This window comes from Adiantum capillus-veneris, chromosome 16, assembly GCF_014529385.1.
Source record: "Adiantum capillus-veneris isolate H3 chromosome 16, ASM1452938v2, whole genome shotgun sequence".
In the NCBI taxonomy this organism is placed as follows: Eukaryota; Viridiplantae; Streptophyta; class Polypodiopsida; order Polypodiales; family Pteridaceae; genus Adiantum; species Adiantum capillus-veneris.
Window position 1 is genome coordinate 35,104,430 of NC_140946.1, and position 72,089 is coordinate 35,176,518.

Sequence of the window (72,089 nt, forward strand, 5' to 3'; positions counted from 1 at the left end):
GTTTCAAAATGTGTGGTATGCCAAAAGACTAAGTATGATAGAGGGAAGAAACCTAAATTACTCCAGCCATTGCCAATCCCTAATTCACCATGGGAGAGTATACCCATGGATCTTATCTTTGGATTACCCAAATCTATCCATGGGAATACGAGAATATGGACAATAGTCGACAGGTTTAGCAAGCAAGAACACTTTATTCCTGCCAAAAAGACTATTAAGTCACACCAAATGGAAACCATCTTCATATCTCATATTTTCAAACACCATGGATTACCAACATCCATCATGTCGCATAGAGATCCTAGAATGACAAGTAATTTTTGGAAAGGTCTTTGAAAATCTAGGTACAAGATTGAATTTCTTTTCCGCCTATCACCCACAAACGGATGACCAAAGTGAGATAGCCAATCTTACAATACTCGATCTACTAAAGACTTATGTTAAAGAAGTATATCAACAATCACAATGGGAGAAGTACTTACCCCTTGTAGAGTATGCGTACAATAATATTGTCCATACTACTGCAGGAAAAGAAAGATCATAGAGGGAAGACCTAAAAGTGCCTTGCTACTTAAAGTACATGGGAAGATCTTCGTTGCTGATGAGTATAGCCGTGACCTACAAGAATCTTTTCAAAAGGTTAAGGAGGCTATATCCATCTCTCAACAAAGGCAAAAAACTGTTGCTGACAAGCACAGAAGGGCCTTAAAAATGATTGGGTCTTACTTAAGTTTCCCAAGGCTCAATTGAGGCAAATGATGGGCAAAAATCCTACAGGCCATGTAACATTTAATGGCCTAGTACCATAGTGAGCATTTAATTAGAATAGATTACTAATGAGCATAGCAAGAGTGCTTGGATAGAGAGAGCAACAAAAAGAATGACACCTAGTTAGATAGGCATGAACAATACTTCAAAAGAGAGAAAAATTAATCTATTGAAAACAGTTGAGGACTGATTTACATGGAGTCGGGCGGTCCCCCCTCCAAAAGGATTTGTATTATAGGTTTCCCCCCGTCAAGGGAGACATTTTACAATACAATACTTTGGGTTCCTTCAATAACTTGCTGGTGCAATGAAGATGGAAGCTTCAAGCACCATGAACACACTTATAAAACAAAACATCAATTGTCTCACGGTCTCAAACCCAAGACCTCACACACCTTTGAAGATGGTGAGAGCTAGCGGGTATGAGAGTAGATTGAGAGGAGGAAGTAGTAGTCTTACGAGAAAGAAGTATATCTCCTCACATAATCACTCATAAAAGCTTAGCATAGCTTAGTAATTAGAAGGGTAGAGTAGATGAGCATGCATTGGAGCTTGACTCTTGGTTGGATTTTCATCACAAAGCCAAGAGTTGTTGGTGTAGGCATCCCTTCTCACAAGCTTGGAGTAGATGATGAGCTTTCCATTAAAGCTTGAGAAGGAGATAGACTTTCTTGACTTCACACATGAGCTAGTGTGGGTGTGTGTGGAATAATGCCTTCACAAATCATCCCCCTCTCTCATCTTGGTCGACCCCTCTTGCTAAATCTTCTTGCTGGCTTCCCATTGGACCTTTCCAAGCTTAGCCAATAGGAATTAAGTGGTCAAATGAAGAGTCTTTTGACAAGTGTACCTCTTTCCCCTTTAGAGAGAGCTTAGGTAAATAACTTAATTCATTTAAATCCCCATTGGACCTTTTCCCCTTCTGGCTAATAGGAATTAAGCAAGCCATTGGGCTGCTTAATTCCTATTGGACCCCTTGGCAGGCTGTCCAATAATTATCTAGGAGACTCAATTTCCATTGGTTCTTTTAAATAAGTGTTTTTAAATTAATTAGACTAAACTTACTTCAGCCTAATTCTTATTGGTCCACCTCTATGGTCGTCCAATAGGATTTGAATACACTTTGGGGGCAAATGAGCTAGGAACCTGACATGTGTCCACTATGCCCTTTGTGTAAAGGGGAGCCTTTGAGTGTGTGTGTGTGTGTGTGTGTGTGTGTGTGTGTGTGTGTGTGTGTGTGTGTGTGTGTGTTATCTCACCTCTTTCTCTCTCTTCCCTCTACCTTTAGGGCTTGCCCCCTCCCATGTAGGGATCTAGGAAGAATTTGTGTACAATTACAAAGTATCCAATTTCCTTAAGCTTAACCATTTGGACTTACCCTTTGAAATTTGGAACCTTAGCATTTTGGAAGTCTTAATGGGCTAAACCTTAGGTCTTTGAAGCCCATTGCTTGCACATTGATCTTCTGCACATGGTCCCCTTTGGATCCCTATTTTCCCTCCTTTGGATCCCTACTTTGACCAGTCTGCTATCCTTACCAATAATGTAGCTTTTTCTCCCCTAGTACTTTCCCATATTAAATGATCAGTTTAACATCAAATAATCATTTAGGAGAATTAGATATTAGTTATTATGACATTACCTCTCTCTTGAAATTATAGTCGTCTCGACTATGAGGTAGAGATGATAAAGCATAGTCATTAGTCCTTTTCCTAGGGGGTAGAGGATCCCTATTTTACCCTACGACACCGTTCCAGAATGGATGACCAGCCCATTTGGTGCATACTTCTTAACATTTGTGCAAAAATAACAAAAAGAGAGTCTTATAAGACAAAAACTTTGTTCATTTTAAACATTTGTACATTTGCTTACTCTAGGGAAGCATTGTAAGCATTGAAAAGGTTTAGGTTGTCCTTTAATTGTATTCCTTGTATCCATCTAGCATCTTCAAAAGGATAGTTCTTAAATTTAATAAGATACCATTGGATAATCTTACCGCCTCTCAATACCTTGTCTTCATGTCGGACAATGCACTAGGGCTGCTGCACTAGGGCTGCAACACCTCTTCTTAGTCCTCGATCTTCGGTGGTTCTTCAGTAGTTGGTTCTTGAGGTGGCTCTCCTTTGTAAGGCTTTAGTAGGCTCACATGAAAAACATTCTGTATGAGCCATGACTGGGCAACTTTAGTTGATAGGCCATCTCATTGATTGGTCTATCTGGAAGGGACCATATTATCTTTTTGCTAACTTAGCATAATACTTTTGGTGTCCCGTAGGATTCTTGCCCTCGTGTGCCTTAATCAAGCCTTGGGAAATTTAAGCAAGACCCAATCATTTTCTTTAAAGGGTTGGGATCTTCTGTGCTTATCAGCAACATCCTTTTGCCTTTGCTGTGAGATAGAGATAGCATCCTTAATTTTTTGGAAAGATTCTTGTAGATCTTAGCTATACTCATCTGCAGTGAAGATCTTTCCGTGTACCTTAAGTAGCAAGGGACTTTTAGATCTTCCCTCAATTACCTCAAAAGGTGATTTTCCTGTGGAGGTATGTACAGTATATTGTAGGCATACTCCACTAAGGGTAAGTAATTCATCTTCCCTCAATTACCTCAAAAGGTGCTCTTCTCGTGAGGTATGTACAGTATTATTGTAGGCATACTCCACTAAGGGTAAGTATTTATCCTATTGGGACCTTTGATCTACTTCCGTTTTGTAGGCTTTTAGTAGATCAAGAATTGTTAGGTTACCTATTTCACTTTGGCCATCCGTTTGCGGGTGATAGGCTGAAGAGAAATTTAGCCTTGTCCCTAAATTCTCAAAGAGACCCTTCCAGAATTATTGGTCATTCTAGGATCTCTATCTGACACTATGAACATTGGCAAGCCATGGTACTTGAAGATTTGTGATATGAAGATGGTTGCCATTTGGTGGGCTTTGGTAGTCTTTTTGACAGGTATAAAATGAGCTTGTTTGTTGAACCTGTCTACTATCGTCCATATTCCCGTATTCCCATGGATAGACTTAGGCAATCCAAAGATAAAATCCATGGATATGCTCTCCCATGGTGAATTAGGGATTGGCAAAGGTTGAAGCAATCCAGGTTGCTTCCCTCTATCAAACTTCGTCTTTTGGCATACCACACATTTAGAAACATACGCTTGTATGTTTGCTTTCATGGCATGCCAATAGAAATATGTTTCAATCTCTTTTAGGATAGACTGAATCCCTCTATGCCCCGCATAAGGAGGAGCATGAGATTCATACATTACCTTCTCACGTAGTGAGTTGGTAACGCATAGTCTATTGCCATAGAGAAGATAACCATCTTGTAAAGTAAATGGTTCCTCTTTCTTCCCTAATGCAAGGGCTGAAATCTCTAAAATTGGGATCAATAGCGTACTCATCTATCATAGAAGATAGATCATTGTGAGTTGCTATGGAAACCGCATTCACTCTCGGCCGTCTTGAGAGTGCATCGACTACTTGATTTTGCTTGCCAGCAATGTGAGCAATATGAAAATGAAATTGCGAAAGGAAATTTTCCCACCTCATTTGTTTGTTGGAGAGCTTGGTCTGCGTCATGAAGTACTTAAGGCTTTGGTGATCCATCCACAGAATGAAAGGAGTCCCCAGTAAATAGTGCTTTCATGAGTCTAAGGCATATAGAACTGCGAGTAGTTCCTTTTCATATATGCCTAGAGCTTGCCCAACAGGGTCGAGCCTTCGACTTTCATAGGCTATGGTGTGTCCTTCTTGGAGAAAAGTAGCTCCAAGGCAATCACCACAAGCGTCACATTGGACCTCAAATGGCTTTGAGAGATCCGGCAGTGTAAGCACAAGTTGAGAGATAATCTTTTCTTTAAGCTTTTCGAAAGCATTGTTCTCCTTGGCAGACCATGTATACCTAATGTTTTTCTTTGTTAGGCCATGTAATGGTCCTGCAATTTGTGAGAACTTTTCTATGAAACGTCTATAGTATACACACATTATAAAGCTTCTTAGTTCATGTAGATTCCTTGGATTAGGCCATCCTTTTATTACCTTTAGCTTTGATGGATTCATTTGGATGCCATCTTGAGAGATAATGTGACCTAAATACTAAATCTCTTGTAAGGAAAACTCACTTTTCTTTCGATTAATATAAAGTTTATTCTCTCGTAAGACTTGAAATATTACCTGGAGGTGTTGCTTGTGTTCATCTAGTGAATTAGAGTAGATGATTATATCATCAAAGAACACTCCAGTAAAGGTTCGATGAGGCCTGAATAGCTTCTCATCACACGGTTAAATGTGGTTGGTGCATTGGTCAAACCAAAAGGCATGACAATGTATTCATAAAGATCAAACGTAGTGCGAAATGCGGTCTTTACAATGTCTTGATCAACTATCCTTATTTGATGGTAGCCACTTTTTAGGTCAATCCTACTAAAGTAGGGCGACCCTTGCAGCTTATCAAAGTTAAAACCTATTTTTGATAGTGATCCTATTTAGTGCTCTATAGTCGACACACATATGATATGTGTCGTTTTTCTTTTGCACTAATAGCACACGTGAACAAAATGGAGATGACCATGAGCTAGGCCTAACCATGCCCTTCTCAACTAACTCATGCACTTGCTGCATAATCTCCTCTTGTTGATCTTGAGAAAATCTATAAGAAGGTTTATTAGGCGGTGAACTTCCTGGAAGAAGTTCAATTGCATGGTCATCATTGCCTCGTTTAGGAGGTAGTTCACAAGGGATGTCTTCAATAAAAACATCCTGAAATCCCTTGAGAAAATTGGATAACTCTAATTCCTTGTGATTATTTATATTTTCTTTTGCTAAAGCATTAGGTTCATTTTGAGAATCTTTAACAAAATTCATGTACACAAAAATAGAGCTCTTTATTGACTTATTGAAAGCTTGTGCAGGTACAATGGGTATGGTGTTACCCAACTCCTTAGCATCTATGTACATATCTTTTTCCTTGCACCTAAGGTAGATTTTCCTTTCAAGGAATTTAACATTGGCAGCCATGCGATCAAACCATGGTGCCCCTAGGATTACATCCTCGTGCTTGAGAGGAGAGACAAAGAAGTCCTCTTTGTCCACATACATAGCTTTGGACATGGAGCCTCAATTTCCCAATTAAGGGAGTGACTGAAGCTTCTTGCCCCTTAAAAGCACCATCGGTGGGTAGGACATCTCCCAAAGCATCATGTTCTCTTACGTTTCCACAAGCGTGGCATAGAGGAGATCCCTTGTGGTGAGCTTCCTCATTTCAACCAAGGTAGCTCTAGGAGGCTCGTTTTGTGTATTCTTGTGGGGGCAAGCACGATAAGGATGCCCTTGCTCCCCGCACTTGAAACAGCGGTATCTTTACGATAACGCTCAAGCTCTTCAGGAGAGAGTTTATTTTTGTCTTTATAAACTCCCTCTCCTTAGTTTTGTTGTTGTTGGCATTGCCTTTAGGAGACTTTTGGACATTTTCCTTCCCCTTAGGCTCATTGTTACGGTCCTTGTTCTCCGTGGGCTTAAGATTTCTCTTAGCCCCTTGTTGGAAATTGATTCGTGAAGCCACCATGGTATGGTGTATGACCGCAAATATAGTGCATGGCCTTTGGGAGTTGACATACTCCACCATATCTTCAATTAGACCCGCACAAAATTGTTGTTTTTGCTCTCCAAAATCCATCTTTTTGAAGACACTGGCTTTGAGATGTAAGTCCCAAAACTTCTCTACATATTTGTGAATAGATTCTAGGGAGAGAGCTTCAAGCTTCGCCATTCAGTGAGTACTTGTCTTTGGCATTGGTTTCTAAAAATTGCTTCATGATGGAAGCTCTTAAAGGTTTCCATGTTCGTGGGGCTTCACCGTTTGCCCGTAGGCTAGACCACCATTGCCTGGCAGACTTTTGAAAATGCATAGCTACATAGCATAGCTTAGAGGACTCCATGAAGCCCTCATCTTCAAACGCCGCATCGAATTGTTGGATGAAGGCCAAGACTTTGTCCGTAGCACCAAAGGTGCCATTGTAGGTAAGGAAAGAGATGTTTTTTTCTCCCTTTTTGAACTTCTTGAGCTTGGACAACCTCTTCCACGGGGCATAGGATTTCCTATGGCCTCTTCTTTTTTGTGGTTCAAAAGTTGCACCATCGCTTTCTTCAGAAGATGAAGAATTTGAGGAAGATGGAGAAGAGGGTGACCTCTTTCTCGCCTTTTTCTTGCCTTGTTCCTCCTTGTCTGCACGATCACTTTCTTCATAAGAGTAAGAGGATGAAGGAGGAGAAGAGGGTGACCTCTTTCTCGCCTTTTTCTTCTCTTGTTTTTTGTCATCCCTCTTTGAATTATTGTGTGGAGAAGTGTGCAATGATCTTCTCCGTTTAGGAGGTGATGGAGTGTGTTTTTCCCGCCGTCTTCGTGGAGCCATCTCCGTCGAGGTGGTAGGAGACTCACTTCTTTCTCGTTCTGGTGGGGGCTCTTGAGTTCTCCTTTGGAAAGGAGATGCGTCATCAAGTAGAAGATTTTTGAGTCCTTCGTACGGATCCTCTTCTACTCTCTCTTCTTGGTAGGGAGTTTGGAGAATCCCATGAGCACGAAGCTTCCGTTGCACTTCACTTTGGAGGGATGGATTGTCCATGGCTTGTTGAACCTAGAAACAAGGTAGTTAACAAGCATAGGGGCATCATTAGTAGCCTGCTCATTAGCAAAATCAAAGCTATCAACATTAATTTCACTCTCTTTACTATTGTCAGCCATTCTAACAACTTTTAGGTGTAAGCTTTTTTTAAAGGTGTACTTTGGTGCTCATTAGCAAAATCAAAGCTATCAACATTAATTTCACTCTCTTTACTATTGTCAGCCATTCTAACAACTTTTAGGTGTAAGCTTTTTTTAAAGGTGTACTTTGGCACTTCAAGCCCTAGTAGCTACTCCTCTTTGAAAAGCACTCAAGCTCTTGTACCCTTGGCTCGAATATCATTAATTGCAAGGAATAGAAGAGAGCGCCTTTCAACACCAAAACAGTACTGGCTCCTGTCAAGCTTCTAATAGCTCAATAGTGGTTAAGCCGTAGGCAAGCCCCGTAGATTCCACTATTAAGACCATAGCTCTCGATGGTGATGCCCCATTATCTGCACGAAGTAGGCGTACTGCAAGGCTAAAGAATCCATATTCTACTTACTCAATTACAATTAATAATACCAACCATTTATAGCTAGCTTGAGGACCTCCCTTCTTGATCAAGAAAAGAGAAACCTTGTGCTCTGATACCAATGTAACATTTAATGGCCTAGTAACTTGTGTGTAGCGGAAAATATCATAAACATAGTGAGCATTTCAATAGAATAGATTCCTAATGAGCATAGCAAGAGTGCTTGGATGGAGAGAGCAACAAAAAGAATAACAACTAGTTAGATAGGCATGAACAATACTTCAAAAGAGAGAAAAATTAAGCTATGGACAATAGTTGAGAACCCGATTTACATGGAGCCGGCGGTCCCCCCTCCAAAAGGCTTTGTATTATAGGTTTCCCCCATCAAGAGAGACATTTTACAATACAATACTTTGGGTTCCTTCAATAACTTGCTGGTGCAATGAAGATGGAAGCTTCAAGCACCATGTTGAAACACTTATAAAACACAACATCAATTCCCTCACAGTCTCAGACCCAAGACCTCACACACCTTCGAAGATGGTGAGAGCTAGCGGGGTATGAGAGTAGATTCAAAGGAAGAAGGAATAGTCTTATGAGAAAGAAGTATATCTCCTCACATAATCACTCATAAAAGCTTAGCATAGCTTAGTAATTAGCAGGGTAGAGGAGAAAAGCATGCATTGGAGCTTGGCTCTTGGTTGGATTTGCATCACAAAGCCAAGAGTTGTTGGTGTAGGCCTCCCTTCTCACAAGCTTGGAGTAGATGATGAGCTTTCCATTAAAGCTTGAGAAGGAGATAGACTTTCTTGACTTCACACATGAGCTAGTGTGAGTGTGTGTGGAATAATGCCTTCACAAATCAGCCCCCTCTCTCATCTTGGTTGACCCCTCTTGCTAATTCTTTTTGATGGCTTCCCATTGGACCTTTCCAAGCTTAGCCAATAGGAATTAAGTGGTCAAATGAAGACTCTTCTGACAAGTGTCCCTCTTTTCCCTTTAGAGAGACCTCAGGTAAATAACTTAATTCATTTAAATCCCCATTGGACCTTTTCCCCTTCTGGCCAATAGGAATTAAGCAAGTCATTGGGCTGCTTAATTCCTATTGGACCCCTTGGCAAGCTGTCCAATAATCATCCATGAGACTCAATTTCCATTAGGTATTTTAATAAAGTGTTTTTGAATTAATTAGACTAAATTTACTCTAGCCTAATTCTCATTGGTCCACCTCTATGGTCAGCCAATAGGATTTGAATACACTTTGGGGCCAACTGAGCTAGGAACCTGAGATGTGTCCACTATGCCCTTTGTGTAAAGGGGAGCCTTTGTGTGTGTGTGTGTGTGTGTGTGTGTGTGTGTGTGTGTGTGTGTGTGTGTGTGTGTGTGTGTGTGTGTGTGTGTGTGTGTGTGTGTGTGTGTGTGTTATCTCCACTCTTTCTCTCTCTTACCCTACCTTTAGGGATCGCCCCCTCCCATATAGGGATCTAGGAAGACTTTGTGTACAATTACAAAGCATCCAGTTTCCTTAAGCTTGACCATTTGGACTTACCCTTTCAAATTTGGAACCTTAGCATTTTGGAAGTCTAAATGGGCTAAACCTTAGGTCTTTGAAGCCCATTTCTTACACATTGCTCTTCTACAGACGGTCCCCCTTTGGATCCCAATTTTCCCTTCTTTGGATCCCTACTGTGACCAGTCTGCTAGCCTTACCAATAATCTAGCTTTTTCACTCCTAGTACTTCCCTATATTGAATGATCAATTTAACATGAGAAAATGATTTAGGAGAATTAGCTATTAGTTATTATGACAAGCCATCAAAAGTATTATGCTAAATTAGCAAAAAGATACTATGGTCCTTTTGAAATCTTGAAGTCAATCAATGGCATGGCTTATCAACTCAAGTTGCCCACCCATTGGCTCATACACAATGCTCTTCATGCGAGACTACTTAAGCCCTACAAAGGAGAACCACCAATAGAACCAATTATTGAAGACCCTCCAGAAATCGAAGACCAAGAAGAGGTGCTACAACCTGAAGCTATCCTTCAACATGAAGACAAGGTACTACGGCATGGTAAGATTATTCGACGGTATCTTATTAAGTTCAAAAATTATCCATTTGAAGATGCTAGATGGATGCAAGGAATACAGCTTAAGCATAGTATGAACCTTGTCAATGCTTACAATGTTTCACTAAAGCAAGCAAATGTAAATGCTTTCTAAATGAACAATGTTTTTGTCTTATAAGACTAATCCTCTTTTGTGCACAAATTCAAATAGTATGCATGCTTAGAATCATGTTTGTGATAACATCACTCAAACATCAAGTAGAATGTCACTCTACTTTGGAAGTATGATATGGACTAAAGAGCAGACATGCTTGCGGTAGCTATGTCTCCCAAGCACCAAATGGACTACTCATCCATTCTAGAATAATGTCGCAGGGTGAAAAGAGATCCTCTACCCGCTAAGAAACATAGACTAATGACTAAGACTTTATCTCTTCTACCTCATAGTCGAGGACGACTATGATTTCAAGAGAGAGGTAATGTCATAAAATTTAATATCTAACCAACCAAATGATTTTCTCATATTAATCTAATCATTTAATATGGGAGAATAAACGAGAACAAGGGTTAGAATATAGATGTACTTATGGATCTGTCTCAACAGGGGGCCAAGGTTAAAAGGGATCCAAATGAGAGATGGTATGTTAAAGAGCAATGCTACCGAATGGAGCTTAAAGACCGTCGTAGGGTTAGCTTCATTAAAGACCTCCAAAAGTTAGTGTTCAAAAGTCCTTTGACCTTAGGCAAGCTAGGGCTAACCTTGAGATGGGAATCCTACCCAAGCATGAGGTGCTTGTTGGCTTGCTAGGTGTTAGTGGAAACCTTACCCAAAAGCTTGAGGTGTTGACTTAATAAACATAAAAGACACATGTTCAAACTTATCCTCCACATGTGGTCCTCATGATGTGCTTGAATGCTATTGCATAGGTTTTAAAGGGCTCCAATGAGAATTTAGATACATCAAAATAAATAATTAAGTTCTTTCTTTCAAAGAGAAAAAAGAGGACACATGTCCAAATAAAATAATAAAATAATACGAGAGAGAGAGAGAGGTGTGGACCAAGCATGAGAGGGGGGTATACTCTCCCACACACACACACACACACACATTCTCTCATTGTGTGGAGTGCAAAGTGCAAGAGCTACATCTCCTTGTCCAAGTTTGTTGAGAAGTGGAGAGCCTACACCAACACTCTTGGCTATGGAATGCAAATCCAATCAAGAGTCATGCTTCAATGCTTAAGCTTGTCATCTTCATTACTATACTATTATGCTATGCTAAGCAAGAAGAGTGATGATAAGTGAGGAACTATTTCTTTCTCCTATGGATGATTCTTCTTCCTCTTCCCTACCCTCATTCCCTACTAGCTCTCTCCATCTTCGAAGGTGTTTGAGGCCTTGGGACTGAGGCTTGGGATAGTTAATGCTTTTTGCAAAGTTTATGTTAAGCTCGTGATGCATGAATCTTTCCATCTTCATAGCATCACCAAGGTCACAAGGAACACACGGATTGTATTGTAACAAGTCTCTCTTGATGGGAGAATCTATAATACAAACGCCTTTTGGAGGGGGGACCGGCTCCAAGAAAATCCAGTCCTCAACTATTGTCATGTTCTCTAATACTCTCTCTCTTGTAAAAGTATTGATCATGCCAAGTTAATTAAGTACTATGTTCATGTTGCTACCATCAATTAAGTTTACCCTCTATGTTCCCAAAGTCATCTCATAAAATTCTCACTCTAATTCTCTTAATTCCGCTATCCTCAAAGTTCATAGGTCATTTCCATTACAGAGGTAATTTGGGAATTCCATAGGCCAGGAATCATTGTATTGGAGTTTTTATTTCCTTTAAAAAACTCATGCTTTTCTATTAGGGAAAACAGCTCTTTGTATGTACAAAAAAGGGTTAAGGTTTATTGATCAAGGGGTGGACTCGGAGGGGAATTTCTCTCCCCTTTTTGCATATCAAAAGAAGGTACAAGATTAAAAGTGATCTAAGGATAGCATGGAACCTGATGCAAGCATGTATCAAACAACAACAAGTGCCAGTCAATCAAGACACAGATGCAAGACACAAGGACTGTTGGGTTTGGCTCAACTACTCAGTGCATTGGTGGACTACAAAGACACACCATTTGTATCGCATACACATGCCCCTTTACCCTTACCTACATTAGATGCAATAAGAATTGGAATTTGTCAAAGGACCAAGGATGGCGGTCACATGTATTACATGCAATTTGGAAGGAGCATACTATGTTTAAACACAAGGTATTCTATTGGAGACTCCTTCTTGAGGGATTTCCCGCTGCTGACTACTTGCACACAAAACAAAAGGGGGATGGAAAGTGCCCTATATATGTGGGAAAAGAGAGACTATCAAGCATGGATTTTGGCTATGTGGTGGTAGAGTAAGGGAATGGTGGAAATGGACCATACATGGTGGGAGATTGCATGGGAAATTAAAGTGAGTAGATACAATATTTCATTTGCACTCATTAAGTCAGAAGACGAAGGGATGCATAGATGCTTACACTCCTTTACAGTTTGGTTCTTATGGTTCATATAGACTACTAGGAACACTCTCATGTATGAAACGTATGAAATCTTCAGATCTTCTATTCCTTTGAACTCAATCAAGGATAGAATGATTAAAGATGCTTTTACTTTTACACCACAGGAGCTAAGTAGGAAAGCCCTAGACATATTGTACAAACTGTAACAATATGATTCAAATTTGCAAAAAGAGAGTCGGGGAGAGAGAGAGAGAGAGAGAGAGAGAGAGAGAGAGAAAGAGAGATCCTCTTATTGAACTGATGCAAGAGAGTGAAATAGAGCAATTGTGAGTGAGTGAGTGAGTGAGTGTGTGTGTGTGTGTGTGTGTGTGTGTGTGTGTGTGTGTGTGTGTGTGTGTGTGTGTGTGTGTGTGTGTGTGTGTGTGTGAGAGAGAGAGAGAGAGAGAGAGAGAGAAAAAAAATCTTTTTGGAAGCGATGATGAGCCCATTGGGTGGAGCTGGGAGAGAAGGAAGACAAACCTCTTTGGAGACATGCATGAAAGAATCTTCTTGAAGGGAATGAGGAGCCCACTGGGTGGATTTGAGGAGGAGGAAGATAAACCTTCTTTGTGTCGTGCATGGGAGAGAGTGGCGGTGGCCATCTTGGCCACCCGCTCATTTTTTTAATTCACACACATATATAAAATAAGTCTCCTTTAGGGTGGGATCCCCATAGGATGAAAAAGAAAGAATCTTATACTCTACTAAGCCATCCCAAGCATAACCCGTCCTACCACCAAACTTGGCTATCAATCCCATGGTGAATCCTCTCGCCATTGTGAAGATTTTGTGCACGCCCTCAAGCCTTCATGAAGTAGTTTTTTCATTTTATTTTATTTTTTGTGATTTCATGTGGCTTCTTATTATGTACAGATGACTGCTTTAGGAGGGGATATGAAAAACATGCCTCAAATACATATGCGAGATAATGTCAAGCCAAGCAGACAAAGATTCTTCTCTTACGATGAGACCTTTGCCAAGGAAATTGAAGAGGAGATTGAAAAGCTCAAAGAAACCGAGTTTATCTACAAAATTAAACACACATATTGGGTATCTCCAATTGTGGTAGTACCTAAGGAAATGAGAAACTAAGGGTAATTCAACTTCAAGAAGCTGAATGCAGCAACCATTAGGGACAACTATTCTCTTCCTACTATCACCGATCACATTCTAAAAAGAGTGGCTGGGAAAGAAACCTATAGCTTCTTAGATGGATTTTCAGGCGTTTACCAGCTAGCCATTGATCCAAAAGATCAACATAAAATGGCTTTTGTTGCATAGTGGGATGTATTCTTATATAGAATAATTCCTTTTGGATTGACAAATGCTCCAAGTACGTTCCAAAGACTAATGATTCATGCTTTTAAAGAATATATATGGAACTTCTTAGAAGTCTATACAGATTACTTATGTGTACACTCATCAAAATAAGCGGACCACTTTGAACACCTCAAGAACGTATATGAGATATGCCGCCTATATAGGATTTGTTTAAATCCCAAAAAATGTGTATTTCATGGTTAGGCACAAAGAAAAATTCTCAGACATATAGTTTTCAAAATTAGGATTGCTATTGATATGGTGAAAGGGATGGTCATTGTTGAAATGCTTAGACCTACAAATGTAAAGTAAGTTCAAGCTTTCATGAGACATTGTGGATATTATTATCGATACATCAAGGTTGTGATAGCCAAGCCCATGTATGGCTTAATCACTCGGTTTGTTTGAAGAATGCAAAGAGCCTTTTCAAAAGCTTAAGCAAGATTTGTCTTTGGCTCCAACCTTGAAAGCTCCAAACTGGAATAATATTTTCCATGTGCATGTCAATGCTTCTAGCTTTACCATTTGTTGCTCACTCGGTTTGTTTGAAGAATGCAAAGAGCCTTTTCAAAAGCTTAAGCAAGATTTGTCTTTGGCTCCAACCTTGAAAGCTCCAAACTGGAATAATATTTTCCATGTGCATGTCAATGCTTCTAACTTCACCGTTTGTTGCTCACTCGGTTTGTTTGAAGAATGCAAAGAGCCTTTTCAAAAGCTTAAGCAAGATTTGTCTTTGGCTCCAACCTTGAAAGCTCCAAACTGGAATAATATTTTCCATGTGCATGTCAATGCTTCTAACTTTACCATTTGTTGCATATTAGCACAACTAGGAGTTGAAACTGTGTATTTTCCGATCTCTTATGCTAGCAGACAATTTCACTGTGACATGTATGAAAAATGTAAAATGAACCACCGAAGAGCCACGCAGTGCCATGTAATGTGATGATGATCCATACTTAAATTATGGATATCGTAATAAAGACAATGGGCGAGGGTGCGGGTCAAGATCATGCACCTTAGGCGGTAGCACATCCCAAAGAGAGAGAGAGAGAGAGAGAGAGAGAGAGAGAGAGAGAGAGAGAGAGAGAGAGAGATAAATAGATAGATTTTATTATCGTCCTCGGAGGCCAAATATGACCTATGGGACCAAAGTTACAAGAGATGTAGCGAGAGAGAGAGAGAGAGAGAGAGAGAGAGAGAGAGAGAGAGAGAGAGAGAGAGAGAGAGAGATTCCAAAGTCTCAACTTGAATAAATGCATATGTAAGTAGAGACTTTCCAACAACATAAGGACAAGCGTGTTGAAGAGCCAATTTAAATTAAGGTCTAGGTTTAAGAGAGGTCTCAACTTGAATAAATACATAGATAAGTAGAGACCTTTCAACAACATAAGGACAAGCGTATTGAAAGCCAGATTAAATTTAAGGTCTAGGTTTAGGATTTAGAGAGAGAGAGAGAGAGAGAGAGAGAGAGAGAGAGAGAGAGAGAGAGAGACCTTAAAAGATCTATTCGACAAGGAGAGTTGAACTCGAGACCTGTTTATGTGAGAGAGATAGATATAACTATGACATATCTCCCCTTGATGGATATACACATGCAGTAAGCCTCCTTTGATTATGGCATCATCAATAGAGTATAAAATATTTAGAGAACATCATTATCATATATATATATATATATATATATATATATATATATATATATATATATATATATATATAGCAAAATGGATCACCTCTTTTTCTCACATAAACTTTGCTTTATTTTTGTCTCTGCACTCTCTCTCTTTTCAACTCGTTCTTAGTCTTTTAAGATGAATGGTTTTCTATGCCACAATGAACGCATAACTTTCACCTCAAATCTATCATTGGCTATATTTCCAAGTTTGCCACATGGATGACACTTCTTCATGTTAACCACTGCCACCATATGAATAAGCACTTCCAGCATCCCTCTTCACCAGTTGTTTGAGATCTCTCTCCTTTCGTAGGGAATTTATTACATCCTCTAGGAAAGCAATATGGTCCTTGTCCTTGTGCGGGAATCGCAGTAGTCTACTTATAGCTTGAAGGTAGTGCCTTAAAGAGCAATGCAGACTTATTTAAGGTATTGATAAGGCTTGATAGGTCCTCCTAATCTTGTATTAAAAATTCCATGAAGCTACATTTTAGAAGAAATTCTACTATGCTTGGTTTTCGCCCAAAATAATGTTTGATATACTAGTAAGGCAGTCATGGCTCCATCTATATCTATACTACAATAAAAGAGGGAGTGATTCCAGATCCCCCTCCCCCCTCTAACACATGGCGGAAGCAGCCTGTGTGTCATGCAGCTCCCGGCAACACAACGCGCGAGAGATAAATAGATAGATTGAACCAAAAACACAACATTACAACAATTCATTCTCAGTGCGGGAGCGGGAGAGAGGGAGAGAGAGATTCGGCTGCCGGCCAAACTAGCCAATATAACGATTGTTGCAGCGTTCATTAACTTGCAGCAGCGATCTTCACCTCTACAAGAACAAGTGGGTTGACTAGGTTCTAGAGGTTCTTCAGCGTAAGATACCCATTCGTCAACTCTTGCAGCAACATTCTTCGCCTTTGCAGTAGCAAGTGGGTTGACTAGGTTCTAGAATCTAGATGTGTTCTTCAGCGTAAGATACCCATTCGTCAACTCTTGCAGCAACATTCTTCGCCTTTGCAGTAGCAAGTGGGTTGACTAGGTTCTAGAATCTAGATGTTCTTCCCTTCACCTTTTTCCACAAGATGTGGAAACCCACACCAAAGAGCTTGTCCAACTGTTCTTTGCCCATGTTCAGTGACTCGGGTGACTGTGAGTAAGGGAACATCTTGCCGGAAGACCATTTTGGTTCCATCTAAGTTCCTTTACAATGGGGCAATCAATATATCAATATAGCTAGTGGTAATGCTATGTTAAGTGGGTTTATTAACTCTTACCCTAAAACAGCCCAAGCTATCCTGTATACTCTCCGATGTGGGGGAAAAATCTCATAAGTGTAGAGCTTCAATCGATAAACCCTCTTGGATAGAGGTGAATTCCTACCCTATGGCAACCTTGAGGATGAAAGGGCTTGCCCTAATTGAGCATGTCGCTAATGAATTGATCCTTCGATCGCTCGCTCTAGAATGCTTTGAGCTGGTGATAATTGGTCAACATTTGCAGAGTAGCAATTAAGGCAAGACTTCGAGCAGTCAATTAGCCCTTGGGGCAAGAATGGTTGTCTGTTCTCAACAGAATCGAGGGGAAAATTAAGCTGATAAGTGGCTAATTGGGGCATTTGGGGTAGCTAAAGGTTTCTCCCTGAAGTGAGAAACACCAATTAAATAATGCAGAAAGCCATATCTCACTTGCAGATAAAGCCACACCATTAACTGAATTCAGATCCTATTTCTTAAGAAAAGAGAGGGTGATTATAGGAGGCAATGGAGAGAATTATGGCTAAGGCTACGCCATACGGTTTGGATACCAGTTATAGTAAATTAAGGTGGATAGATGAAGGTTCCAATGTACAAATAAAGTACCACAAGACGCAAAGCTCAAAGTACATCCATATAATTACAGAAGCCCATAATTTGATAAATTTGAAGCCTTCCAACCTGAGTGCGAAACAGAACCCATGAGACTCCTCATTAAGAGTTACATCACAGCAGCATGAGATACCACAATCCCTACAGGGCTCTCAATGTATTAATGCAAAAAATCGCTTTGTCATGCCCCCATTTTTCCTGCGAAGAACGAAGACAATCCTTCCATGCACACTTCTGTCTTTGTTGGGGGAAAGCAGACATCCCCATTTGTTTGCTTGTCCAAAGGCATCTTAATATCTGCAAGAGGAAACGCAACAACACCTTTGCACGCAGAAAACTCTTGTTCTTTCCCTTCCATGCAAAAAGAAATCCCATTCTGTATCCCTCGCTGCTGCTTGCATAACGTTTCAAACGCAATAATTTTGACTTGGAGCCCGCTGGCAAACCAAAAAAAACCGATTTGAATTGTGGGTTTCTGTGGTCCTCTGGCACAAGGGCATACCATGTGCCTGCCTTGCTAAAAATTAGTTTGGTATGTTACCATCTAGCCTGCCATTGAAAAGCTTGCTCAGAATTGATTTTGTATACTCATCACCCTTAATCCCCCTATCCTCCATCTCCATAAGCACTCCATGCATCTCGACCTTCCTGTCAGATCTCCAATAAGCATCCAGTGCAGCATTATAAATAGCAGTATCAGGCTCTATGTTTAAGTTTCGCATTTGACGCAAAACCTTCTCAACTTTCATCCAACACCCCTGCTTCCCATATGCATTAATCAGAGAGCAAAATGTATGTTTGTCTTCACTCACTCCCAGTGCACGCATCTCTTGGTAGATGTGTGCAGCCTGCTTAATGTTTCCGGCTTTCCCATAAGCATCAATTACCGTATTGTAGGTTGCTGTTGTGCCTCTATAGTGGTAAGCATGCATAAAATCAAGAACTGACTCAATCTTCTCAAAAAGGCGTTCCCTTCCATATGCAGTCAGAAGGATATTAAAAGTGATGACGTTGGGTCGAAATCCAAGCCTGTGCAGCTTAGAGAACCAGTATTCCATACGTTCAACGTTTCCTACCCTGGCATAGCTGCTCAATATAACATTTTGAGTCCAGTAGTTGTAGCTGTATTCATCACCTTCAAAGATTTGAGTAAACAGCCCCTCCATAGCATCAAACATCCCCACCTTTCCGTAGGCATCCAACAAGATATTGCAAGTCACTGTGTTTGGTATTAAACCTGCACACTTCATCTCTGAAAGCAGAAAGGCAACCTTCTCAAAATCACACTTCCCACTATACGCCTTAATCAACTCGCTGTAGGTCCAGACATCGGGCTGGCAACCATCCACTCTCTTCATTTCTTCTAAGATTTGAGATGCTCTGTCTAGAAGGTTGTTTCTTGCAAAGGCTGTCAAGAGTGCTGTATAGACTTGTACTGAAGGCTTACATTTCTCTTTCTGCATCAGAACATACAGAGAATAAGCTAAATCTGGCTTTTCGCACTTTCCAAGCATTTTTATAAGGAGAGTATATGTCCCGGTATCAGGTTCGTACCACTCTTGCTCCCTGAGCAGCTTGAAAACCTACAAGACACGAGGTTCGTGTAAAGCTAACCAGAAACTTTTCAAAACTATCCTTGAAGATAATAAGTACCATAATAAAATATTTACACCCTTTCAGGTATATAAGTAAACAAAGAACAAAAGTCTTTTTTTTCCAAGAAAAAAGATCCTTGTATTAGTTAAGAAAACTGCCCAATGGGCTACAACGTGCCCTTGTTAGAGAGGGCTACATGAGACTCTCCCAATGAAAAGGAGAAATATGTACAATCTTGGCTAAATCAGGATACGGGAGGAGGAAACAACCACGCTGTTGGATGGTATCGCCATCAAGGTGCACCATGAACCCTGGTGAAGAAGGGCCCGGTCGCCCAAGTCACATGAAGGCCTCGTGTCGCTCTCGCATGCAGTCGGAGCTGCATTGAAGTCTCTCAAACTGGCCCTTGAGTGTATGGATCAGCTCCAGCCAAATGTCACATACTGTCTCCGCCGATGGGACAGGTCAAGCCTCGAAGATGCAGAAGCATTGGGCTTTCCAAATGAACCACGGTGTCGGGCTGCAGATGAGCTCCCAACAACACTTTCTATCTCTACTCCACTCCTGAGGTACAAGCTCTATGGCAGGCTGAAGTGTAGGCTGGCCCTCCTGTATCACAATCATCCTGCTGAGTGAAGCCATCTCAAAGCGAAGTGCTGGGCCCGTGAGAGTGGACAAGCTGCAGCACCTCAAGTGTATTGGCTAGCTGTAGTAAGTGGAGGCATCAGCCGAAGAATCCGAAGCCAAACCTGCTGTGCCATGGGGCAGTCCCCCAGACAGTAGCTTCGTCCTCAAGTGGATGGTCACACGCGACAAAAACCACAGAGAGGCCAACGAAACATGGTGACTCTCCTCGACTGTCTGCTCTTCCACACTCCAAAAAACTGCCAAGAACTTGGGTGTGAGACCCTCCTCCTCGGGTTGATCGGTTGGAGTAAAAGGATCCCGCCAAAACCACTCCCCCAGGTCCCACTGCACTCGCACCAGAGGGCGGCTTTACCAAGCCCCATAGCCGCCAGTGTCCTGACTCGACCTGACGGGTCAGGGTCTATCACACAAGTCCTCCCACTGGTGCCCACAACTCGCATCCACTGAAAGCAGCACTCGCCATCTATGGTGTCTCAGTAGTGACTCTGTGGAGGCGACCCTCTCTCTGAACCTCAAAGAACATGCAAGAACTTGTGTTTCAACAGAAACGAGGACCTCCAATCGAGTGAAAGCCCCCGTCCAGCAGGAAGCTGCCAACTCCAGAAGGGTGTGCCACTTTGCTAATATAGCCTCTACAATATCCTGACACATGCTCTACACCCCGTTCCCCCCTCATGTCTCGCAGCTGAAGGCTCTGAATCTCCTCTGGAAGTGCTGTAAACTTCAGCCAGTCCCTAGAAGTGCAAGTTGGACCCTCTACCATGGGACCCCAAGAGACATCAAGTCAGCTACCAACCATGTGGCCTCGCTGTGTGCTGAATATAGGGTTCCATGTAAGTGTCTGCCTCAAACACTCCTCAATGAATGTGGGCTGGTGTTGCTCAAGGCCACTCCGCAACTGCTTCCAAGACCGAAGCAAGCTCAAAGCAAAACAGTCCGATCTCCTACTCAAGTCCACTATGCGCAACTCTGTGAAAAGCCACCAAATGGAGGGGCTTCATGGGCCGCCCGTTTGTGGGACCCAGGCACGAATTTGGTGAAGCAACGACTCCTTCCAAGGCTCCTCCCTTGGAAGGAGACCTCTGACAATAAGCTTCTCAAGGAGGGCTCTACTCTGCCATGCTAGGTCAATGATCCCCAACCCTCCCTGAGAGCAAGGTAAAGTAATGACCTGCCACAGTGCCAGGAGACTTTAGCCCGAGCAGACTGTGTGTCTCCCTTGATCACAGAAAGTTCCTGATCAACCTCTCCAGCTGGCTGAGGCAAGAACTCCAGAAAATCGAGCAAGTCGTGATGTACCACATAGTAGACAGAAGCACCTGGTTGGCCACTACAACCCTACCAACAAGAGAAAGCCGTGCCGAACTCCAATGGAGCAATTTCGCCCTGATGGAAAGGAGAAAAGGAGAAATCTACTGCTCTAATGATAGATTCAAACCAACACGACAGCCCAAATATCGTACCGGTGTCCTTGAGGGGATCCACCTAAAGCCCTCTCCACGGAACCAATCAAGCAGCGGGGGAGCAGGAGCACTACCAACCCAAAAAGCCACTTTCTTCTGCCAATTAATCAATGCTCCCGGCGCACAACAAAACACCTCAAGATTGCTCACACTTGTGCAAGTTGGCCTCCTGGCCCTCGAGAAACATGCCCAAGTCATCAACAAACTCAGCATCTAAAAGCTCATCTCTCCGAATGGGTAGTTGTAGTCCACACAAACCAATCTCCTGCGAGCTCAAAAATCTACTCATCGCCTCAACATAGAAAAGAAACCAGATTTTCATCGCCGTCTTTGTGTGTTACCTTCTCATAGGAAAGCCCTATTGCACGATGCACATCACTTTAGAAAGGTAAGAGGTTTGCATTCAAGGAATACATAGTGTTTCACCATTGTTTGTCATGTCAATATGTTTGGCATGCTCATTCCTTGGTAGAACACAGTCACAGCACAAGCATTAGCATGGTTGTCTATCAAGCATTGACATTCCCTTTGTGGTTTGCCAGAGTCGATAGTTTTAGGTAGAAAACTCAAGTTTAGATCACATTTTTGGCATGCATGCTTTGAAAGGTTAGGCACTTCGTCACATTTTCCATCTACATTCCATCCAATCTTAGCACAGTCCATTTCCAGTCATGAAAAAGATAAAAGATGTGTCTATGAGTTTGCAGTTGACTAGCCCGTGTCAATGCACTCCATTTTCCGTGTTATTTGGTTGACGTTGTTTCAAAGAGATTCCCCAAAGGCGATTTTGAAGAGGATGAACACGAGATTGTAGATGAAATTGAAGACATGGAGCCCGAGCGATCCACCTGCATTGCTTTCGACGCGGCTCAAAGAAACAAGCATTACAGTCCTTTTTGAACTCAAGTATAGTGGCACCCATGCAGTAGAGTGGGCCGACAAAGATTTCTTTGCAGATTCCCCGAAGTTGTTGGCGGACTATACGGAAGCCATGTAGCTCGGTACTTGTACCTCACCTTGGAAAAAGGGGGGATGCCACGTACACATCTAACCCTATGTGCATGTGGGCAAGCTGTAACTCCTATTTCTAGGGTTTAGGACAACCTAGGAAGGGTTAGGGCACCCTTGTGAGCCTGTACGCAGGGCGTGCATGTCCAAGCACTTGGATTATTTGCATACCCTCTGATTGCACATGAACTCAGCCAGTGTCTACTAGGGAGTGTTTACATAGTCTAGCAAAAATATCCCAGCCTAGGTATTTACCTGCATGTGAAGCACCTCTTAGAAGTGAGTTCATTAACTTACTAATAAGTGACAATTTAGTCAATCAATTAAATCGTGGGTTTTTTATTGACATTGCGTGACCGAAATTTAATTCCATATGTAAGAGACCCTAGGGGTCACTTCTCAAGCATAAGACCAATAACTACGATACAAGCACCAGCAATACCAAGGTTTTTGCTAGCATCACCAGCACATCCAGCACCCAGAGCATTTTCAGCCTACAGCACCCGATCAGCCCAACAGTACCAGCGTTTTCAGTTTTCAGCCCAAGACAACAGTTCGGCCAGCATTTTCAGATTCAGCTCTCAAATTAGCCACCATTTTTCACTTTCAGTCCACCCTCGATGTCAAAATTGCTGACGTGTCAAGCCACTAAAGAACGGAGCCAACCAGCTGATTCCGGCCGAGGGGCCTAAACCCTAAGAAGAAGCAGCAGAAGAAGTTTTACCAACTTACAGAACTTCACCAAGTGAGGCAATTTTTTAAGGAGTTCCCACCAACTAATGGGACCCCGTCCGATGGGGCCCAAGGGACCTAAAGATGTTAAAATAAAGCAGAATCAACACACACATTCAAACCAAATTGCATGGAAAACTGATGACGTGGCAAGACTCTACGGCAACCCCAGATTTTGCGTTGACCTGCTGATGTGGCAGACTGTGGTCCCACAAAACGCGCACACGTTGACGTGGCAGTTGTACGGATTTCCTGTTTTTGTGCTGGCTGCTTTTGGGAGGCCATATGCTTTTAGAGCTTCAATTCATGTAAATTGCTTCTAGAGGCCAGGGGCATTTAAATATGACCCATGGGCTCTCACTCTGACAATCTACTCATGAGAGACGCAGAGCAGAGCCATGGGAGTTGTACTTTGGTGAAGCAATATAAAGAAATACCGAAAGGGGTGCCAAGGTTTGGGGGCAGTGCTCTATTGGGGTGGAACTCCGCCACTCTGCGTCACGTGTGTCGTGCATCTTTTTCAGTTCAATAACCAGTTGTTATTTAAAGTGCTTAAAGTTGTTCACTCTGATCTTTTCCGTTGGCATGTGGTGCCTCTTCCCATTACATTCGATGTTGGCCATAGCAGTTCAACCATAGCCTTGTCGCCAATTGCAAATCCCACCAGTTCCACTCGCATTTTTACATTTCAACCATTAGCCACACAGATCCAAGCACCTACAGCAAGATCCCATCACCATCTCAGCATCTAGGACCATTGTATCAGCATTTGTGCAATCTAAAGCAAATACCTCTCTAGCGATAGAGAGGGGGACCCTTAGAGGGGGGGTTTGAGACCCCATCCAGTGTTAGTCTACTTTCTCTCTAGTCTACTTTCTCTCTCTCTCACTCACAGTACCATTCTCTCTTCACTCTCTAGTCTATTGCACATCTCTCACATGAAGTAAAAGGAACCCTCTCATGCAGTAAAAGGAACCTTGAGTACACAATGAACACTCGTCCTAAGCATTCACCATCAATCACTTTCGCTACACAAGACAAGGACAGCAAGAAGGAATTGCTCCAAATTGGGGCATGACGACTCTAATAGAGGCAGAAACTTCCAATTGACACGGTTATTGTAGAGCAAGTAGTAGACACATTCAATGCTGACACAGCCACAGTAACAATCAATGGAAGACAGATCTAGTTAATGGCTAAAACGATCTCCCACATCTTCAAATTACCCTTTGTTCAAAAAGCCAAACCCTGTACAACTGATGAGATCAGTAGTTTCTTGAATGAGACACCTGACTCAAGAAAGAAGAGGAAATCAAGGGCCAAGGAATTCCAATGACAGCGTTGGAACAAAAAGCAACTTACAAACTTCGTGGTCAAAGCCATCAATCTGAAGAACAACCCCACATGTGTTGGAATGTAATGTGCAGTGGAAGTGAATGATGGTGTATGGCTCAGGATGAGTGATCACTGAGTTCTCAAGGTTCCTTTTATTGACGGGAAGGGAGAGCCTTCCTTGACTTGATGAGAGAATGTGCAATTACCAAAACAAGAGTGGAAAACTGTGAGTGCAAAGTGCATGAGAGTGCGAGAGAGAGAGAGAGAGAGAGAGAGAGAGAGAGAGAGAGAGAGAGAGAGAGAGAGAGAGAGAGAGAGAGAGAGAGAAGAGACGACAACAGATGGCCCCTCTCTATTGCTAGAGAGGTATTTGCTTTAGATTGCACAAAGGTCTGGTACAATGCTTCTGATGCTGTGGTACTTGACGACGACGATGTCGATAGCTATTGCTTGATGCTCTAATCTCCAGTGCTATGTTTGATTTTTCTGGCACTACTGTCACAGTTTCCCCAAAAAAAAATCATCAACACTACTGTTTTCTAGTGGGGCAAAGTAAAGGATCAAGAAGCCCTCATTTTCTTTGATGGAGGAGCCAAGGCCAACTTCATTTCACTTGAATTGGCGACTTGACTTGAGATTGCGCCCGACAGGATGGGGCCACCGGCAGAGGCAGTTCTAGCGGCGCCCAGACGGAATGTTGCCATTACACCTGTAGGCTGTCATTGGCAAACTTCGTTTGCATTGTCAGGGGTATTTAGGGCACGAGGACTTTTACATCATGCCTTTAAAAGGGAGTGACGTCCTCCTAGGAATCCCTTGGTACCACAAGAACAACGCCATGGTCGACTATAGGGCCAAGAAAGAGACTTTGACCAACGAGAAGGGCAGGCAAAGTGTACTTGATGTAAAATTGAAGGGAGAGTTCGTCCCTATTGTATCGGCTTTGGCCATGTCTGAATTGGATAAAGAACGACAAGACTTTATGCACACCCATGCTGACTATTTCTCAGAAGGCCTACCAAGCGAGTTACCTCCACCTCGTCCTGAGGACCATACCATTGATTTAATTCCTGGAAGCACACCACCGAACCGGCCACCTTACCAAGTTAGCCGAGCCCAGAATGAAGAGATCATAAACCAAGTCAAAAGAGTTGTTAGAAAAGGATCTTATCCAACCTAGTACATCACCTTATTGTTCTCCGGTTTTATTAGTACTAAAGAAAGACAAATCTTGGAGAATATGTATTGATTGCAAAGCTCTCAATAAACTCACCATCAAGAACCGATTCCCTATTCCAAGGATCGATGATATTCTAGACAAACTTCAGAGATCCTCTTGTTTCAGCAGGATTGATTTGAAAAGCTGATATCATCAGATCAAAACCGCTCCGGGAGATGTCTACAAGACAGTTTTTTGGACAAGTTTTGGTTTGTAAGAATTTTTGGTGATGCCATTTGGACTTACAAATGCTCCAACAACTTTCAACCAAATGATGGATAGGATTTTCCGAGAGCATCGGTCTTTTGTGGGCACTCTTTTTAATGACATTATAGTTTTCTCCAAGAATGAAGCAGAGCACCGACACCATCTGCTACAGGTCTTTTAGGCATTGCGCAATCATAGATTGGTTATTAATGCCAAAAAGAGCGAGTTTTTCTTGTCGGAGATACATTTCTTGGGACACATCATCTCAGTAGCAGGAGTACAGATGGACCCGGTCAAAATTGAGACTATCCACGATTGGCCTGACTTGAAGAATGTTCATGAAGTTCGAAGCTTTTTGGGCTTGTGCTCTTATTATCAATGGCGGTTCATTCGGAAGTTTGCAAAGAAAGCCTCGCCGTTGCACTTATTGACTTAGAAAGGAGTCCCTTTCTCGTGGGGACCGACAGAGGTGACTGCTTTTCAAACACTTAGGAAAAATTGACTATTGGACCAGTGTTGGCTTTGCCAGATTTGCAAAATCTCCATTCGAAGTTTATTGTGACGCTTGTGGTCATAATCTGGCAGCAATCTTGATGCAAGAAGGCCATGTGATTGCTTATGAAAGCACAATGTTTTCAAGGCCAGGATTGGTAGCCCAAATTTATGAGGAAGAGCTATTGGTAGTGATCCATGCTCTTACACAGTGGGCGGCATTATCTACTCGGAGCCGATTTCACATTTTTACAGATCATCAAAGTTTGCGCTACTTCTAGTCACAGAAGCAGCTTTCGGAAAAGCAGATGCAGTGGGCTAACATCTTGTCACAGTTTCACTTCCAGATTGTCTATGTTCAAGGACATAAAAATTTAGTGACAGATGCATTGTCTCAGAAGCCCCTCGTCTTGGCTATTTCCACGATACATCACAGAAGCTTCGAGGATATGGTTGACCAGTACGCCACAGATCCGGACTTTACCGATGTTTTTACTCGGATACAGAATGGACAGTTCCAAGATATTCCATACGGGATGGCTAGTTGATGAAGAAAACAACGTTGTGTGTCACACAACCCTTGAGGAAAAAGGTCTTGACAGAGTGCCACTGTCCACCATTTACAGATCACCGCGGCATCGATACCACCTTGAAAAGGGTGGAGCGTTATTTTATTTTTTTTCCCAGAAAAAGATCCTTCTATTAGTTACTGAAACTGTCCATGGGGCTACAACCACCTCTGCAAGAGAGGGCTACAACAAACATAAGGGGGGAGACTCTCCCAATGAAAAATGACATATGTACAATGAGGCTAAATCAAGAGATGGGAGGAGGGAAAAGCCACACAGCTGGGTGGTAGTGCCATCTCAGCACACCCTTGACCATGGTGAAGAAAGGCACACGGCGCCAGAGTTGAAGGAAAGCCTCTCTACGCTCCTGCATGAGGTCGGAGCTGCCTTGAAGTCTCTAGAACTGTCCTCTGAGAGTATGGATCAACTCTAGCCAAAAATCTCGAACAGTCTCTGCTGGTGGTATAGGACGAGCCTCAAAGATGCGGAAGCAATGGGACCGCCAGATGAACCAGAGTGGCAGGCCACAGATGAGTTCCCAACACTCCTCTCTCTCACTGCACCACTCGTGGAGTAAGCTCTATAGCAGGCTCGGGTGTAGGTCGACCCCCTTGCATCACTATCATCCTGTTGGTGGAGAATAGCTCAAACTGAAGTGTCGGGCCCGTGAGAGTGGACCAAGCAACTGCCCCCCAAGTGTACTATCGTGTCGTCGAAAGAGCTGGCATCAGCCGAAGGACACGAAGCCAAACTTGTTGTGCCAAAGGACAATCCCACAGATGATGGTGCTGACTCTCCACAGGGTGGTCACAAGCTGCGCATGCTACCGAGAGACCACTATGCACAAGCCAACTCTCAACTGTTGCAGCTCGATGTGCAACTAGCCACTGGAACAAAGTGACTCGCCCCGGCTGTCTGGAGTCCCACAACCTCTCCCAAAAAGCTGCCAAGAACTCAGCTGTAAGACCCTCCTCCTGCCAATGAGGTGTTGCAACAGGACTAGCCTCTCTCCGTGCTGCCAGTATGTGGCGTCCCAGTCGAACAGTGTACTGAAAGAAAGGGACACCTGGATGGTCGACTGAGGAGAAAGGGTCCCTCAAAAACCACTCTCCAGGATCCCACTGCACTCGTGCCAGTGGACAGTGCTCCCAGGCCCATAGCCTCCAGTGGCCAGTCTCAAGAGCTGTAGGGGCAGGATCTATGTCGCAAGTCCTCACACAGATACCACAACTCGGATCCTCTGAAAACAGCACTCTGCCACCTGTGGGGCCTCTACTGAAACTCTGTGTAAGCGACCCTCACCCCTGTAGTTCGGAGGGTACAGTCTCTGAGCAAGCCCGAACTGCGATGAGAACCTCCAGTGGCGTGAAGGCCCCCATCCATCTGGGCGCTGCTGACTCGAGAGGTGTGAGTCACTCAGCTGGTACTGCCTCTGTGATGTCCTGACACATGCTCTGCACCCCTCCCATGCCCTAAAGCTGGATGCTCTGAAGCTCCTCTGATAAGCCTGAAAACTGTAGCCAATCACCTAAACTGCGTGTGGACTCTCTGCCATGGGACCCCAAGAAACATGAGGCCTACTACCAACCAAGTGGCCTCTCTGAGTGCTAACCATGGGGTTCCAAACAAGGGGCTGTCTCAGGCGCTCCTCCGTGCAAGTAGGTTGATGTTGCTCCAGGCCTCTCCACAACTGCTCCCAGGAATGGAGCAGACTCACAACGAAAAAGTCCTCCTCCAGGCTCCTGCTCATGCCAACTCAGCGCATCTCTGTGAAAATCCATCTGGTCGCAGGTCGCCAGGGGCCTCCAACCTGAGGTACTCTAGCACTAAGCCGCTGAAGCAAAAACTCCTTCCAGGGCTCCTCCCCTGGAAGTAATCCTCTATCAATAAACTTCCCAAGAAGGGCTCTACTTTGATGGGTTGGGTCTATGATCCCCAACCCTCCCTGAGAACAAGGAAGAGTGATAACCTGCCAGGCCACTTTGGCCCGCGCTATCTGAGTGTCACGCCCTGACCAAAGGAAGTTCCTGATCAGCCTCTCTACCTGGCTGATGCAGGAAATCGAAAAGATCCAACAAGAAGTGATGTACCACATAGTAGCCAGCAACACCTAGTTGGCCACTACCGCTCTGCCTGCCAGAGAAAGTCGTGCCGAACTTCAATGTAACAACTTGCTCCGTGATGGACAAGAGGAGGGGAGCAATCTGCTGCTCAGGAGACAAGTCCAAGCCAACCTAACAGCCCAAGTACCGAACTGCAGTACCTGGGGGAATCCATCCGAAACCCTCACCTGGCAGCCAATCAAGCGTAGGAGCACTACCAACAGAGAAAGCCACTGTCTTTCTCCAGTTGATTAGTGCGCCTGAGGCACAACAAAAGGTCTCAAGAGCCTGCTCACACCTGTGAAGGTTGGCCTCCTGGCCCTCCAAGTACAAAGCTGAGTCGTCTGCAAACTCAGCATCCAGTAGCTCATCTCTGCGAATAGGGAGCGCTAAAGCCACGTAGACCAACCTGTTGTGAAACCAAAAACCTGCTCATGGCCTCAGCATAGAACAGAAAGAGCAAGGGGACTAGAGGGCAACCCTGTCTGACCGAACGTGTGAGCATGAAGCGATCTCCTCTACCACCTGACAGAAGTACCTGACTGTGTGCCCGTCTATAGAGAGCTGACACACCTCTGATCCATGCATCTGAGAAGCCCATCTTGCGTAGAGTGCCCCCCAAAAAGTCCTAGTCAACTCTTCGTAAGCCTTCTCAAAATCGAGAGGAAGTCTCACCAGATCCTCACTACGGAGGCGTGCGAGGGGAGATGCCTCCCAAAAAGTGAAGATCTTAAGGATACTACGCTCCTTGACAAAACCTGTCTGTGTCCAATGTATCATGCTCTCTAGAAGTGGCTGAATCCTTAAACTCAGAGCCTTGGCGAGACTTTTGTAGGTTGAGTTGAGGATGGTGATGGGCCGCCACTGTCGAATCTCGTCCAAGGAGCCACCCTCCTTGGGAATGAGGTAAATCAGGCCCTCACTCATGCTGCCACGCATCACTCCTGTGTATAGGATGTACTGAAAAGCGCTGCAGAGATCTAAGCCAAGCAAGTCTCAATACTCTAAGAAAAAGCTGGGAGTCAAACCATCCTCACCTGGACAGCTACCACGGGGAAGTGCTTTGAGGGCCGTGTGGAGCTCTAACTGGAGAGGCAGCTCGAGCCTCAGGCGCATCTCCTCAGTCACAAGACAAGGCATCTGTGCCCACACCTGCTCTCTGCATGCATCCTGACGCTCTGACTGCAGCTCTCCAGACAGCAGGTCACAGTAAAAGTCGGTGGCAACTACATGCATGTCCTCTGGCTCTAAAGCAACTAACCCGTCAGGCGAACTCAATTGGCTGACCCTCGCATGCCCATGTCGGGGCCCCACTGTCTCAAAGAAAGCCCATGTCACTCTGTCACCCACTTGGATCCAATGAGATGCCTGTTGATGAAAAGCAAACTCCTGACGCCGCTCCTCTGTGCTGGCAAGCTGCTGGCGAGTCTGCTGCAACTGCTCCTCCAACCAAGGACTATCTGGATGCTGCTCCTGCATCCTCTACAAGGAAGCAACGCCCTGTCGGAGACGCTGCTGTTCCTCTCTCGCTGCAGCCAGGCGGGCCGTAGACTCTTGGAGAAAAAGCCGACTAAGCTGAGCAAGTCCAGAGGCCACTCTGTCAGCAGGAGAGTCCTACAAGTCTAAGCCCTCTGTCCAAAGAGCCACCACTCGCTCTCTGAGCGCAGAGACCAGCAAGACCCTCTCAAGGATGCGAAGCAACGTGCTCCCCCTCCTCTGTCTATCTGTCATTGTGAGCATCACTGGTGCATGGTCCGAAAACGAAGTCCCAGCCAGAATGCCAACTGACCCACCCAAGTCACAGAAATGGTCACTAGTGTAGAAGCGATCTATCCGAGATAGATTCACTCCTCTCACTCTGCGGTCCGAACAGGTGTTCTGGAGGCCTCACAAAGCTAGAATGCTGCCACACATCTGAAACCTGCAGTCATACATAACCTCTCCCAAGCTGCCAACTCAACTCCATGCACATAGAAACGTAAAGTCGTCGATGAACACTCCTCCCGCATAACCTAACAAGGTCCGGGCCAGAGATATTCAATGACTCCCTCATCACTCGTCCCGCATAACCTAAAAAGGTCCGGGCCGGGAGATATAGAGGCCTTTTACAACCAAACGCCCCCCAGACTGCAGCCTGCGTCGTTTGGAGGTGCTGAGAGTAACCACTGCTCAGACTTCTTAATACTCCTCCCGCATAACCATCCAAGTCCGGGTCGGGAGTCAGAACAACAATTATTTTACAAGCATACAACCAAACGCTCCCCAAGCGTCGGCCTGCGTCGTTTGGAAGTTTTCTAACATACAACAAAACGCTCCCCATGCATCTACCTGCGTCGTCCCGAGATTCAAACAATATCAAAACAGTATTTCTCCCTTCTCCACCCGGGAGTAAAATCACCAATCAATGAAACCAGTTTTTAAACCAAAGTCAAACATTTTAAATCGGCACTAAGACAGGTTCAAAACAGATACCATCCATTTCAAACACATTCCAAACAGGATCACCAAACAAGTTCAAACAAAACTCAAACTTAAAAAGCAATCTCGACATCAATCGAGCTCGAAAAGTCAATTGACTTTCCATCCTGAAACCTGCACCAAAAAATTAGGGTTAGGTTCATTCCATAAGGTCGTAAACGAGCACAACATGGTCCATCAGCTCTTGGACAAACAGTGTTTCTTTGGCGTCGATGGTAGTCCCAAGATAGCAATCGCACTGGACCACCAAGGTTATCAACTCAAGAAGAGACATCTACTGAGAGATGTCGAGAAATTTCAAGATATAATCTGCTAGGGTTTCCATGGCAAGCATTTCAGAATACCCCACTCTGCCAGAAGTAGCACTCCGAAGGAAGATGTCAGAAACCATATAACTTCGGGCAAATTTTATTTTTTCTTGAAAGCTTGCCAAGTCCTTGGAAGTGTGCAGCTTAGTAGCTATAGACATCTCATAGTACTGTCCTTGAGAAAAACAGCAGCTCGAAACAAATCTTGGATCCTTCTCTTGCAAGTGATCTTAATGGCTTATGCCCTATGAGACATGAGCGGTGAAGACGGGAGCGCGCCCGATGCGCGATGAAGTAAGGGTGGGAGTGGTTAATTAATAATAAGTCCGGGGTCGGAGGCCGAAGATACCTCAAATAAAATTCCAATAGCTCTCTCTGCTCTTATGTAGGACCGGTATGCTTTCAAAAAAGCACACGCCTGATGCTCTGATACCACTGTCACAAGACAGGCACCACGTGCCAATAGAAAAAGAACAAACTGAACAGACTTTTAGCACTTCAATAAAAACAAAACTGAGAGAGAGAGAGAGAGAGACGACACGCGACACGGAGTGGCGGAATTCCACCCCAGAGAGTATTGGCCCCAAACCTTCGTGCCCCTTTCCGTATTTCTTTATATTGCATCAACACAGTACAAGCCGGTACTCCAAACTCTGCACCTTCTCCAGGAAGCATGCCAGAGAATGAGTCCTAACCTCATATAAAGGCCCTAGGCCGCAAAAGCAGTTTACAGTAAAAAGCCTTCAAACTCAAAAGCATCTGGTCCAAAAGCAAAGCCAAAAAGGTGCCAACGTAAATCATGGAAATCCGTACAGCCTGCAACATCACAGCCAGCACAAAACGCGAAAATCCGTACAGCCTGCCACATCATCATGTCAGCGCAATTTTCGGAAATTGCTACGTCATCAATTGCGGGTCCTGCTTTATTTTAATCTTTATGTCACTTGGGGCCCCATCGGACGGGGTCCCCATAAGTTGGTAAGACTTCTTCTTCTGTTACTTGTTCTTCTTAGGGTTTAGGCCCCTTGGCCGGCATCTGCCAGTCGGCTCCCTTCTTCAGGGCTTTGACATGTCAGCAATTTGTGACACCTTTGGGTTTCAGGGATACTGCTGTGCTGACAGTATTCTGCTATATGACTTTATAAAATGGAATTCCCGAAATTGAATATTAATGATTTGTACTCTCTCATGTGACTTGTTTGAGTGCAAGAACTCAAAGACAAAATGAATGCAACATTTCTGTCTCGATTATCTCTATAGACATGATCGCAATAAGGATTAGTTAATCTGACATCAGTGAGATCCGGGATGGATCTAGATGCGAATACTAAATACGTTGCTGGCAATCATGGTCTGAGATTGAGAATGAACTTATATGTGATTGATTTGAGTTCATGTGATGTGATTGTCCTCTATGTGCAAGTGCTAGATTTGTGAGGGTCTAGTGCGTCGATACGTAGAGTCAGTGTCTACTGAATTGGTTTATGGTCTCTGTCTGTTTTGCAGGCATATCGAGGGCGATTACCATTCTTTCAAGAGGGGGTATGTCACAAACTGATGACATGGCATGACCCGGGGACATAAATTAAAGACTCTTTAGATTAATAAAGTTGTTCCAACTTGCGGACTACTGCCGACGCGGCCTAAAGTGACACTAGCCATAAAAAAGCCATGTAGAGGCTGTTGACATGGCTGTTGTACGGACGCCCGCGACTCGCGCTGCTGACGTGACAGGCCGTACGGAATTCCGCGAATTGAGCTGACTACTTTGGGTGGTAGCTTTTCGCACCAGATGCTTTTTGAACTGAAGCTTTTCAAGTAAACTGCTTTTCTAAGGCCATGGGTCTTTAAAAGGTCCCTTGGGCCTCTCTCTGGCTCATTCAAAGCTGGCGAGCCGGTGAGCAGAGGAGAGCCCAGGGCACCTGTACTTGCTCGATTATTTTAATACAAAAGGAAATAGCGATAGGTATTAGGAGCGCCAGTCTTTGGGGCCAATCTCTCTTGGCACGGAACTACGCAGGCTGTGCTGTCTCGGATTGAACTGTGATTTTAAAGTTTTGAAGTGTCTAAAGTGAATCTATCTCTCGTGTCGCAACAGATTCTAGACTTGGGGTATCCAAGTTTGTTACATAGAGACCAAGGGGAGAAAGCGAGAGAGAGAGAGAGAGAGAGAGAGAGAGAGAGAGAGAGAGAGAGTCTCTTGAACCAATCAACCTTGGCAATGAATAAACTGATACTTGTACAATGGGGGCAATGGGTTGCACCCATCTAGGTAAATTGCCCTACCCAGACTTTGACAACTAGATGGGTTGCACCCATCTAGGTAAATTGCCTTACCCAGACTTTGACAACTAAGTAAAATAACTACCTAAAAGCCAAAATAAATAATGCGATCACATTGGGCAGTTCGCTTGAAAGTTGAAATCCCATAACTTTAACAGGTTCTCGCCTCTGGATCTCACCTTTCAAACTTAGAGCATGGCATCCCTGCAACTATGTTCCAAGAGTCCTCTTCCGTAGAAATCCTAGCAGCAACTCTGCTTTCCTAGACATAGAGTCCTTCCTTGGGAATCTCAAGTTCGAGTCTACCACTCTCAGATCTGTGGATCTACTCCCAATCTTAGGGTACGAAATCCTTGGGGTGATCTGGCTCTAGTTCCTCAAAGCACTTTTCTCCTGCAAAGGCTCGTGCCTTCCTCTGCTCCTACTCCCTCGTGAAGAGGAAGTAATCCTACAAGCAAACACTCAAAAACCATTGCAAGAAAAACGTTACCTTTGAAGTCTCGATACTCAGAACACAGCTCGGTTCCCAAAAAGCAACTTCCCGAAAGAGATATCTTCACAGAGAACCCTCTCTTCCAATCTACACATAGAAGAGGTGTGTTCTCGAGTTCCTTCTCATAAATCAGGCCTGTCTACGACCTTTATGGGCTGAAAACAGAGAAAAACAGCAACTTGTAGGGATGTAAACAATCTGCATAAGCACTTCTTCGCGACGAAACTCACCTACTTGGTCTTGGCGACATCTCATGCACTTGGGGCAGCCATGGAAATCACCAACGGCGTCATCTTCGCGGCTGCAATCTGCAGCAGCATCTCCTCGTTTTTAGCACTGGCCTTTTCTAGTGTGTGACAATGAAAGGGGATCTGATTTTATAGCTCCCGGAAGCCGGCGTGAATAGAAGTCGTCCTCCAATAGGGCACAATGGGGGGCCTACGGCTAGAGAGCGAGAGATCGCCTGGTCTCTAGCTAAACGAGGGAGGGAGATAGGACGCCCTGGTTTTTGAGGCCTTTTTAGCTGTTGGCTGCCCACTTAATATTTTTAGCTGTTGGCTGCCCACTTATTAAGTGGGCAGCCAGTCACTTAATAAAAAAGGTTTGAACTTGCTAAAACTCTGTAAAACCTTGTAAGTTGAAAACAATCCTAAAACACTCACAATCTAGGCTTCCCTCGATGCAAGCTCATGCACAGATGCAATGCTTACATAGACCTCTTTACAGAAAAGCGTCTGCTTTCTTGAAAAGCAACCCAATTGTATTTCCTCAAAATTTCCTTTGAACCCATCTTCATTCAAGTGCTTGCTCATTTCCTCTTGACTATGGAATATTCCCTTTCCAATGCTCCCATCACCCACCATGTGACCCATCAAGAATACCCATCACCTAGTCTTTTCTCACCAAATAAACAATACAATCTCCTCAGTAATGCTCTATGTCACCCATCCTATGACACATCAAAGATGTCCGTTCATGGATAGTCGAATACTTCCTCTCGATGCTCCTGTCACCCATCTGATGTGACACATCAGAAGTACTCGTTCTTGGTGTCCCTACAAATATCCCCATTCACAGTGCTCCGTCATTAATCTGAATGACGCACTTGAAGTATCTATACTCGGATGTCTCAGGTGAGAAAAACCCTCTCATTTATAATTCCAATGATTCATTTAGAATTGTATTTCTGTCAGATGAAGCTAATTTAGCAACACCACGTCTAGGCTCCTTTCTTCTTGGCTGTAACTAGTCCTTCAGAATGCTTGTCCTCAAATGACCTGGAGCTACATGATGAATCTTCTGGAGATTCACTAGAGATTGAGCAAGATTACTTTTTCAGCCCTTCTCCTTCTTGGCCTTTTGCTCCCCTTTCTGAGATCTCTAAACTAAATCATCAAATTTTCTCGTTAAAGCTAGTACCACTTACTCTCATAGCTTCTTGCTCTTCAACCCGCTTAAAAATCAGGCTCGCACACATGGCGGCTCGTTTAGCTGCCTGGTGAGCTCTTTGATCTTGTCAACGTAGCTCCTTACTAAGAGCTTACAGAGGATATCTTCATCCCCTCTGTTCTCATGTAAGGTGCAGCGGAAGTGAATGTTGAACTTTGCTCAAGATGAGTGCTCCGAACTGTGCTCAGGGTTCCTTTTACTTACGGAAGGGAGAGCCTTCCGTTCCTTTAGTGAGAGAGTGCAATGGACACAAACAAAGTGGATAAACACTGTGAATGAAGGTGCTGAGACTGAGAGATAGAGAGATAAGAATACGACACCAGAATGTTGTCAAACCCTCCTCCGAAGGCCCCACTCTCTATGGCGAGAGCGGTCTACTTATGATTGGACAAATCTCTACCATGCTTGGACTTGCCAATGATTAGGACGACGAGACGGGCTGAAATCTGAGAATGCTAATGAGTTGAAATCTGCAAATCTGGTATCTACTGAATTCTGACTCTATGTTGGTGACGATGTCGATGACGACGATACGATGACGACGCGCTGAAAACACGTATGCTGAAATCTGCGTTTTCGGGCTGAAACTGTGAACGACACTGGATCTGACCGTGCGGCAAGGATCTGCTACGGGAAGGTGAGATCTGCGAGGTTTGGGACTTCTTCTGCGGGTAGTGACTGCTGAAAACTGAAAACGTTGGTGTTCTTGATGTCCTTGTCGTGAAGGTCTGCAAAAACGTTGCGGTTGATCTGCAAACTAAAAACGCTAGGGGCTGAAATCTGTCCTTGCTGATGGAACTGCTAACACTAGGGCTGATATGCTGTTTCTGGGAAATCTCCTAACACTAGGGCTGATCTACTGTCTACTGTCGCCGGGAATCAGCAAGTGCAAAAACGATGGCTGATCTGGTGCAAAAACGCTGGGCCATTCTGGTGAGAGAAAACGCCAGAGTTGTCGCGGGGGTTGGTTTTGCTAGTTGCCTGGTGAGCAAGGTGCTCCTGCTGCCTCTTTTGCCAGAAAGTGCTAGCGCTAGGTTTCAATATATACAAACTTAGCAAAATTGCCCTACCTAGTTTCCAACAAAAGTCGCTTGAAAATAATAATCGAAAAATATCAAAAATAGGGAAAATAGGTCTATGCACTGTACAAATACTCTTGATAGGTTCTGATGGAAATCTGATGGTCATGCTGTGTGCAACCAGAGGATATGAATCTAATCTAAGTGTCTGGTCATGCACGGTCTGCGAACAGACTCACAAAAGTGCCAGATCACTTTCTATTCTACACTGACTTAACTGAATTGAACCCTTGTCATGCTGTAGCTTGTCCACGGACACATAGGGTTGGATGTGTCACGTGACATCCCCTCCTTTTCAAAGTGAGGTACTAGTACCAAACTGTATGGCGTCGAGGGAGATCGCCAACAACATCCGGAATCCTCGAAAGGGCTTTTCGCCGACCCACTCTGATGTGTGGGTTGTGTGATACTTGAACTTCATAAAGGTCTGCAATGCTTTCTTCTTTGGGCCGCGCCAAAAGTGACACAAAGTCATCTATGGCTCCTTCAATGCTTCAACTATGTCTATGGACGTAGGTCCACCTTCTTCAAGAATCTCCAAGGCTGAAAATTCCTGAAACCACTTCCAACACAAAAGCATGAACATACCCATTCCATGTAAAGTGAATGGAAAAAATATAATCTTCCTAAAAGACTGTGCATGCAATGTAGATGAAACAACTTACAAGAGACGAAGTGCCAAACCGTTCATCAAACACACGCAAACAATGGGTTCGAATCTCGACTTTCTGATCTAAATCAATCAACTGTGGCAAATCACAATGGAAATGCCGATGCTTGATATTCTAACTTTCTTCTGCTCTTTCTACGACTGTGTCGTGTCAAGGAAGAGACATGGAATGTGACTTCCTTGAATGCATACTTTTCAGCTTTTCATGAGAAATCAGCATACATCCGTGCTCATTCATGAGTGAATAGTGCTCAACGTACAATATGTCATGCCTAAGAAAAGGGATCACACAAAGACGCTGACTAAAATACAGGAAACGATCACGAATGGAACACTCGTACAATGCGTGCTGACTAATCATGCGAACACATAGTATTCCTATGGGGGTTCTTTGGACCTAGGCTCGAGAGCCAAGATCGGTTCTTCCTGAGGGGGTTCTTTTGACCTCGACTCGAAAGCCAAGATCGTTTCTTCGTGATTGATCAAATCTGCAACGAGGTTAGCTTTGCTAGAAAAAGTATCAACTAACACATCATTCTTGTGAACAATCACATCATCTTCCTGCAAATCATCATGCTTGTAAGAATCACATCTTTCATCATGCAAATCATCATGCTCATCATTATCATGCAAAGCCTGTGTGTCTTGCTTTGGAGAAGAAGAGACTGAGAGTCTCTTTTTCCCGAATCTCTTGCATCTATGCCTCCACTTTAGAAAAAAGTCGCCACAACTCTTTCATGTGTTGATCGCCCTTCTCTTGTCTTGCTTTGTTCTCACGATCAAATGCTGCTTGTCTTTCTTTGTTCTCGCGATCAAATTCTGCTTCTCTTTCTTTGTTCTCGCGCTCGTACTCACGCTCTATGGCTGCCATTCTTTCTTCGTATTCACGATCTATGGCTGCCCTTCTTTTTGCTCTTCTTTCTTCTCGTTCTAACTTCCTTTCCATAAACAACTGCTTCAACTCCTCCATAGGAGTTAGTGCAATCGTTGGCGTAGATAAAGAAGAGGCAAGGTCGGAAAAACCTCCTGGTGGGGAAAATTCTTCTTCGCCTCTCTCATTGAAACCGGCCTGTTCAATCCAAAAAGGGCGGTAGACTTTACTTCAAACCTTGATTTAGCTTTCACCCATTTAATTTGTCGTCCACTTTACCTGTACTATCAAGACACAACAAAGGGGAGAGGGATACAGGCTGCTAGATTGCACTTGGATGAGTAGACCGACACCAGATTGGCCCCTAACTTAGGCGCCCCTTTCGATATTTCTTTATTGTTCAAAAGAGGGAATAAACGTTGTGGTTCCCTACAAGCTGCCCCGCACAAACTTGGCTGAATTTCAACTGTTCCGGCCCGATTTCGACAACATAACTGTACTAGGACACTCCACAGTCAGTATTCCCACGCATTGAATGACTTTCCCGACGCATACGGGCACTTTGCAAAACCTGGCGAGAATCTGCAGCAGCTGAATTCTCTGTTTTCAGCCCCGAAAATGCGCCAGATCACCTATACAGAGCTCCCCTCGCGTCCCCGAACCTCCTGGGGTTATTAGGCTCCGTTTAGGGCCAAAACCCTAAACCTGCAAAAATACACAGCAGGCTGTAATTTACTGTTTCGGGCTCCGTTTCGCGTGCCGGTCGCATCCGTAGCATGTCCTCGAGCTCCCGCACCTGTAGGGCTACTTGCCCTTTGAATCGGACGAGATTTCTGGCGTGAAACCTCTCCGAATTCACCTGTACCTGCGGGGGGATTAGCCGCTAGCTAATCCAATACATGTGCAAGAGGCTCTTGCCTCGGCAATCGCGCATGAACCCACACAACTGTACATTGGTCAAATGAAAAGCCCACTAGTGGGGCATAACATACTGCCATAGAGGAGAGAGAGAGGGCAGTGCGTAGCGTGCAGGGCATCACTCCTGGCACCGCACTGTACATTGGAGGGAAAGCAAGCACTCCATAGCTCTTAACCTGTGACAAAAACTGAAAATGAGCCTCTCCCAGCTTAAAATTCAGCGCCACTTCTTGTTGCATGAGGGAAGTGCACCAGAAGGTGCCACTTGGCACATTTACAAGCATTTTCCCGTTTCGGGGTTGCCGCCTAAAAATCTCCCAACCGGTTGCCCAGTTGACTTCACGGCAGAGTAAGAAAATGTTCTCCTTGTCATTCCGGAGGTAATGACGCAAACACATTTTCAGGTCCCAAAATAGCAGTTCCCTAAATTTTAGGAGATGCTGCCATTGTATCTTTCTAGGTCATCCGACCCCCTTTGTACACTGCAGCCACACCCAGAATTGAAATGTAGCCTCTATACCAAAGGATTTGCTTTGGCTAGTCAATGACCCCACTTTGGCTAACCATAGTCCTTGTCCAACCTTAGTGCTCTCTTGCCCTCAGGCCTGAACTCCCTCTGGACAGTTCCACACTAGCTATGCAATGCAGGGCAGTTAGATTTCCCGAGGGGTGTTTCCAAAAAGTGAAAGTAAATAGATAATAAGAAAGAAATCAACAAAAAGGATAGATAGTAGTCACACGCTGGTGACATACCCCCCTCTTGAAATCTCAAACATCCTCGTTTGCATCTATGTCGTACATGCTCACAGTCAACACTGATGTATTCAACACATGCCGACACATGTACGACACATACATGCTCGTTGTCAACCCTGGTGTATTCAACACCTCGTCAACACATGTATTGCCTGCGTGTGAACCCTGTCCCAATGACATAGTGGTAGCTTCGCACTGTGCCATTGCTTTGAGTCACTAACTTTCCAATGACAAAATGGTAGCTGCACATTTTGCCACTGTCTTATAGTACACGTTGGATCGCGTAACACTTTCGAGCATACCCAAACCGACAGTTTAAGAATGCAGTTACACATGTACTCTTTAATAGACGCAATTACTGTATCCTTGACAAACTGACAAGAAATACTCACTTCTATAGCACTAACCAAACTTTTGGACATTCCATAAGAGCAATTGCCAAACTGACAATCTGTACAGCTCTAACATTCATGTAAAAGGTATTTCATTTGAGCTCACTTTAAATACCATGTACATCATTTCTTTCAGAAGCCATTGTCACACTGACAATCCATGTAGCTTTGAAACTCAAGGGGTCAAGGTAGGTTGCAAATCGAAGGCTTCAAGTTAAAGTGATAACACAGTTGGTGACTCTGCAAGTTCACCTTCTTCCATCCACTTAGCATCCATTGGTGGATAGTTTCTGAACTTTACCAGGTAACACCTAGCAACCTTGCCTTTCACTTTTCTTTCTTTATGTGCCAAAATCTGTTCGGGGACCAAGATCTCATCAAGTTCCTCGACTTCCGGCTGATCTTCAGCTGGCATATCCTCGGGCACATCACCCACATAGGGTCTGAGAAGACTCACATGAAACGCATTGTGAATCTTCTAACTGTCAGGCAATTTCAGCCTATATGCAACATCACTGATTATGTCGCACACTTGAAAAGGCCCATAGTAACGCATGCTGAGCTTTGGAAACAGTCTTTCCTTGCCCTTCATCTTCTTTAACCTTGCCTTTTCAAAGCGTAAAAGCACCCAATCACCGAGTGAAAATACCACTTCATGACGGTGACGATCAGCTACTTTCTTTTGCTTTGCCTGAGTCTTTTCCAAGGCCACTTTGACCTTCTTGTACATTTCATCCAGAATGTGAGTCTTTCCCTTGCTCTGTACAGTGATCTTTTTTGTTGTAGGCATCCATGATTCCCTGTACACGAAACAACCAAGGAATACCTAGCAACACATCACATCCGTCCAGTGGCATGATGTAAAATTCTTCAGCATCTACATAGGACTGAATATGTAGGCGCAACTTTCCAATGATGGGTGTCACAGCCTCTGTATGGCCAGGACATGCCAAACCTGCCTCTGCTGTATACCCCATCTCTTCAGGTCTGATTCCCAACTTAGAAGCCAATTCTGGGGAAATGAAGTTGGCTTTGGCACCTGGATCAAAGAAGATAAGCACTGTTTGATCCCTGACCTTTCCCCATGCTCTGCAAAGCTCACTTGCATCTGAATTTGGCTTGTCGCCCACCGTATCTGGCACTAGACCAACCATGGGCTTCTTTCCTTTCCTGTCCTCCTTGTCTTCAGAATCAGCTGGCCTTTTCTTTGTAAGACAGTTGTAAGCAATGTGGCCAGGCTGCTCACAGATAAAGCATTTGTTCTCTGACCTCAGGACCTTCTTTTGCTCTTCAGACTTGCAAGGAAAACGTCTTTTCCATTTCTTCGTTGGTCCCTTTTCTGATTCAGCCGTAGCTTTGCCTTTCCCTGCGTTGGCTGGCTCCTGAGTCACTTTCGGAGCCTCCTTGGGAACATACGTCTTTGCTGAATTTTTCTTGGCTGATCCTTCCTTGACGCCAGTATTGAATTCACAATCTTCTCCCTTGAGCAAACCATTGCCAGTGTTTGCTACCTCGATGAGCTGCGTCAAAGTAGTGACTTTGGTCTTCGTGCAGTACTTTCTCAATCCTTTGGGTAGGCCACAACAGTATTTTTCAATCTCTTCTTTCAATGGCACAAACCTATAAGAAGTTACTGGAAGTAGAGCTTTCCAAAACTTCCGATTGTAATCATCCAGATTCTTGCAAGTAGCAGCATTAAGCTGGTGCCATTCTGTCATGACATCAGCTTCAAAGTCATCAAATAACCATGCTGCTGCAAAAATCTGCTTGAAGTAAATCCATGTGGACAGAGCTTGCCCTTGCAGCAATAAAGTTGTCCACCATTGTCCCGCATTCCCTGTCAAGAAAGTGGCTGTCTTGCAGACCTTTGAAGCCTCTGTAAAGTTTCCCCCTGCATAGGCCTTGTCAAACTGCTGGAGGAATGAGAGAGCCTTCTTCCTATGATCAAACCCTGTAAAGTTCGTGGATGTCACACCTTTGCCACCTTCTTTGTACGGAGTTGGCCTCTCTAGCGGCGTTAAGTTGTCATATGGAAGTGACTGAAACATGGGAACACTGTTAGGGTTCATTTGTGTTCCCTGACCGCAATTAAGTTGACATATTTGGCTGCTGATTTGTAATTCCAGCCATACCAAAATTTGCCTTTGGCATCCCAAATTGGCCCTGAGTGCTTTGAAACCCTGGTAGCATGCCCGTAACACTATACATGGGGTTAGGCATCATCGTTTGAGCACCCCCGAACACTGTTCCTGGCATGTAAAACTGATTTCCAGGTGCATGACCAGCCATGCTCTGGAATACCGATCCACCTCCAAAATAGACGGGGTGTACTAAAGGTGGTGGGAAGACTTGTTGCATAGCCTGTAGGTTGCTTCCCTGCCCATTAGAACCAGCTATAGGCTGCTGAAAGGTGGCTGGCTGAACTGGTACAGCTTGAAAGACTGGCATCTCAGCCACCTGTTCTTGCACCTTAGGCACAGGTTGTGGAGACTGCATGTTCTCCGTCAAGTGTACAGGTGTTTCCATTGACTGTGCAGTATGAATCACCTGTGCTCGAGTCTTACCAGGCTTTTGATTATGATCCAATGACCCAACTTGCTGAGACGGAAAAGGAGGTTGCAGAAAAGCTAAAAACCTCGGGTTCTGCATTACTTGTGTGAACATAGCCACAGCAGTAGCTAACTAGGTCCTGAATATATCATCATCTGTCTGTGGTGGTCTTGAGGACTCACCCACTTCATGTGTATATTGACCCTGTGAAGAGGAAACCTCTTCAGTCACATCATCTGGTCTGTCAGCCATAATTACAATTCCCTGTGTCTGGTCTATGATCCCCTGTGTCTTCAAGCCCAAACTGACCAAGCCTCACTTCTATGGGAAAAAGTGATTTAATCCCGGGGATGGAACCATGAAACCGGCCTGTTCAATCCAAAAAGGGCGGTAGACTTTACTTCAAACCTTGATTTAGCTTTCACCCATTTAATTTGTCGTCCACTTTACCTGTACTTTCAAGACACAACAAAGGGGAGAGGGATACAAGCTGCTAGATTGCACCTGTATGAGTAGACCGACACCAGATTGGCCCCTAACTTAGGCGCCCCTTTCGGTATTTCTTTATTGTTCAAAAGAGGGAATAAACGTTGTGGTTCCCTACAAGCTGCCCCGCACAAACTTGGCTGAATTTCAACTGTTCCAGCCCGATTTCGACAACATAACTGTACTAGGACACTCCACAGTCAGTATTCCCACGCATTGAATGACTTTCCCGACGCATACGGGCACTTTGCAAAACCTGGCGAGAATCTGCAGCACGCTGAATTCTCTGTTTTCAGCCCCGAAAATGCACCAGATCACCTGTACAGCGGTCCCCTCGCGTCCCCGATCCTCCTAGGGGTATTAGGGTCCGTTTCGGGTCAACACCCTAAACCAGCAAAAATACACAGCATGCTGTAATTTACTGTTTCGGGCTCTGTTTCGCGTGCTGGTCGCATCCGTAGCAAGTCCTCGAGCTCCCGCACCTGTAGGGCTACTTGCCCTTTGAATCGGACGAGATTTCTGGCGTGAAACCTCTCTGAATTCATCTGTACCTGCGGGGGGATTAGCCGCTAGCTAATCCAATACATGTGCAAGAGGCTCTTGCCTCGGCAATCGCGCATGAACCCACACAACTGTACATTGGTCAAATGAAAAGCCCACTAGTGGGGCATAACATACTACCATAGAGGAGAGAGAGGGCAGTGCGTAGCGTGCAGGGCATCACTCCTGGCACCGCACTGTACATTGGAGGGAAAGCAAGCACTCCATAGCTCTTAACCTGTGACAAAAACTGAAAATGAGCCTCTCCCAGCTTAAAATTCAGCGCCACTTCTTGTTGCATGAGGAAAGTGCACCAGAAGGTGCCACTTGGCACATTTACAAGCATTTTCCCGTTTCGGGGTTGCCGCCTAAAAATCTCCCAACCGGTTGCCCAGTTGACTTCACGGCAAAGTAAGAAAATGTTCTCCTTGTCATTCCGGAGGTAATGACGCAAACACATTTTCAGGTCCCAAAATAGCAGTTCCCTAAATTTTAGGAGATGCTGCCATTGTATCTTTCTAGGTCATCCGACCCCCTTTGTACACTGCAGCCACACCCAGAACTGAAATATAGCCTCTGTAGCAAAAGATTCGCTTTGGCTAGGCAATGACCCCACTTTGGCTAACCATAGTCCTTGTCTAACCTTAGTGCTCTCTTGCCCTCAGGCCTGGACTCCTCTGGACAGTTCCACACTAGCTATGCAATGCAGGGCAGTTAGATTTCCCGAGGGGTGTTTCCAAAAAGTGAAAGTAAATAGATAATAAGAAAGAAATCAACAAAAAGGATTGATAGTAGTCACACGCTGGTGACACTCATGCTCATCACCTCCAAGCGAAGTATCCATTCTGTTTCGAGAGATAACCATCCACTGAAGTCTTGGGTTCTTGGGGGTTCTTGTGGTCTTGGGTTCTTAAGTTCACGAGGAACTTGGGTTCTTGTGGGTCTTGATTCTTGCGGTCTTGAGGTTCTTGAGGTTCTTCTTTCGCTTGCAATCTGTGTTAGAGAAGGATCTTCTCTTCACCCGAGTGCTGCTCTTTTCCGCGGGCGCACCCCTTGGCGGCCTTGCGCTCACACCAAGGTTGCTTTTTCCCACCTCACGTCAATTGGCTGGCCGCTAAGTGGATGGTCCGCTCTCAATGAGTGAAAAGAGACACAAGGGGAGGCTGGACAAGCCCTTCTTTCTTGGATTTCCTCTCACTCTTCAAAAACACGATTAGAAATCGACACCTCCAAGAGGACTTGGGTTACGTGCGACCGCAACAAGCAAAAAAAATTATGTGGTTCTTGTGGTTCTTTCCTTGAGTGATATAGAACACTCCCAAAGCTCTGATACCAATGTAAGGTGTAGCGGAAGTGAATGTTGAACTTTGCTCAAGATGAGTGCTCCGAACTGTGCTCAAGGTTCCTTTTACTTACGGAAGAGAGAGCCTTCCGTTCCTTTAGTGAGAGAGTGCAATGGACAAACAAAGTGGATAAACACTGTGAATGAAGGTGCTGAGACTGAGAGATAGAGAGAGAAGAATACGACACCAAAATGTTGTCAAACCCTCCTCCGAAGGCCCCACTCTCTATGGCTAGAGCGGTCTACTCATGATTGCACAAATCTCTACAATGCTTGGACTTGCCGACGATGAGGACGACGACGACAAGACGGGCTGAAATCTGAGAATGCTAATGGGCTGAAATCTGCAAATCTTGTATCTACTGAATTCTCACTCTATGTCTCTGACAACGATACGACGACGACGCGCTGAAAACGCGGATGCTGAAATCTGCGTTTTACGGGCTGAAACTGTGAACGACACTGGATCTCACCGTGCGGCGAGGATCTGCTACGGGAAGGTGAGATCTGCGAGGTTTGGGACTTCTTCTGCGGGTACTGACTACTGAAAACTGAAAACGTTGGTGTTCTTGATCTCCTTGTTGCGAAGGTCTGCATAAACATTGCGGTTGATCTGCAAACCAAAAACGCTAGGGGCTGAAATCTGTCCTTGCTGATGGAACTGCTAACACTAGGGCTGATCTCCTGTTTCTGGGAAATCTGCTAACGCTAGGGCTGATCTACTGTCTACTGTCGTCGGGAATCTGCAAGTGCAAAAACGCTGGCTGATCTGGTGCAAAAACGCTAGGCCATTCTAGTGAGAGAAAACGCCAGAGTTGTCGTGGTGGTTGGTCTTGCTGAGAAGTTGCCTGTTGAGCAAGGTACTCCTGCTGCCTATTCTGCCAGAAAGTGCCAACGCTAGGTTTCTATATATACAAACTTAGCAAAATTTCCTACCTAGTTTCCAACAAAAGTCAGTTAAAAATAATAAGTAAAAAACAGGGAAAATAGGTCTATGCACTGTAAAATTGCTCTTGAGGGGTTCTAATGGAAATCTGATGGTCATGCTGTGTGCAACCAGAGGATATGAATCTGATCCAAGTGTCTGGTCATGCACGGTCTGCGAACAGACTCAAAAAAGTGCCAGATCACTTTCTATTCTACACTGACTTGACTGAATTGAACCCTTGTCATGCTGTAGCTTGTCCACAGACACATAGGGTTGGATGTGTCACGTGACATCCTCTCCTTTTCAAAGTGAGGTACTGGTACCAAATTGTATGGCGTCGAGGGAGATCGCCAACAACATCCGGAATCCTCGAAAGGACTTTTCGCTGCCCCACTCTGATGTGTGGGTTGTGTGATACTTGAACTTCATAAAGGTCTGCAATGCTTGCTTCTTTGGACCGCGCCGAAAGTGACACAAAGTCATCTATGGTTCCTTCAATGCTTCAACTATGTCTATGGACGTAGGTCCACCTTCTTCAAGAATCTCCAAGGCTGAAAATTCCTGAAACCACTTCCAACACAAAAACATGAACATACCCATTCCATGTAAAGTGAATGGAAAAAATATAATCTTCCTAAAAGACTGTGCATGCAATGTAGATGAAACAACTTACAAGAGACGGAGTGCCAAACATTTCATCAAACATACGCAAACAATGGGTTCGAATCTCGACTTTCTGATCTAAATCAATCAACTGTGGCAAATCACAATGGAAATGCCAATGCTTGATGCTCAATCTTTCTTGTGCTCTTTCTACGACTGTGTCGTGCCAAGGAAGAGACATGGAATGTGACTTCCTTGAATACATACTTTTCAGCTTTTCATGAGAAATCCGCATATATCCGTGCTCATTCATGAGTGAATCGTGCTCAACGTTTGGACCTCGACTTGAAAGCCAAGATCGGTTCTTCGTGATTGATCAAATCTGCAACGAGGTTAGCTTCGCTAGAAAAAGTATCAACTAACATCATTCTTGTGAACAATCACATCAAGAAACGATCACGAATGAAACACTCGTACAATGCGTGCTGACTAATCATGCGAACACATAGTACTTCCTGTGGGGGTTGTTTGGACCTAGGTTCGAGAGCCAAGTTCGGTTTTTCTTAAGGGGGTTCTTTGGACTTCGACTTGAAAGCCAAGATCGGTTCTTCGTGAATGATCAAATCTGCAACGAGGTTAGCTTCGCTAGAAAAAGTATCAACTAACACATCATTCTTGTGAACAATCACATCATCTTCTTGCAAATCATCATGCTTGTGAGAAATCACATCTTTCATCATGCAAATCATCATGCTTGTCCTTATCATGTAAATCATCATGCTCATCATTATCATGCAAAGCCTGTGTGTCTTGCTTTGGAGAAGAAGAGACTGAGAGAGTCTCCTTTTCCCGAGTCTCTAGCATCTGTGCCTGCACTTTAGAAAAAAGTCGCCACAACTCTTTCATGTGTTGGTCGCCCTTCTCTTGTCTTACTTTGTTCTCACAATCAAATGCTACTTGTCTTTCTTTGTTCTCGCGATCAAATTCTGCTTCTCTTTCTTTGTTCTCGCGCTCGTGCTCACGCTCTATGGCTGCCCTTCTTTCTTCGTATTCACGATCTATGGCTGCCCTTCTTTCTGCTCTTCTTTCTTTTCGTTCTAACTTCCTTTCCATAAATAGCTGCTTCAACTCCTCCATAGGAGTTAGTGCAATCCTTGGCGTATATGGGGAAGGGGGAGGGTCGGAAAAACCTCTTGGTGGGGAAAATTCTTCTTCGCCTCTCTCATGCTGATCACCTCCAACCGAAGTATCCATTCCGCTTCAAGGGATGACCATCCACTGAAGTCTTGGGTTCTTGGGGGTTCTTGTGGTCTTGGGTTCTTAAGTTCACGAGGAACTTGGGTTCTTGTGGGTCTTGGTTCTTGCGGTCTTGAGATTCTTGAGGTTCTTCTTTCACTTGCAATCTATGTTAGAGAAGGATCTTCTCTTCACCCGAGTTCTGCTCTTTTCCGCGGGCGCACCCCTTGGCGGCCTTGCGCTCACACCAAGGTTGCTTTTTCCCACCTCACGTCAATTGGTCGGTTGCTAAGTGCACGGTCCGCCCTCAATGAGTGAAAAGAGACACAAGGGGAGGCTGGACAAGCCCTTCTTTCTTGGATTTCCTCTCACTCTTCAAAAACACGATTAGGAATCGACACGTCCAAGAGGACTTGGGTTACATGCGACCGCAACAAGCGAAAAACAATTATGTGGTTCTTGTGGTTCTTTCCTTGAGTGATACAGAACACTACCAAAGCTCTGATACCAATGTAAGGTGCAGCGGAAGTGAATGTTGAACTTTGCTCAAGATGAGTGCTCCGAACTGTGCTCAAGGTTCCTTTTACTTACGGAAGGGAGAGCCTTCCGTTCCTTTAGTGAGAGAGTGCAATGGACACAAACAAAGTGGATAAACACTGAATGAAGGTGCTGAGACTGAGAGATAGAGAGAGAAGAATACGACACCAAAATGTTGTCAAACCCTCCTCCGAAGGCCCCACTCTCTATGGCGAGAGTGGTCTACTGATGATTGTACAAATCTCTACAATGCTTGGACTTGCCGACGATGAGAACGACGACGAGACGGACTGAAATCTGAGAACGCTAATGGATTGAAATCTGCAAATCTTGTATCTACTGAATTCTGACTCTATGTCCGGTGACAATGTTGATGACGACGATACGACTACGACGTGCTGAAAACGCAGATGCTGAAATCTGCGTTTTCCAGGCTGAAACTGTGAACGACGCTGGATCTGACCATGCGGTGAGGATCTGCTGCAGGAAGGTGAGATCTGCGAGGTTTGGGACTTCTTCTGCTGGTACACTGCTGAAAATTGAAAACGTTGGTGTTCTTGATGTCCTTGTCGCGAAGGTCTGCAAAAACGTTGCGGTTGATATGCAAACCAAAAACACTAGGGACTGAAATTTGTCCTTGCTGATGAAACTGCTGGCGCTAGGGCTGATCTGCTGTTTCTGGGAAATCTGCTAACGCTAGGGCTGATCTGCTGTCTACTGTCGCCGGGAATCTACAAGTGCAAAAACGTAGGCTGATCTGGTGCAAAAACGCTAGGCCATTCTGGTGAGAGAAAACGTCGGAGTTGTCGCGAGGGTTGGTTTTGCTAGTTGCCTATTGAGCAAGGTGCTCCTGCTGCCTCTTCTGCCAGAAAGTGCTAGCGCTAGGTTTCTATATATACAAACTTAGCAAAATTGCCCTACCTAGTTTCTAACAAAAGTCACTTAAAAATAATAAGTGAAAAATGTCAAAAATAGGGAAAATAGGTCTATGCACTATAAAAATGCTCTTGATGGGTTCTGATGGAAATCTGATGGTCATGCTATGTGCAACCAAAGGATATGCATCTAATCTAAGTGTCTGGTCATGCACGGTCTGCGAACAGACTCACAAAAGTGCCATATCACTTTCTATTCTATACTGACTTGACTGAACTGAACCCTTGTCATGCTATAGCTTGTCCACGGACACATAGGGTTGGATGTGTCACGTGACATCTCATCATGCTCCAGTATGAAAGCTTTCTTTACGTTCTCAACCTACATGTTGGATAGTACCGTTTTCTAGCCGCACCTTTCACAATCTGAGGGAAATATTACGCCAAGTCATCTTCATCAATGTCTTTGAGGTCACCATATTGCTCAAAACCATGGATATGAACATCGGGATCATCCCTTCTGCTGCCTCTGAATGTGGGAAAATCTATCTTCATATCATTGGATGTTTTTCCCTATGTCTGGGTTTTTCACGATGATCAGCTTCCCTCTCCTGACCTCTTCCCTTGTCATGGTGATTTGTTCCTCTCTCCCGACGTCTAGGCTTATCCTGGTGGTCGGTTTCTGCCTCCCTTCTCCTGGGTTTGACATCGTAGTTGTCACAAACTACTGACGTGTCAAAGCCCTGAAGAATGGAGCCAACTTGCAAATCCTGGCCGAGGGGCCTAAACCCTAAAAAGAACAAGTAACAGAAGAAGAAGTCCTACCAACTTATGGGGTATCAGAGTGGTATCAGAGCATCATGCGTGTACTTTTCTGAAAGCATACTAGTCCTACAAAAGAACAGACAGAGCTATTGGAATTTTACTAAAAGTATCTTCGGGTCTTAGTCCTTAAATTTATCAGCCACTCCCACGCTTACTTCATCGCGCATCGGGCGCGCTCCTGTCTTCACCGCTCATGTCTTACAGGGCATAAGCCATAAAAGATCACTTGCAAGAGAAGGATCCAAGATTTGTTTGGAGTCTCTTTTTTTCTCAAAAGCAATGCCATGCAAATGTTGATGTCTATAGTTACCAAGCCGCACGCTTCCAAGGACTTGGTAAGCTTTCAAAAAAAAAATTGCCCAAGGTTATATGGTTTCTAACATCTTCCTTCGGAGTGCAACTTCTGGCAGAGTCGGGTATCTTGAAATGCTTGCCATGGAAACCCTAGCAAATTACAACTTGAAATTTCTCGACATCTCTCAGTAGATGTCTCTTCACGAGCAAATGACCTTGGACGTCCAGTGCGATTGCTATCTTGGGACTACCATTGCCGCCAAAGAAACGTTCTTTGTCCAAGAGCTGAGGACCATGCTGTGCTCGGCTACAACCTTATGGAATGAGCCTAACCCTAATTTCTTTAAGGTGCAGGTTTCAGGATGGAAAGTCGGTCCACTTTTCGAGCTCGATTGATGTCGAGATTGCTTTTTAAGTTTGAAATTTGTTTGAGAACTTGTTTGGTGATCCTGTTTGGAATTTGTTTGAAATGGATGGTATTTGTTTTGAACATGTCTTGATGCCGATTTGAACTGTTTGACTCTGGTTTTAATACTGGTTTCATTGATTGGTGATTTTACTCCCGGGTGGAGAAGTGAGATATATTGTTTTGGTATTGTTTGAACCTCGGAACAACGCAGGCCGATGCCTGGGGAGCGTTTCGTTGTATGTTTGAAAACCTCGGAACGACGCAAGCCGTTGTCTGGGGAGCGTTCCGCTTTATGCTAAAAAACCTCCAAACGACGCAAGCCGATGCCTGGGGAGCGTTTGGTTGTACAGTCTTCTGAGCTCATGGCCCGGACCTTTTTAGGTTCTTTGTGGGGGGAGTGACGAGGTAGCTGTTGAGTAGCCCTCTTTTTCTCTCAAAGCAAGGTTGAAGTTTTTAAAAAAAGGTGATGACTCAGCACATGCTTGATCAGAAAATTAAACTCATATTCAAAGGCAAAGGCAAAATCCCTTCAAAGGATAAAGTACAAAGAGCAAAGGCAAGCTTGATGGCATCAGTAGGAACAATGACCATACCAAGACTTCCATTCCATTGGCACATGCTGTGCCTACTTCAGCTAGGAGGGGCAAAGTGGTGCTCCCAATAGGTGATTTGACCCGCTCAAGGCCACACTATCTTTGTACATGGGTGCTGCTTACTTGTACGGGCAAGTGCCTTTTCTTAACCCCTCAGCTAAGACTAGGTGGTAGGAGACCTCACAATTTGATGGGACCTACTTGTTAGAGCATTACCGCTTCACTCAGGAGGCTCTCCAAGTCATACAGAAATGGTGGAACAAAGGAAATTGTATATGCCATTGAGTTAAGTCAGGCACAGTCATAAAACCCCGTGACATAGATGCAGTTACAACAAGGAAAAGACCACCTGAAAGGATGAGACGGACCTGTTCACATTGCCCAATCTAATTCTTTTCTCAGAAAGACGTAACTTTTGCAGAAGTTGATGAATACCTTCAGGGCTGACTCCCACTTATTCATCTTAATGCGATCCATGAGGGCTCCAAGAAGTGCACTGGCGACAAGGCGCCTGGCCTTTCTGAAGTCAGGGGGCTCATTATCAGTAGACTCCTCCACAAACTGGACTACATTCATTGTTTTCATGCCTGCCCTTTTCATAAAAGCTGGCACATAGCAGCAGAAGGCCCTACCAGCCCTATGCGAAGGGGTGCGGGTGATTGCTGGAACTGCAAATTTCTGAGCTGTCCTCGTTGAGCGTAGAAGAAACCCTTTGTTATCCCGGCCAGTGACGAGGTAAGACGCAATTTTGTACTCCATTCCTGAGTCTTGGGTCCTCTCATAACCGCTACAAGCTTGAAGCTGCTTCTCTCAATCTTCTGCCTCAGCTTGCTTGTCGATGATCATGCTTGACTGCAAGCTCTCTCTCTCTCTCTCTCTCTCTCTCTCTCGCCTTAGTCCAAAACTCAGTCCCTTGACTATCAGTCTCCATTTAAATGAGTCTCCGTTAATCTCATCCCTTGGCTACCAATCTCCATTTAAATCTCATCCTTCCACGTGGCAAGTCTTTCAAGCTGCTAAGATATAATGGGCAGGAATTAACCCCCACCCCCTCGTCACTATATGGCACGGCTCCTGCTCAAAGGGGATCTAGGGCCCAAATTTGGGGGGGGCTGAGGCGGCTTTAATTTCAGCCATCGGATCATGCAGTGAATTGGGGGTGAACTAGGGGTGGGTGAACTAAGGGTGAACTAGGGGCGGGTAAACTAGGGTGTGACCATGTGCCATGCCAACATGGGCAGTGACGTGCGCTAGCATGGTGGTAGGGCATTCGTGTGGCAACCGAGACGTCCCGGGTTTGACCCACACCCGTGAGGCAGGTGAACTAGGAGTGAACTCGAGGCGCCATTTTTGCCCCGAGTTCGCCCTTAGTTCACCCCCTAGTTCACCGAGTCGACGGACGGTTGAGATTGCATTGCGATTTCCGCTTCTCTTTCCCACCATAGATCTCCCCTGGCTGGAGCCGTGCCATATAATGACAAGTCCCCCCCCCCCCCCAAAACACGTGTCCATCGCTCCTCTTTCCGATGCCTTCAAGGAAGTGCTCTCTGATCAGGCGCTAACCTTGCATTGTTCTTATTGAAGCGGTCGGGTCACACAAACATGCACACACCTACTTGTTGGCGCACATGCTCCAAGCTGCACACACACACAATTGTTAGTGTGCACACACACAAACACACCTATAGGCTGCAGCACGTGCATAGTCCGCACGCGTGCGCGCGCGCACACACACACACACACACGGAGCTGCTCCAATTCTGCCATGCACGTCACCCAAAAATTAGTGTATAAATGTGCAATCTCTTTTTTTTAATGAGAACCAATGTGATGTAGTAAATTGTTGAGGATGGGATGTGTGGAGGAGGCTCACCCACACGAGCATGGCTAGCCCCATGCAAAATATGGGTAAGCGTGACTCCAAGTTCCGCTTTATCATTTTATTATATCCCACACGACTTCAGGCAATTCTGGTTTCTTCTTGCCACAACGGAAGGAGATTTTCATGCAGTCGTTTGCAACCAAGATAGAGTAAGATTTCTATACACACACACACACACGCAGATCCAATGACCTCCTTGATAGGGGCTGAGGCAAGACTTCTCGACGCATGCACACATACGAATACCTGCTATGAGAGAGAGAGAGAGAGAGAGAGAGAGAGAGAGAGAGAGAGAGAAGAAAGAAAGAAAGATCTTTTTACATGTATTAGAGCCGAAGTCGGCCTATGAGACAAATCAAATATGTGTGTGTGTCCTCCATCTATCGAGATAGGACCAAGATATGTCCAATAGGGTCAAGGTCAGGAAGCTCTGGGTTGTTTTCAGTAGAGGGCGGTGCACTTCTTAGAGCCCAACAAGTCCTCGACGACCTTCATATTTGTAGTTTGTCTCATGGAGTGTGTTGATTGTAGGATGGGCAATATGTATGTCAAATGCAGTGCATCTCAGAGCGCAACAAGTCCTCGACAAGCTTCTTGTTTGCAATGTTGTCTCATGGAGTGCATTGATTGTAGGATATGTCCAACACGGTTAGGGTTAGGGTTAGGGTCGGCGTCAAGGTTAAGAAGCTATGGGTTGTCTTCAATAGATGCAGAGAGAGGGCATCTCTGCAAATGCAATCACGTACACTTGCACCTTGAAGGCATGTGGCACTACACAAGACGCTCATATGGGCAAAGGAATTCAAGATGATATTGTTAATCAAGGGTTGTCGAAAGAAAAGGTAGTGCTTGGCACTACATTGGTCAACATGTATGCCAAATGTGGTGCACTCCATAAAGTGCTTGAGGAGCTTCCTTTCCGGGATGTCGTCTCTTGCAAACGAGATGTACCCGGCAGGACCAAGAAGCTTGGACTATTTTCGACGGATGGAAGGCGAAGGTGTCTCTCCGAATGCAATCACATACAATTGCATCTTGAAGGCAAGGATCGGGGTCGAGAAGCTTTCGGCTATTTTTAGCAAATACAGAGAGAGGGCATCTCTCCAAATGCAATCACATACACTTGCACTTGGAAGGCATGTTGCATTACACAAGATGTTGACATGGACAAAAGAATTCACGATAATATTGTTAGTCAAGGATTGTTGACAGAAAATGTCATGCTTTGCATTGCCTTGGTCGACATGTATGCCAAATGTGGTGCACTTCATAAAGCACAAAAAGTGCTTGAGGAGATTCCTGTCCAAGATGTTGTCTCCTAGAATGCACCAATTGTCGGATATGCCCAACTTGGGCAGGGCCAAGAAGCTCTGGGCTATTTTTCGCAGATGCGAAGCGAGGGTGTCTCTTCAGATGCAATCACATACGCTTGCATCTTTGAAGGCATGTGGCAATACGCAAGGTGGCCCCCATCGGAGGTGGCACCTCTAGTTTTCAAATTATCTCATAGACTTTCAAGGGGTGGTCTTGAGCACCAACTCTTTTGGGCATTCATATTGAACGGGTGGCTATTACTGGCCTCGTTGGAGCCAGTTGGAGGGCACAACCTCGCAGCCCGAGGCCACATGGCCAGTGCCATAGGGATTGATGCCATGCAACCCATTGCCCGCAACCCAAAAGCATTCAAAATCGTCTCCTTGGCTTCATGGGTAGTGGTCGTTGCTCTTCTCTCTTATCCAACAATCATAATCGATTGCCTTTTCCACCTCATGCAGTCTAAGCCCATAGCAAAAGTTAGCTAGCCTAGGCACATGGGATTTATGTCAACCATGTCTTTCATGGACGCTTCTCTAGCCTATTCAAAGGCATTGCATGTAGATACATTTGCTATCTAGCATACTTTCAAGAGAGTTTGTATACTAGTTAGCATAAACTCATAGAGTGGCATTTGCCAAGTAGCACACTTTTGAGAGAACTTATATGCTAGTTAGTATATACTCATAAAGTGGCATTTTCTAACTAGCATACTTGTGAGAGAGCTTGTATGATAATGAACATACACTCATAGAGTGGCATTTGTTAACTAGCATACTTCCGAGAGAGCCTATATGGTAGTTACCGTAGAGTTACATTGAGACCTATGTTAAATAGAAATATTTCCTATCATATTTTACATAGAGCCTCTACACTAATCAAAAGAGAAACATGGCAAAACCTGTGGATTATGATATAATTAGAGAGGTTGTGTGCTAGTTAGTGTAGAGTCACAATGTGGCCTCTGATAATACAACCACACGTATGGAATGTCACATAGTTAGCATAGAGTCACAAACGATGCTATTTAATACAGCAAGATGTGTACATTATGAAAATTATAGAAGATAATATGGTAGCTATTACTAGTTGAGTCCTACCATAGGCTGCAAGATTTTACGAGCATAACAATGCTCAAGCAAATATCTATGGTGACGTTGTAGTGTATACTTGGGACAATATCAAACCATACCATAACCCTTTAGGATACCTCACATCAGGACCGAAGCAAAACATAAATACTAGCTTTTGAATAAATGGACAGAGTGCCCTTCATACATGGAGCAACATCTCAAAAAATACCAAAATCCTTTAGGGCACCTCACATGAGGATTTAAAATCTTAACCAAAAAGCAAAGAATACATTCTAGTTTTTGAAAAAAATGGCAAGCATTACCTTTGTACATGAAGAATTATCTCACAAAATCTCAAAAGTTCAACCCTTTGGAGCACCTTACATGAAAATTTCAAATATTAACCAGATCCATCCTCAAAGCATTTCTAGTCATCCACAAAGAGAGAGAGAGAGAGAGAGAGAGAGCTTGTCTCTAGCAACCCTAAAAATTTAAGCAAGTAGGATCAATGATGAGTGAGATACTATCTTAACATATAAGAAGACAAAGTTGAGGCATAGAATTTTCTAGCAATGAATACACAAGTAATACAACAAATGGATCAATTATGGTAGATAGAGAATGGCACTAGATGCTTACCATGTTCTCTCATAATGAGCACTAATTGGGTAGAGTCTCTCTCTCTCTCCTCTCTCTCTCTCATATGTACATATTATAGACTTGAAACATGACGATAAGGATGAATTTATACTATAGTATATTGTGAGAAACTAAAGTTCATCCATAGGAATTTAAGTTCCCCTGATGCTTGCCATAGCATTGCAACTTTGTTAGAGATGGAAGTTGTGGTCTCCAACACTAGGGTAAAGAAGCCAATATAGAGAGACCTTAGAAAAATAGTAATTTTGTGGGTTGGGGGGGGGGGTGTTTGCAAATCATGTTAGACTTCCTCATGAAAAGATGAATTAGATAATACCAAGATCAAAATTAGTTTTCTTTTTTCTTAATGGTCAGTTTGAGAATAATGAATTTTTTAGGTTCTCTAGAGATTAGAGACACTGAAGCCCCAATAATAGCAAAAATTTGCAAGATGACACGCAAGTAAGATTCCAAGAATATTCCAATCTTTTTGTCTCTAAATTGGGGGTGGATTCATATACCATTTGGGACCTACTTTATTGGACCCTTCACTATATAATTTTGGAGTCCTATATTGGATGATACTATAGTAGTATTCATACTATAGTAGTATTCACATTATGATCTATTACAAGCAATCACTCCATGATTTTAATATTAAACTTGTCTAAGCCAAGGCTCTTGCCCTCCTCCAACTCTTGCATCGCCATCCTCCCTACCTCTGCCACAAACATAATACCCTGTATACGACACTCTCCACCTGGCCCTTCATCTATGCCTCCTCATCTAGTCCTTGCCCATTTTCTCCACTCTCGTTGTAACACCCTTCGTGGCTTCCCTACCTCCATCTCCTTCACACTAGAGAGAAAGAAAGGTAGAAACTCACACAAAGACCTTGTTTTCAAACACAACATTAGTTATAGGTCCAACAAAAAGCACATCACCCCTCACCCCCAACATCATCCACCCACAAGATTGCTATATATAGGTATGTGATTGGATCATTGGCTTGTTGCTCATTGTGGACGTGCAAACCCATGAACACATATGCATCTGTGTGGCACAAAGCATTGCTCACGCACACACAAAGAGAGAGAGAGAGAGAGAGAGAGAGAGAGAGAGAGAGAGAGAGAGAGAGAGAGAGAGAGAGAGAGATGACCTCTGCATATGCATCAGGCATCTCTCAACACTTAGAGAAAATTCTACAATAAGTAAGGGAATATTAGTATAGATCCTTTTTTATAAGCATGTGTGGATTCCAAATATCCATTTGTGAGAATCCCGTAAGATTTCTCCCTTCTTGCGGATATTCATCTTCCTAAGGATGATACTTCACCTCACTATGTAAAAAAAATGCAATTGTAGGAGTTGAAACTTTTTGTTGAGATAGTTAGTTTATACAACCTAGATACACCTCGCAATCGAGCCATCACTTTTTTCATGAATCATATGTAGTTTTCTTTAATACAGTGTTGCACATCTCAAGCTACCTTTGCATGTTTCTCACATTTGCCTTCACCATTGTTCCCTCTGGTCTAGGCTCTTGATCCTCCCTCTTGCTATCACATGCTCATGGTGTGCCCCTCCTCTCTTTAATTTTTTTGAAAGAAAAGTAGAAAATATATTAAAAGATGCAAGAAAAATATTAAAAGGTCCCTCAAGTAGGCACCCCTAACCCTTCTCCATGTATTGCCAAAGGTTCTCAATTCTTGCATGCTTGGAGCAAGATAGGAAGCGCTTGTAATCTAAGCTAAATGAGATTCCCTTCTATTCGCCAATGGTCCCCCTATTTTTGTGCTCTTTATTAGTTATTTTGGCACATGCTTCGCGTGCCCTCCTATGGCCTGGATTTTTTTCCCCCACTAGATGCTTCAAATCTCCTTCGCTCTAGGCCCACGCGCCGGCGTGCACTCGTATGGCTCGGAAAATTTTGATTCGCCACATGCTTCAAAGGCAGGGATCTCCTTCGCTCAGCTAGGCCCGTGTGTCGACGTACGCTTGTATGGCTTGCTCAAACCCTGCTTGTTCCCTTGCTTACTTATACGCTCCGACCAGTGCTAATCAATTGCTCAGGTTTTGACCCGGATCTGTGCTGCTATGCTCCAACTAGTGTACGGTGCTCCAGGCATCGTCGTTCCTTCATTCTCTCCCAAGTTTATGCCAATCTAGAAGGCTATTGCACTGTTTTTTGAATTCTTCCCTAGCTTGTGAGCCCGCAATATTCATGCTAACAATCCTCTTTCCAACTCACAAACATCTGCACCGCAAGCGACCATTCGGGCAATGATCTCAATAATGGGAGTCTAGCCCACAACAAGGCATGGATTTCTATTATCCATTGGCCAAGGATCTCAATTGCACAATTATTTTGAGATGTCAACCAATGGCAGGGTCCAACATACCTTGTTTGGGAAGACTAGTGATGAATGCATCTTGCATTGCCACATCGATATTGTTGGTTGGAGTCATGGTGATGCCCTCAGGATAGTGTACTAGACAAGAGAGAGAGATAAGGCAGGGAAGAACAAAGCATTCACTAAGGTATGGCTATGGTAGAAAGCATTACTTCCAAGAGCCAAAAATAGGGAGCATTGCGCTCTCCGTTAGAAGCTCCAACTGGAGCAGTTGCGTGCGAGAGTTGTTGATTTGTGTATTGCAGATCGCTCGTCTCCAAGAGTAGGGTAGTACGAAGCTTGCTGTGCTTCACCTTGATGATGGCACATGCCTAAATAATGAGGCAAGGCATTAGTAGACAAGGGAGGGATCCGCCGTCTACACATCAAGCAACACACCAATAGAAGAAGTTGTAGAAGAAGAAGAAGAGAGTTTTAACATCGTAGGATAGGAAACTATCCCAAGAGACCAATATAGAGAGAGAGAGAGAGAGAGAGAGAGAGAGAGAGAGAGAGAGAGAGAGAGAGATACAGTCGCCACCTCAAGACTTTCAATTTCTTCCAAGCTCACCACTTAGGCTGCCAATCCTTTGCCTTTTTTTCATTTCATTGCATGCAAAGTAGGTAGCTTCTAAGATACCCAGAAAAAAAATCTTTTGCACCACGTACCACCTAAGGTTCTCGTATTTAACGTTAAAGATATTATTGTTAGCAAAATTTTAAGTATGCATTTGTGAATACGTGTCAATATTTCATCAAATATTGTCCAGCAATAATTTGCCCAAAGTGTTCTATAGAATTGCCCCAAGTTTTTGGAGTTCGTTTTATTAACATGTTCTTGAAATTAGTGTTAACTATCTCATTTTTGTATAGGTGCTCGTGAATATGTGTCAATGTGTGTGTGAAGGCATGAAAGTACAAGTATGGTTCTTTTGTTTGAAACTATTTGATATGGAAATGGTTTATTTTGCTACCCTATCATCTCAGAGGAACTACTAGGGTGTTGATATTGTCTATGTTTACATGGGATGAAGGTCTTCTTAAGGAAGTTTTTATGGGGAGCCATGTCGACTAGGCTGAACAGGGGAATCGGTCTGGATAGATGCTTGTAATGTAGAACGGCTAGTGAAGACCTCCCTCACCTGAGTTCTCGACAATTTGCAAAATTTAACCTCTAATGAGCATGCTCTATCGAGGTATTCAAGAGAACCATGCTTTTGATCGAGACTATTTCGTACTCAAGCCGTGCTTGACTTTGAAATTTTCATTCATAATTGCAGACCCTTGATGATATGATTCATTCAACCAGCGATTGTGCTCTCAGCCGTTTGAGATATCACATTCCATGCATGATAAACTTTCAAGACTTATCGTACATGCTTGATTGGATCAATGATCGACAAGTAAAGGACCTTGTCCAATTGTACGCATGAGAGGAAGCATAAAAAGCACTTGCAATTATTTAATATAATTGCAATGGTAAAGTGTATCTCAAATTGTCCAATTCTAAGGGCAAATATCTTAAGAAGATGAGCTTTCATGTTTTGCCAAACCTCAACACCTTGTTGGATGACAAAAGCAACTTGACCTTGCCAAGCTTGTATTATGGACCCAAGGGCCCATCCCCATGCTATAACACACACACAGAGAGAGAAAGAGAGAGAGAGAGAGAGAGAGAGAGAGAGAGAGAGAGAGAGAGAGAGAGAGAGAGAGAGAGACCATGCATGCCCTATTCAAAGCTCATGCAAGGCTACCCCTTGCTTTTTCCCTCCTCCATAGCTCCACTTTCCCTTGAGCTCTGATACCAATGAAATACCCGAGGGAACTGCCATGAGAATCCTCTACCCTACCAGCCGATTTATAAGCCCTTGGCCTTCTATATTTAGGATTCCCTATCCACATCTAAGCATTCGGCCCTTGGCCTAGTCCATGACCCCCCTGGGTTTCCCTTGGTCTTACAAAAGGGTTGATCACTTGTCGAGAGTCATTTCAAGGGAACCTTGCGACATATATAGAAGCCGTCATCGAAGCTCTGGGCTTTGGGCCTCGCCTATGTTGTCTGGTACGTGTACTGGGGGCTAGAAGCGAGTCAGAGCTCCTATTTAACGATAAAATTGTGGGCTCTTTTGAGGTCAAAAGGTCTTTAAGCATGGATGCCCTCTAGCCCCCCAGCTTTTCGCCATAGGATCACATCCTTTAATCACGGCGCTTGAAGGTAGTGCGGAACGAGGGGAGTTGCAAGGCCTGGCTTTACTAGAAAATAGCCAACTATTAGCAAAACTATTTGCAGATGATTCTCTCTTCTTGAAGGCGTGCCCCCAGGTCATCAAGAAAGCTCTGGAGATTGTACAAATATTCTCAGTAGCTTCGGGGTCCCAATGTAATATAGAGAAGTCAAGGCTGATCTCCCTGTTGAAAAATGACTCATTTGACCCTTCTGACTGGTTGGGGGAGATTTTCACAAAAGGGAATATCTTTAGACATCTGGGAGCCCCCTTGGGGGTGGACGTAACTCACAAGCAAAGATTTAAGTGGGTGCTTGAAAAAAATCAAAACAAAAATGAGTAGGTAGGAGTATGATCTTCTCCCATTCCCAAGTCGGATAAAAGTGATAAATGCCTTTATGATCCCTTATATTGCCTTCACTAGCCCGATTCTCAAGATGGCTAAGTGTCACTGGAAAGAGTTCTTAAAACCAGTAGAAAGGTTTTTATGGAAAAACAACACGAAATCCTCCAGGCCATGGCAATGGGCCTGTTGGGAATCAGTTGCTCGGCTGGTGAATCAAGGAGGCCTCATAATTCTCAACCCTGTGGCCCATGCAGAAGCTTGCTACACCAAATTTTTTGTTTCCTTGGCTAAACAAGATCGAGTTTGGGTTGTCATGATCAGAGATATGATAGAAGTAGCTAAACTTGGCTCAAAAGGTGGAAAGTGGAGAGGGGTAGAGGTTCATGACAAACTATTAGCCCTGACGTGGTCTACTCTAAGACTGTGGGGCAGCTCAGGAGAATTGGTAAGAAACCAGATACTTCAGTAGCAAGAGTCTTAAAGTGGAGGGAAGAAACCAGATACTTCAAGAACTCCATTTTGCATTGGTCCCCCTGCCTTTCCAAAGTTGTAGATCCGCCACAAAATCCCTATTGGATAGAAATAGCCAGGAAGCTGAATAATAAGGGTCTGAATCAACTTGGGCACTTTTGGGACAGCGACAGCAAGAGCTAGAAAACCATTGACCTTTTGGTTACCGAGTACCAACTTAATAGCTTGGAGGTCTTGCTTGTCAACAAATTGATGAAAGAGCTTGACAATATAGTGATGCCAATTTGTGATTCGGAGTTTGACAGTTTTACACGGCTTACCCTAATCGTCCAAGCACGGCCATCTATTAGTGGCAAAACCAAAAGCCGTTTCAGAAACTTGCATTGTGTTCCTCTCTCTTTGCTCTTTAATTCAAGTGTAAGCATTGTCAGTTTTGTTGAGGTTCACGACTACGTGTCTGTGAGCTGTAAATGCAGATTTGAGTGCTTATATCATTGTTTATAGTTGTTTTGACCATAGGAGAGTGTTCCAAGACCATAGGGCGACCTTTCTGGTATGTTTTGTTGCAATTTTCAGGACCTTTTTCATGATGGATCGTGCTTTTGGTACCTTGTCGGATTGCGATCAAACTTGGTAGGATAGTGCCCCTAGGTGTCCTAGACCTCCTCCTAAAGTTTCGTTGCATTTCAAGTCCGTTCGAGTGCCGAAATGGCGTGATGACCTAGAGCTCTGAGAAAGGACATAGGCAGATTTTCCTGATCATTGAGTGTTGGTTTGCTTGTAGAGTTGTTGTGTTTGCTTGTTAAGGTTCACTTCTTGAGATTGACGATCTCAAAGAGTCTCCGTGCCCCATCCGAGTCACTTCCCTGAGTATTGACATTATGTTAGTACCAAAAAGCTATGCTGTAAACGTCCGTCGCGGTGACCCGCTAACATTGGCGCCGTTGCCGGGATATGATCCCTAGATGGTGAGTGACCTAGTGCGTATTTAGAGCGTTCTTTTCCAAATATTTGTCTCTCCATTCCATTTATACATTATCAGTGAAGCAGCTAGACGCAGGGTTTAATGCTTGATAGGGTCTAAAAGTCAAGGACTTGCTAGATCTATTCTTGAGAAGTAAAGAGGTTTGTGAGTGAGATAGCAAAAGCAATATATTCTCCAATTTTCTCTATGCTTTTAGAGTGTTGTACCGTTTTTCGTTATGACTTTATTTTGTACTGTTCTGTTTGTTTTTGTTTTATGTTTCATTTCAGTACTCAGGAGTAGGATAAGGAGAAACTACCACCATCAAAGTTGGCAAAAACGACCATAAGTCTAAAATTATGAAAATTTGATGGTAGAGACCTCAAAAGTGATCCAAATTCAAAAATTTGTGGATCAAGGGCATCAACACACTCTCTAGAAGGAATTTGGAAAGTCTAGCAAGATTCTGTGGAGGAACATGGATTGCGTCCATGTATGTACATCATTAAGAAACTGCACTGATCAAGTTTTCTTGAAAGAAAAACTCAAAAATCACATCAAAACTGACTGTTAGGGCAAAAACAACAAAAATAGGGATTCAAACACAAAATTGAACAAAATCTTAAGATTTTGGGATCCAAATTCAAAAAGGGGTGGATTTGGCTTCTACAGGGCATAGAGAACCAGCAGAACAAAATTCATGAAAAAATGCTGCCAAACATGGATCGTAATCCATGTACCTTTTTGACATTTAAGGCTAATATTTGACAAGTACATTCTTGATAACTAGTGGAACAACTTTGCCAAAAGGGACCATGTCAAAAAAGTAAAAAAAGTTGGTAAAATTAGCCAAATATAGAAATTAGTCAAAAACCATAGGGTAGACAAAAAAACTTGCCTTTGAATGACAAAAACTAGTCCAAATCCAAAACTTTTGATACCATAGCATCCAATAAACATGGTGATTCTGATGGTACCAAGAAATGTCAGTTTGGCTTTAAAACATGGATCGCGATCCATGGACCTCAAGAAAAAACTTTGTTTTCTTTGGCTCAAAGATGAGCAATAGGTAGCTGAGACATAGACAAACACTTTTCCCAAAAGAACTATATGCAAAAAAGTTGCAAAAAGTGGTCAAAAGAGCAAAAAATAGATCATTGTCAAAACTATTACAACAGACTGTAGCAGTTAGATATGGTAGGGCAAAACTGATTCAAATTCACAAAGATTTGTGGAGCAAGCTACAAACATCACAAGCTATCATCACACCAAAAATTCAGATCCAAAAGTGGTGGAACATGGATCATGATCCATGTACCCTTGAGATTTTTTTGGACAAAAACTTTTACAGCCTCTAGCATAGACCATTGTGAACAAAAGTCCCCAAATAAATTTTGTCAAAAAAGTCCAAAAAAGTCATCAAAAGTGCCATAAACTATTCAAGGTGAAAACCCTAAAACAGACTTGTGAATTTTTTTTTTGCCTGACCTAAACAAGTCCAAATGACACAAAAACCATATAGCAGGGATCATGAGACCAAGGACAAGCTGTGTGCCAAGTTTTAGTACAATCTGACACATAGGTACATGGATCACGATCCATGTTCCTTTGTCACAAATTGATACCATATTTGCACCATAGCTAGAGGACATCACAAGGAATCTAGTGGTCTGTTCAAAAGGATTTTTGGATATCTGAAAACCATACCAAGAGCCCATAACTGCCAAGTACTCTGACAAGGTGCCAAAACTGACCTAACTTTCAATCCAGAGGTCCATTTTCAATAAAATTGATACCATAGGACCTACTAATCATAATGTTGATTGTGATGGTACCAAGAGAAGTCAATTTGGGCTTCAAACATGGATTGCGATCCATGTACCCATAATGACAGCTTGACCTGAAAATTTCCAGATCAGTAGTGTATACACAAGGAAACATATCCCTAGGTCCAATTTTGAAAAAAATTGAGCAAATTTGGGTAAAAAAGGAGCAAAACAGATGACAGATTGAAAACCGCAGTGCAAACCTAGTATTGGGCATTTGACCTATCAAACCAAGTCAAAATCCAAAAAGATTTGAGATTTAGCTTGTGGACATAGAGTACAACAAGCTGCCAAGAGATCAAGTCCATATGTGGTTGAACATGGATCGCGATCCATGTACCTCAACCTCAGAATTTGATGAAAATTGGTATATAGCCTGCATATGACCTTGTCTACACACAGTCAAAATTTGGAGAAAAAAAGTTGACAGGGAACATGGACCGTGATCCATGTACCTCAGCATAGTGGGGGTATCTGACTTGGTGATCTTGTAGATATACTTGAGAACATCCCAAATCTCAAGTTTGAGCTAAAAATACCTTCGGGAGGCCAAGATACAAGCCAAAGTTCCTGTGTTCTGGTCTTGAGAGTGTTTTGAGTACTATTTTAGGTGCAATTCACTAAAATTGCTCTAACTTTTGATAGACAACTCCAAATTGAGTCAGGTATAGCCAGGAAGAAAGCTTGCGGGCAGTAGCACACACCTAGACTGAGTTTTAGAGCTGAGTTTTGGTTTTAGAGCTGAGTTTTTTTAGGTTTCCTAAATCCAAACTTTTAGGGTACCCCAAGACTAGTTTCCAGAAACCAAAAGAGTCACAAATTCTTGACTTCTAAGAGACCTGATCAGAGGTAAGAGGAGATAAGTTGCACTAAGCCAAAGTGAGCTTGTCAAGTACTATCTTGAGAGATTTTAGTGAGCCTTGACCATGAAAAATAATCCACCACCAGGGTTTTCTACTCCACTCAGAGACTTGAAAAACGCAACAAATGCTGCAATACCACAACATGAGGATTGGGAGAATACATAGAGGAGAGGTATCCCCTGATCAACAAACCGAACGTGAGATTCATCAAAGACAATGAGGATTGGGAGAATACATAGAGGAGAGGTATCCCCTGATCAACAAACCGAACGTGAGATTCATCAAAGACAATGAATCCATGAGAGTGCTTACAGATTATCCTCATGAGGGTATATATAGATTCACAAATAAAGATCAATACATCTTTTACAGGTGTGTAGAACCCAATGATGGAGAGTTGACATTCCATAAGAACCTTTATGCATTTACTTATACAGATGCCAACGAAGTGCAAGTTTTGATGGTAGATAAGTATGGACGTGAGTAACAACTTGTCGATCCCATTGACCTAGAACGATACACATACAAGGGTACTTCGATCTCTACTTACTTCCAACCAATAACGATGCCTGAGCACATATCTGAGAGGATCCCACCGGGATTTTCTCGAAGACTAGAGGAGAGAGCGAGAGAAATCTTTCCAAGAGACCACAAATTGATTAGATTGGTGGTTGAACCACAACAATTAAGACCATATCAAGTGGCTCAATATGTTAAAACAAAGTACAATGGGTTAGGGGATCCATATGCTCATGTCTCACTCTTCAAGCAAGTTTTGAGAGCTAAACAGATTCCAAATTTCCATACTCAGTATGAGGGATTTGGATTGACATTAGAAGGAACGGCTTTGACGTGGTTCAAATGATTTCCCAAACATAGCATAACTCTTACAAGAGTTTGTAGAGGAGTTCTCGAAAAGTGGAATCAAGCACAACACAATGTCACACATCTACGCTTTCAAACAAAAAAAGGATGAAAAAGTGAAGGAAGCTCTACTTCGCTTCAAACAGTACATAGATAGATGTCCTGTGAGAGAGTTACCGCAAGATGAGAGATTATCAGTTCTCTTCATAGAGGGCTTGAGAAATGAAACTCTTAAAAATGACCTACATCTAAAAGGATGCACAACGTTTGCGCAAGTCATTAGAGAATCTCTATATCTAGTTGACAATTGCAAAGCCTATGGAGAGGTGATTGAACATACAGACAATGCGACTAGTAGTGCCTCTTCTCCAAAGAGCGAACCCACCACAAAGCAAGATGTTCAAACTCCTTCGGAACCAATCATTGATCAAGTGGTCGAGGGGGTGATTATAAGAATAAACCAAGGCTACAAACAAAACCTAGATGTATCAAAACCTCAATTGAGGAGATGTAATACTTGTGGAGGGCATCATCCCACTCCATGGTGTAGCACTCAACCAAATCCACAACGTGTGCTAAGGCATCAACTGCCTCTTCAGAATGATGGTAGAGTAGTATTCAACTATGCTCAACCAACGTATGTTCCACAACCTACAAGAAATCAGTACTCCATGGATGCAAATATGCTCATGTTCATAGCCAATCATCAGGAGTATGGTTCGAAGAATATTCTTACTAGGACAGAACAACCATTAGTTGGATCACCAATTGTGAAACAAGAAGGTCCATGCTATGAGTGTGGAAGTGATCATTGGGCATGAAGTTGTCCAAACAAGGGTCCACAAATAGAATAATTTGTATTCTGTGAACGTTGTGGGAGAGACCATCTACGCCAACATTGCGCTAAAAATCCAGACTACAAAGGAAAAGCAACAATGAATGTTGTAGGCGTGATGCCTTCTTCAAGCGGATTTGAGGTAGAACCGAGAATCCCTTTTAAGGTGATGACTCGAGCTCAAGCTCAAGAAGCTACCAAAAACAAACTAGCTGAGGAACCGACATTGCCACCCCAAACAGAAATTGAGAACATCTCAGCGAAAACTGCAAGAAAATCATGGAACTCCAAATGAGACAAAAGGAAAGAAAAGAGGTTGCAGGAGAAAGGTGCTTTGGAAACTGAGCTAAATCAAACAAAAGAACAGCTTAGACGAGAGCAACAAAACAAGAAAAACGCAAAGGGACCTAAAGAGTCGAAGACTAACTCAGGAGATTCAGTCTTGGTCAACAAAGTGTTTGAACCTTTGGATGCGATCTTGAAAGCTTATGATGCTAGGTTAAAGAACAACCAAACCCAAGAGGATAGATGGCTCACATATCCTCATCCAAGGTATGAAAAAGTGAGGTTGCAAATGTGCAAGGAGCTCATCCACGCGGCCCAAGCTCTTATGGAACCAGTTCCAGATGCTCCAAAAATGGAGTTGCTAATCCACGAACAAATCCAGGAATTGGAAAGTCGTAGTATTGTAAACAAAGAGGAAGAGCCAGGAGTTGAGGCACCTTTAGATACAAGGGAAATACCCAATACCATAGATGGGGTGGGCTCACAAGTAGTGATGCCTATTCCAGAGGTAGAAGAACCGTGGCCACAATCCTTATGGGAATCTATCAAAAATTGAAAAGATGGTAGTGCTACTTTACAGTCAGCACCTATCCCTGAAATAAACATGGATCACGAAATTTTCCCAAGGGATATAAGATCTTTATATGGGGATGCCAAGTCTATCGCATCTGAAAAGATCAAACCACACTCTCTAAAGACTTTGCCATCTTTCATAGGAGAACTCGAAACAAAATCGGAGGTTAAGATGGTACCTTTTCAGTGGAAAGCCACACCAAATGAGCTTGCATGATTTGATGTCTTCTCCTATACAATGCACACTTTATCTCTCAAAGCTACTAAAAATTAGACCGCATCTATGGGGCCAAATGGGTAAAAACCTGGAAAACATGGGGTTAAAAATCCCTTCACATGACCAGCTTGTGGACAAAAACTTGGATGACACCTCGCCTAAGAAACCACAGACAAAGCAAGTACCAAGAAATAAGGTGGGTGACTACTGTGAAGGAGAAGAAGGAAACACCGCCTTACCACTCGAGTACAAAGGCATAAAGACGGTTTCTATATTAGATAGTGGGGTAGGAATTGCCATTGCAACCAAAGAGATATGGAAAAAATGGAAAAAGCTTGCTCTTACAAAAACTCGAATGAAACTGCAATTAGCGGATGGATACGTGGAGAAACAGATTGGAATATTAGAACAAATTATTGTATCCTCGTATGGCATTGAGTATAAACACACCTTTGCCATAATGAATTTTGACAATAGTAGCAACTTTGATATCATATTGGGCAGATCATTCATGCATCAGCTCAAAATGGTACAAGACTAGGGATATGACTATATCTACTCGAGACACAAGGATGTCACTACGAAGATCAGTGTCACAGATTATAGTTATAGAGATGTAGAACAAACCCCGAGGGAAGAATTAAACTCCACAACTGATTTGGAAAGCAAAGTGCATATTTGGATGTACGAAGCTCCTGAGAGTGTAAGTCTGAGGAAGGAGGATTGTATTCTTGATCGACCGGTGGAGGACACACTATATTCCAGAACCATTTCTAGAGGAGTTATTTGAACCCTTTGGATGGGATCAAATACTGGCCACTCTTGATGTGTGTGTGAATGAGGTGACCCTGACTAAATTTTGCGATGAAGATGGGTATGATATAACTCCCTTATTTATGATGAAGGTGTTGAAGGAAGCTAATGAAAATTGTGAGTGTGAAAGAAAAAAAGGTAAGACAGATAGCTACATCCTGGAGCATGGTTCCAAGGTGCAAACAAAGGAAGCAGAGCAACCACAAGAATATGTCATCATTGACATACCTAAAGAATCAACAAAATCTGTTTCAAGGAAGCCAACTCCAGAAAGAGTGCAAATGAAAGCAGATGAAGGACTAAAGTTTTCAAGTTCAATGTCAAATGTTCAAAAAACACAAGATCAAGAGAAGAACAAGGATAAGGAAGAAGATCGACTGTCTCGTACGATGATCAAATTCAGCATATGCAGAGAAACAGGACTCAAAATCACATGTATAGCTGTGAAAGATCCAGAAGCAACAAGAATCTAATGACTTATGGAGCGTGGATCATGATGGAAAAGCCACCAATCAAATAGCTAGACAAGATAGTGTACACAAGTTCTAAAAGCCAATTCCTAGCTTCGGAGTGGCAAAAGTTGTACTCAAGTTGAGTCCCGGGGAGTATAAGGATACTTTTCACATACCTGACTCCCATCATATCAAAGAGAGTCTCATCTTGACAGAAAGATGGAGGAACATCTTCTTTCAACCACAAGGAAAATCTTCAACAACACCATCAAGAGCCCCAGAAGAACTTCAGGTACATGCAGAGAAGAAATTGCCAACCATTACAGAAAAAGTAAAGCAAAGGTAAACATCGAAGTATATGAACCGCACAAGACGACTTTACCCTCAACGAGCTTCCATCAAATTTCCCGCAAAGCCTCTACATAAAGAGCCAAACCATTGACAATGCAATGGAGACCAAAGCAACCAAAGTTTCCATCACAAAAACGCATCCAGAAGAAGCCGAAAAATGTTAACCAAGTTTGGTATCCAAAGAGCACATCAAAGTCAAAGACCGAGTTTGGATACAAGAAGCTCAAGTTCAACATCAACAACCAAAAATGACAGGATGGGTAGCATCAACTGAGTCAATCACTGCTCAGGGCTACTTCTAAGGAAGCACCAGTGTTTGGGCCAAAAAGCCTAAACTAACAGCCTAGATCTACTCACCTCAAGAAAGAAATCCTACAAAGAGCAAGCCGAGCTATCAACGATGGAAAAACAACCCAAGCAAGAGAAATAACAGTAACAAAAGCCAGAAGAAAAGAACTTCCAAACAAGAAATACGACAAGTATGGGTACTAAAGTCAGACTTAAATCAAGCTACCCAACATCAGGTGAAGCCGCGGATGATTCCAGTGAAGCTACTCAAAGCACAAGGGTTTTACAAAGGTAACACCCTGATATGGTTACCAAAAGTTGTAGCTCAATCTGGAACACCAAAGGGACATCAGGTAGCACAAGCTTTCGTCCTCCAAAAGCAAACAAAGACAACCAACATCCACCAACAGAAGCCACATGCAACCAAGGCCGTTGCAATCTACAGATGGATACCTTGTCATCAACTACACAATCAAGGCTTTTCTATAATGGAAACAATCAGTTATGGATATCGAAGCCTAGTGTCCATCAAGTCATCAAGAAAAAGGAGCAAATACAAAAGACGGTCACACACAAACCAAAGACAAGGTGGGTTCCAAAATTGCTAGTGGGAAGTCAATCACAAAAAACCCACACATCTCGACAGTTGCATCTCATGGAAATTAACGCAAAGGCTACATCAAACCCTACCATAGGTGAAGGACTTGTTTCACAAAGCAGTGTGAACATACGACAAGCAAGTCAAGAGGAGCCAAAGTATGCCAACCTACTCGAAAAAATGGTTTCATCCAATGACCAAAACAATGGAAGAGGCCTAAATTTCCAGAACTTATGGATTGGGTTCCTGGCATTGAACAGTAAGTCCAAGTTTCCATTAAAAATACATGGCATAAAAGTCAGAGTCAGGCAGCCAAGCCACTAAATGAGCGAGACGTTAGTCCCAAAACTTCATGTAATATTCTCTGTGGTCTAAGCGTCTTAGTTATTCTAGGTACTACTCTAGCTGGAAGAGTTGAGCATAATTACGTTGTGTTGCTCATGCTGGTATAGGTGAGCATAAGAGTCGAAGTCATTGAAGTATAGTGGTAAGTGAAGGAGGAAGTTCAAAAGACACTCACACACTCAACAGAGTGAGGAATGAGTGGAGAAGCTTCTACATCGAAAACCCTTCCTGGAAACATGGAAGCTATTGAGACGTCCTTTCATGTCACATGTGCTACATTTGTTCCTTGAGGCACCCCATCAACTCCATCTCTTACACTACATGCTTTTGTTTGGATATTTCTCCTATGCATATAGAAAGTCCCATAATTGGCACTTGCATTCGGCACTCTTCCTTTGTTTCTCACAAGCACTTACCTTGCATGACAGGTACTTCAAGTCCAAATGCTCAACTCCAATAAGAGCGTATACCAAAGGAACTTTTTTCCATTGGGTTTTTTCCCTTTGGCCATCCAAGTTTTAGACCCTAATCTAGAATCACATCATCTTCTTGTATATATTCCTTCTACATCAGCAATAAAAAAATGCCTACCCAAATCAATCGACAATGACTTGGAGCAAAAACTGCAGGTCTCCATATGCTTATCAAGAGAATCTTTTATCTCCAACATCAACAACGAAGCTCCATCAAACAATGGCAAGTCAAAGAATGGCCTACAATGACAAGCAATGATGACATCAGCAAGAGATCTCTCAACAACAAAACATAAGGAGATCAACAATGTTGAAGCTAA

At 43.6% G+C, this 72,089-nt stretch overlaps 1 protein-coding gene across 2 annotated transcripts; it reads right to left on the minus strand.

The window, feature by feature from the left end:
* Positions 1-17,086: 17,086 nt before the first annotated feature.
* On the minus strand, positions 17,087-52,588 carry LOC147438851 (uncharacterized). Of its 2 annotated transcripts, none has more exons than XM_086484816.1 (2): positions 52,115-52,588; positions 17,087-18,850 (listed from the first exon to the last, which is right to left on the minus strand). In XM_086484816.1, exons 1-2 carry the CDS (start codon positions 52,436-52,438, stop codon positions 17,918-17,920), a joined length of 1,257 nt encoding a protein of 418 aa, XP_086340942.1. In that variant the 5' UTR covers positions 52,439-52,588; the 3' UTR covers positions 17,087-17,917. The 2 variants fall into 2 exon arrangements, with proteins under 2 accessions (XP_086340942.1, XP_086340941.1); XM_086484815.1 differs by having other exon boundaries at positions 17,087-18,976; positions 52,115-52,587.
* Between the last annotated feature and the right edge of the window lie 19,501 nt (positions 52,589-72,089).

Bases quoted from the DNA above. Each gene is read 5' to 3' on its own strand.
- LOC147438851 (XM_086484815.1), bottom strand. From the start codon at position 52,438: ATGGAGTACAAAATTGCGTCTTACCTCGTCACTGGCCGGGATAACAAA. The intron at 18,977-52,114 runs GTATTCATCAAC...CGTGTCTTGTAG, and splicing joins AGTGGGAGTCAGCCCTGAAG to GTTTTCAAGCTGCTCAGGGA.